General features: G+C 32.7%; 6 protein-coding genes across 9 annotated transcripts; 4 read left to right on the forward strand and 2 right to left on the reverse strand.

The window, feature by feature from the left end:
* Positions 1 to 13,855: 13,855 nt before the first annotated feature.
* LOC122596388 (OPA3-like protein) lies at positions 13,856 to 20,150 on the forward strand. The gene is made up of 4 exons (XM_043768957.1): positions 13,856 to 14,304; positions 18,230 to 18,364; positions 18,881 to 18,967; positions 19,696 to 20,150. Exons 1-4 carry the CDS (start codon positions 14,176 to 14,178, stop codon positions 19,852 to 19,854), a joined length of 510 nt encoding a protein of 169 aa, XP_043624892.1. The 5' UTR covers positions 13,856 to 14,175; the 3' UTR covers positions 19,855 to 20,150.
* A 6,167-nt stretch (positions 20,151 to 26,317) lies between these two features.
* On the forward strand, positions 26,318 to 31,210 carry LOC122596546 (transcription factor VOZ1). 3 transcript variants are annotated; one of them, XM_043769147.1, is made up of 6 exons: positions 26,318 to 26,417; positions 26,599 to 26,863; positions 26,951 to 27,094; positions 29,063 to 29,603; positions 30,198 to 30,768; positions 30,846 to 31,210. In XM_043769147.1, exons 2-5 carry the CDS (start codon positions 26,639 to 26,641, stop codon positions 30,752 to 30,754), a joined length of 1,467 nt encoding a protein of 488 aa, XP_043625082.1. In that variant the 5' UTR covers positions 26,318 to 26,417; positions 26,599 to 26,638; the 3' UTR covers positions 30,755 to 30,768; positions 30,846 to 31,210. The 3 variants fall into 3 exon arrangements, with proteins under 3 accessions (XP_043625082.1, XP_043625080.1, XP_043625083.1); XM_043769145.1 differs by having other exon boundaries at positions 30,198 to 31,210; XM_043769148.1 differs by having other exon boundaries at positions 29,081 to 29,603; positions 30,198 to 31,210.
* A 3,068-nt stretch (positions 31,211 to 34,278) lies between these two features.
* On the reverse strand, positions 34,279 to 36,297 carry LOC122596412 (transcription elongation factor 1 homolog). Of its 2 annotated transcripts, none has more exons than XM_043768983.1 (5): positions 36,207 to 36,297; positions 35,451 to 35,579; positions 35,202 to 35,272; positions 34,767 to 34,788; positions 34,279 to 34,534 (listed from the first exon to the last, which is right to left on the reverse strand). In XM_043768983.1, exons 2-5 carry the CDS (start codon positions 35,561 to 35,563, stop codon positions 34,453 to 34,455), a joined length of 288 nt encoding a protein of 95 aa, XP_043624918.1. In that variant the 5' UTR covers positions 35,564 to 35,579; positions 36,207 to 36,297; the 3' UTR covers positions 34,279 to 34,452. The 2 variants fall into 2 exon arrangements, with proteins under 2 accessions (XP_043624918.1, XP_043624919.1); XM_043768984.1 differs by having other exon boundaries at positions 35,451 to 35,574; positions 36,207 to 36,252.
* An 8,329-nt stretch (positions 36,298 to 44,626) lies between these two features.
* Positions 44,627 to 53,392, forward strand: LOC122598488. The gene is made up of 8 exons (XM_043771082.1): positions 44,627 to 45,091; positions 49,290 to 49,493; positions 50,065 to 50,556; positions 50,743 to 50,853; positions 51,497 to 51,685; positions 51,886 to 52,110; positions 52,415 to 52,535; positions 52,902 to 53,392. Exons 1-8 carry the CDS (start codon positions 44,651 to 44,653, stop codon positions 53,027 to 53,029), a joined length of 1,911 nt encoding a protein of 636 aa, XP_043627017.1. The 5' UTR covers positions 44,627 to 44,650; the 3' UTR covers positions 53,030 to 53,392.
* Positions 53,393 to 63,833: 10,441 nt separating this feature from the next.
* Positions 63,834 to 68,368, forward strand: LOC122597966 (28 kDa heat- and acid-stable phosphoprotein). Its single transcript, XM_043770561.1, has 8 exons — positions 63,834 to 64,117; positions 64,784 to 64,821; positions 66,086 to 66,154; positions 66,275 to 66,358; positions 66,473 to 66,507; positions 66,963 to 67,048; positions 67,742 to 67,807; positions 68,148 to 68,368. The coding sequence occupies exons 1-8, from the start codon at positions 64,051 to 64,053 to the stop codon at positions 68,180 to 68,182; spliced, it is 480 nt and encodes a 159-aa protein (XP_043626496.1). The 5' UTR covers positions 63,834 to 64,050; the 3' UTR covers positions 68,183 to 68,368.
* A 904-nt stretch (positions 68,369 to 69,272) lies between these two features.
* On the reverse strand, positions 69,273 to 70,161 carry LOC122596289 (ras-related protein RABA1f-like). Its single transcript, XM_043768838.1, has 2 exons — positions 69,809 to 70,161; positions 69,273 to 69,712 (listed from the first exon to the last, which is right to left on the reverse strand). The coding sequence occupies exons 1-2, from the start codon at positions 70,015 to 70,017 to the stop codon at positions 69,280 to 69,282; spliced, it is 642 nt and encodes a 213-aa protein (XP_043624773.1). The 5' UTR covers positions 70,018 to 70,161; the 3' UTR covers positions 69,273 to 69,279.
* Between the last annotated feature and the right edge of the window lie 1,928 nt (positions 70,162 to 72,089).

A 72,089-nucleotide genomic window follows, 5' to 3' on the forward strand; every position in this document is an offset into this window, starting at 1 on the left:
TAAATCATGAATAAAAATGTATTTATCTGTTACCCTTAAATTACGCTTTTTGTAAACCCTGCATAACGTGCGGGTTTAATCTAGTTAACTATATATATTTTTCGTATATTACACGGGTAATAGTCTAGTTAATTTTGTAAAGTAAAAAGAATAATGTTGTGTTTATTAGATAAATGATTTTAACAATCCATATTTTACTATGAAAATAGATTTTTAAGGTTTCTTGGCAAATAATACTTGTAAGTCAAAGATTGTAGCAACTCAACTCGGTGCTGTACAAAAAACTATGCATAAAGTACAACAGCATTATACATATACTTTTATTAATCAAATCTATGCCTAGATACACAACCACATAAAACAACAATAAATACACATATCCATGAACGTAACCCACCAAATCTGAATAACCACCGGAAACAACCGCCGCCATTAACCACTACTGACTTCCGTTGATCGCACGTGACAATCAGAGAACAAATGAGGTCGTACAACCACGGGTATCCTTTCACCACCAACGACAACCTCCAAAACTTGGACTTAGTTTGAAAAGACAATAAGAAAAAAAAAGGCCAATAAATAAAGGCGGTGGATTTTCAAGATATGTGACTGAAACCTACCTACGTTTTGAAAAACTTTACACGTCACCTCATTCTGTGACTTCTGTCTACGTATTGCATACGAGTATTTTATTTTATTGTTTTATTGTATCAAAACTAAACATTAAGCTGACTTTGTTTTACATAAAAGAGTGGGCTTTTTGGTGGGCTAATGGTTTGGTGTAATTCAAAATTCCTAAATGGTTAAACTTTTTTATAACTGAATCCATTTGCCATTTGGTATCAATAGTTTATGGTTCAGGATATGACTACTTTTCACAACTTAATGCGTCTGATATCAATACTTTTATGTTTTAAGCAATATAGATATGTTTGAGATCATGCTTAAATTGAACATACATATTTATATGAAAACCTTATCATTTGCTTTATAAACTACATATATTATCAACTAATGTAAATTTTCCCGTTTTAATATTAATTTCAGTAAAAATACGACTGTCTACATTTCACTTTTCACATAACCTCCATTTGACGATATTAAGCGGCCAATATTATCTTATTTTAGGCTTTTCTCCCGCTGCGAAGCACGGGTCGTTAACTAGTTTCACGTAATTTAAGCCACTAACTTGGACACAAAGACCAACAAAAAAGAACAAGTTTGCCTATGTGATACTGTATATATCAGTCCGTTCAAAAAAAATGTGTTAAAGATATCCATGGAATAGAGATCATGAGAGAATGTTCATATTGTTTTTTTTAATTTGTTTTTTTTTTGACATTTTTTTTGACATTTTTTTCCAATTTTTTTTTTCTTTTCTTTATTTACTCATTCCAAAAATTTGTTAGAAAAAATCAAAAAAATTAGTGAGCTGGTGAGAGTGATACGTCATAGGGGTGATCGGTGATGAGGTGATCTACTTAACAGACATCGCCTTAGCCATCATGGCTCCGCCATAGACTGATAGGTTTCACTTAATAGCTTACGGGCTAAGCCTTTGAAAAAAAAAATTTTAATTTTATTTTTTTGAAATTAGTTAATTAAAAAGAGAATGAAAAAAATGAAAAAAACAAGCTAAAGAAAATAAAAAAAAAGAACATCTTCTCATTTCTCTCCTTAAGGTACATTCTCTTTTGATCTAATATATCTCAGTACATACATACTAAGATAAGCCTACCAGTATAACCTACTAGCAAAACCAACACCGAAATCTAGGTAGATAGGGCAAAAATATCGTTTTTTAATCATTGCTTATAACAATCTCACATAACACACCTTAAAATTAGTCATATTGTAATATCAGTAAACCTCAACATTATGATCAGTGCCACGTGGCACTGCCACGTGACACTGTTCAATAGGTCCATATATACCCCGAATCACTATTTGAATTTTGCTATATTGGATCCCGATCGGGTTTATTTCCTTTAGGTTTTTTTGGTATTCTTGTAGTTTTTGTTTTTTTCCTTTGTACTCTCAACTGATATATTGAAAACTTTTACTGAACATTTTGTTTTTCTTTCGTTTTTGATTTTTGGTTTTATTGCACAAACGAAATGCATGTATTAGATATTGCAAACTTTCGATGCGGTTTTATTAGTTTTCTCGCACAAACAATTTTTTGTTTTCTTCATGTTATTTCTTGGTTTTTCATGCTTTTTGTATTTTCAATTTTTAAGTAGGTTCAACGCAAGTAGACTAACATAATAAAACTGTATCGACACGACAAATAGAGCCTCGCAAAGCCTCACTAGTTAATATAACAATTTATAAATTGCCGTAGAATATATAATAAAATATTTATATATTATTAAATATTATTAACTTATTTATGGTACAGAAAGAAGTTGATGCACGCCTTTACATATATTATTATTATATTTATTTTATGGTTTATGACTTAAAAGGGTATTTTTGTTTAATCCTATAAAGTGAAAGTATTAATATCGTTATTTAAAAAAGTTGAAATAATTAAATTTGATCTAATTGTTTTAAATCAAAGATGAAATTCATCCAAAGGTTCCTATTTATTTAGGAATAAATTTAGGACATTGTTATATATATATAACAATATATATATATATACCAATATATATATATTGGGTAAAGTTATTTTGAGAACCCTTTTTTTTTTGCGAGAACCTTTGAAAACTTTTCAAATCAAGTCCAACCAATGATTGTTCTTTACATGAAATTTGTTTTTTGACTGTTTTCTGAATAACTTATGTGTAATTTTGAAGTTTATAATTGTGTGGAGGCATGGATTATCATCCGTTATATAATTAGGTGGAGATTTGGATTCTTGATCACATGTGCATGGATATTGTTATGATCACATATATGCAAGTCGATCATATTTAATCATAGCAATATTCGTGCACGTGTGATCAAGAATCCAAATCTCCACATAATTGTATAACGGATGATAATCCATGTTTCTACACAATTATAAACTTTAAAATTATACATAAGTTATTCAGAAAACAATCAAAAAACAATTTTCATGTAAAGAATAATCATCGGTTGACCTTGATTTGAAAAGTTCTCAAAGGTTCTCGCAAAAAAAAGGTTCTCAAAATAACTTTTCACTATATATATATACCAATAGGGGTGAGTTATTTTGAGAACCAATAAAAAAAAAGAACGTGAGAACCAATCTCACCCTCCATTCATCAAGATCAGGAAGGACATGTTTGTCATTACTAAAAATGTTGTCCAACACTCTTTTTCTCTCTCCTCTAATTAAATCAAAAAATATCTAAATCATTAAAAAACTTTTATCTCACAAACCGTAGATCGTTAGATGAAAAAAAAACATGGGTAGTCTTGAAATTTCGTCCTCTTTCATTAGAGATGCGATTCGATATACTTTTGACGACTTTTTAAATTTCATTTTTTTCCCCCATCACGTTCATCAACCTACACATGTGTAGGAAAGACCTGGAACTAGTGAGTTGTATAACCTGTCCATGGGTAAATACAACCTACACATGGGTAAGTTACTTATAAAGTTCAAAAATGATGAGGACGCATTGTAAAACCCTAAATACTAAACCCTAAAGCTTAATTTCTACTTCGAGGGGGAGGCTACTTTCTAAAAATTCAGGAAAATCTAAACCCTAAAAACCTAAAACGGATGAGGGTTCCCACTCTAGGGTTTACGGTTTGAAGCCCGAGTGTTAGCCTATCGGCTAACCCTCGACCTTCAAACCCTAAACCCTAGAGCGGGTACACGGCACGCTTTAGGGTTTAAGGTTTGAAGTTGTAGGGTTAGCCGTTAACTCTACAACTTCAAACCCTAAACCCTAAAGCTTAATTGTTAATATGAGAGGGAAGCTACATTCTAAAAACCTTAGAAAATCTAAACCCTAAATGCTAAACCCTAAAAACCTAAAAAGGATGAGGGTTCCCACTGCAGGGTTTAGGGTTTGAAGCTCGAGGTTTAGTCGGCTAACCCTCGACCTTCAAACCCTAAACCCTAGAGCGGGATGTATTAGGGGTAAGTACAACTTACACATGTGTAAGATGAACGTGATTAAAAAAAACTAAATTTAAAAAGTCGTCAAAAGTATATCGAATCACATCTCTAATGAAAGAGGACGAAATTCTGAGACTACCCACGCTTTTCTTTTCGTCTAACGATTTATGGTTTGTGAGATAAAAGTTTTTTAGTGAGTTGGATAGAATTCTAATAAAGTAAGAGAGAGAAAAAAAGGAGCTGACGAAAATACCCCCTAGTGTTGAGAGGGGTTTTTTATTTTTAATCTTGTCCATCCATTTTTCTTTGATCCAAGGGTTTAGAGAAGTTCTTGGGTTCTTTTTTTTAAGAGTTCTCAAATAACTCCTCCTCTATACCAATATATATATATATATATATATAATTGATAATATTTATATCAATAACTTTTTCTATTTACTAGCATGGTACCCGCGCGTTGCAGCGGATACCATTGACAATGCGTTCAATGTCGTGATTACCAAAAACAGTATCAGTGAACAATTAATTAAGCGAGATACCACGATGATACCGTATCTTCAATATCAGCCAACATTAACAAAAAAATACATGTATCAACAATATAAGTGGCCGGATATTCAATTGAAGTGAGAATGTGAAAATAGTTTAAATAGGAATGCATTTGAATTGAAATAAAGGAAGGACACTTTCGTATATTCGCATGATTACATTTCAACATTTGATGAGAGAGAGTGTTATTTCTTTTATATAATAGTATAGATAGATATATTTTGCATCGAAGTATTACAAAACACATAATATATTAAGGTTACAGAAAATAAAATATCAAAAAGACGTGAACAAAAAAAATCAAAGCAGAACACTTATTTCGGAATGGATATGAAGTATATCTTTTCTTTAATTCTTGTTTCATAAATAAATACTTCGGACTACATACTTTATCTATTTTAGTCTAGAAAAATATCATGCATTGTTTTGATTCTATTGAAAATATACAAAATAGATAATTCATCAAACAACATTTTGAAGATCAGTTCTAACCCCAACAAGACTGGGACTACTAGTCGGCCCAATCGGGCTCAACCCAATGCTCTTCTTTGATGTGTAATGCAAATGCAACGGTTCTGTGTTATTATCAAGAAAATAAAGCACACAAACGATCGTCACTGATGTCGCAAACATTGGAATCGGTCCAAAAAACCATACCAACAACGTTAACGCAAGATAAAGTACCCTTAGTCCAAGTGACCAAAAATCACCACCTCTAATGACAGCCATTTCAACTGATTTTGTAGGCACATTACTATCTGGTATACTTATTAAATAAGTAGCATGAATCAATGATCTTGTGGATTCAACAAAACAAGCAAAGGCCAAAAGGAAACAAAGCAAGAGGCATATATGTTTTATAGATATTGTTGATGAACTTGTGTTTCCATATATCAACTTGCTTTGAAACATAGAAGAGCTATTTGCGACCCAAGCGCCCATGATTGCACACAGAGTTAGACATATTGATGATAACACCATTGCCGCGGATATATTGTAGGAAAGCACACTTAGAGGTATCGAAAGATCATTTTTCTCCATCTGTCAAAAAAGTTTAAAAAACGTATGTAATTGAAGCAAGGGTTAACGTCATGAAATAAGAACTTATTTGTTAACAAGTTATAATGCCGACTTTCACCCTAGTCAAATACTTATGTGGTATCTATCTGGATAGTGGACCAGACAATTTTGTTGACGAAACAACTAACTAGAAAAAATTAGGAACAATTTATTGATATCCAAGATGTCGTTGATGTTTGAATTTTTATTTTTTAAAGAAGTTTTAAAACAAAATTTTAATTTTTAATAAAACAACATTTTATTTTATTTTTGTCAAAATTCCACGTCATGTGACACGTTGCAATATTGTTGAATTAGTTGTCCAGTCAACTACCACGTAAGCATTTGACTTGGTTAAAAAGTTAACTTTATTTCAAAGGGAATATAATAAAGCCAACTTAGGATGGGCTTTAGAGTTTAGACAATGAAATATCTAATGTTAAAAATTGTCACGGAATACATACATTTGAAAAAATATGCCGTTACTTCATGCCATTTAATTCTTAAAATAATACTCGTAATATTGTTTAGAGATTCAAGAAGTCTTGCCTGCATAATCTTGCCAACCCAAGCTCTCTTATCATTGTTTTCGAAGCCGATAATGGTGGTGTGAGGGCAATTGAGACATCTATAGAGAAGCCATAGGTGGTATCCGAACATGACTATAAGCGCACTTGGTACCAACACTACATCAAGATTATCTTTTTGGTACATCATTACAAAACCAGCAAATCTTTTCACAAAACCAAAATGAATCCGAATATCTATAAATATCTGAATCATCGTGAAATAGACTCTACATGGTGGTGCCAAGTTGGGCTTTGTCGCGATTTTAAGTTTCTGGCTTGAGGGTTGACATTTGAAGAAAATCTCATGGATATTGCTTAATTGTTGCTCTACATTCATAATTAATGCAAATTGAGGGCTTAAATTTTAAATTACTCGATGAGATAATGTCAATGTTTTGATGGCTTGTTGGATGAAACTTGATAAAAACCGTTATTGGAAATGTGTGAAGTTAGTTATGCGTGACAAATTTCCAAAAGTCAAATATACAAAAAGTTTATGTAAATATATGTATATCATCTTGTATCAACCAATTAAGGATTGATCAAATATAAACAGAGGTCATTATGAATACATTCCTTCTGGTTATGGTTCAATGGATGAATCATTGAATTGCTATGTAAGTCACTGAATTGAACACCAAACCAGAAGACCTTCTGTTTTAAATGTGCCTTTTAAGAATGGATTTGGCTGACTAGGTTACCAAATACCAATTGATGTAGCATACTCGGAACTTAAGGAGCTTGAGTTCCGCTTGTTCTGAGCCTTATGTTTGAAGCTCGAGCTTGGCTCAAGACTCAAGATTTGTTTTATATTTATTTAGTAAATTAAATTAAGTTTTTTTTTTTAAAAAAAAATCAATCATCTAATGCAAAATTTCAAGATATTGACCCTCAAATTAACGATAAAACCAAAGCAAAAACAAACTCGCTTAAACTCGTCACACATACTCACTACTTGATTCAGAACATATACTATATATACGTATTTCAACTTTTTGATTCTTAAGGCCATGTGTTTCGGTTGTCTTGATTTATTCAATTATTAATACTGACTTGTATGAAATGCATATGAATGAATTGTTGAATCAAGAAAAGAATCTCACATATATAAATGAAGTAAGTGTTGAAAGGATACTGACATTTTTTTTGGATTCATTAGTCTTGTGACTTTCATTTATTAAAATTGGTGTTTGATCTTGCCTATTTAAACATATTTATTTTTCATGCAAACCTAACCGATCGATTTCATGCATTATCATTTCCTAAACAAATACATATGCATTTTATGAATGACCACGCGTACATATATATATATATATATGACATATCAGCTGAAGCATTCGCCTATTAATTGTCACATGCATGGTTGTGATATTTTGAAGCTCAACAAGAAAGTCCGGCAGCTGGACCTTATAATTGCTTCGTCCAAATCACTTAAGGCCAGGTGTGTTTCGCGGTTTGTCTTTATTCAATTATTATACTGACTTGTACTAAAAGCATATGAAAGAATTGTTGAAACAAACAAAGAACCTCACGTGAATAAATGAAGTGTTAAAAGTAAAATGATCTGATATATAATTTTTGGATTCATTAGTTTTGTGACTTCAATTATTAAAAAAGATGTCCCTAGCTTCTTACCTATTTTCAATCCTATTTATATTACATGCAAATCTAACCGAGTTCATACATTAAATTCTTTTAGCTCTTTAGAACATTTGCTCTCTCTTTACTTTCAAACTAATAAAGATATTCACATATTTCACATTCACTCTTTAAAACAACCATTACAACAAAGTTAGAGTTTAGTTCTGTGCATTCGTTTTTATGGACACAAGGCTTATACAAACGTCATTATAAGCTATTTTCAACAATGTTTCAGGTTCAGACTCGCCTCTTAAAGCAAGACGATTTGACATAAAAATTTAGAATCACATCAAAGCTTTACCCTAGAAACAAATTAATGAGCATGTATTCTAGGATATCAGAGAGGCAGGTTTTGCGGGTGTATTTAAAATCGGGTTTCATTTCTTGGACCATGGTCTTGTTACAACACTAGTCAAAAGGTGGCGTCTAGAGACATACACTTTCCACCTCTCATGGGTGAAGCCACGATGACCTTGCAAGATGTACAAGTTTTATGGGGTTTATCTGTTGACGAACCTACTATATGCTGCACGTGAGAATTGTTGGATACATATTAACGGATAAATTACTTCTAACTATGGTTGAGTTTTGTCCAAATGATTCAGAAACTAAAGATGATAATATATATATATATAACATCCCTATTTTCATATTTACGTACATATTAATAAATAACAATATGCCTTCTATACTAAAATATACTGATTTTGAGTTAAAATTAAAATGCTCGCTTTAATACAAGAATTCGAAAAGAATGACGAGGCTTATCAACAAAGAGTCGGCGTATATATTCTTGCCCTGTTAGGTGGTCATTTATTTGTTGATGCAGGCCAGAATGAAGTGTCATTAAACTTTATACAATATATTGAAGACCTTAGCAGAGAAGGTCAAAAAGGTTGGGGTGGTGCCGTTCTTGCCTATTTGTACAGAAACTTGTGTACAGTAATAGAGAAAGTTAACAACAAGGGTATTCAAGTGCTTTGGTGTTGATGCAATATTGGGCATGGGTGCAATTTCATTCCATTGGGGGGGGGGGGGGGTTGAGTGGAATTATTCATTCCCAATACTCCAGTAACACCAAAGCACATGATATACCCTTGCTCTCAACTTTTTTTTTGCTACAATACACATATTTCTATACAAATAGGCAAGAATGATACTGTCCCAACTTTTTTGACCTTCTCAGCTAAGTTCTTCAATGTTTTGTAGAAAATTTGATGACACCTCATTCTGGCCTGTATCAACAAATAAATGACCACCTAACAGGGCAAGAATATATACTCTGACTATCTGTTGATAAATCTCATCGTTCACTTCGAATTCTTGTATTAAAGCAGTCATTTAGATTTTAATTCAAAATCGATTATATTTTAGTAGAAGACATATTCTTTATTTATTACTTTGTAAAAATGAAAGTATGGATGTTATAAATATTACCACCTTTAATTTTTGAATCATTTGTACAAAACTCAACCATGGTTAGAAGTAATCCATCCATTGATATGTATGCAACAATTCTTACGTGTCTCATACAGGTCCACCGACACATAAACCCCACAAAACTTGCACATCTTGCAAGGTCATCGTGGCTTCACCCACGAGAAGTGGAATGTGTCTGTCTCTAGACGTCACCTTTTGACTAGTGTTGTAACAAGACCATGGTCCAATAAATGAAACCTGATTTTAAATACAACCGCAAAACCTGCATCTCTGATATCCTAGAATACATGCTCATTAATTTATCGTCCGAGTAAAGCTTTGATGTGAATCTAAAGCTTTCTATCAAATCGTCATGCTTTAAGAGGCGTGTCTGGACCTGGAACTTTGTTGAAAATAGCTTATAAACGATGTTTTTATAAGTCTTGTGCCCATAAAAACGAATCATATATTGGCTCGGACCTATGTTCTAAGTTGGTTTTGAAGAGTGAATGTAAAGTATATGAATAAATTTATTTGTGTTTGAAAGGAAAAAGGTTAGAAGAGAGCAAACTTACAAAAAGAACATTTTTTTTCTTCAATAAATGAATAAATAACATGAGTACCTAATTTTTAAAGAATATATAAATTAACCATTTTTTATGGATTATTACAAAATACCTAACAAAATCGCAATAAAAAGCAAAATTGTAATGTGAATGTGAAATTTGCAATGAGATTTTGAAAATCGCAATGAGATTTAGAAAATCGCATAAAGATTTAGCAAAATCGCATTGATATTTCGCAAAATTGCATAGAGATTTTCAAAATCTCATAAAGATTTTAACTTTTTTATGAATTTGACTTTTTTGAAATTTTGACTTTTATTGAGATTTTGATTTTTGCTTTACGCTTTTTTAATCTCAATAAAAAGGCGAAATCTAAAAAAAGAAAAAATGTCAAAAACGTAATGCGAAAGTTAAAATTTCAAAGATAGTCAAAATTTCTATGAGATATTAAAATCTCTATACAATTTTCTAAATCTCTGTAAGATTTTAAAATTTCATTTCGATTTTACGAAATCTTTATGCGGTTTTTTGAAATCTCATTGCGATTTCCCCTTTTTATTACGATTTTCAAGATCTTATCTCGATTTTGAAATTCTCATTGCGATTTTTCCTTTTTATTGCGATTTTATTTGATATTTTGTGAAAATTAAAAAAAAAAATAACTTGGCTAAGTTGATACTTGTGTATTTTGATCACCCCAAGTATCTGGTTAAATATTCATGTGATGTTATATATATTTGTTTGTTTGTTTGATGGCTATTCATGTTCGTAATCCATTTTTTGAATATAAGATCGATTGGAAGGGAATGATCCTTCCTTAAAAGTGTATATTTTGAAGTAAATTAAAGTTTTGCTTTATATATAAGCAGAGCCGTCCAACAGTATAAATTGACTAACCCGTCGTTTTGGGCCCCCAAAGTTATAAGACCCTCATAGTTTATATAATGGGCTTACTACACGTCTAATCCATTATCCATACAAAGGAAAAAGAAAAACAAGAACAGGAAAGAAACCATCTTGAAAATTGAGATGTCAATTTTCTCTCTCAACCTATGATAAAATTCAATTCTTGTTAGTATGGTGAAATCAATGAGACTTCATCAAAGTAATAACATGCAATGAAATCGATAAGTACAATGAAATCAATTATATTAACTAAAAGAATACTTAAAAAGTGAATAATACTTACTACTTAGTAATCGAAACTATTATAGGTGGATGTTTGATAATATTACAAAAAGAACTTATTATGTTATTACGAGTATATTTTAGATAATGTTTAAATTAAGTACGGTTGATTAAATTCACTTGACATCGATAGACTATTGTGTTAAAAAAATATTAAATATAAAATAACAAAAATAAATAAATATATTTTAATCGATTTTTTTATAATGAGTATAAAAGTATACAATTTTATCTTTTCTCACTCAGATATATAATACCCCTTCGTCCCATTAATTGTGTCTTAGTTTGAATTTTCAAAGTCTTCCGTTATAAATTTTGACCTTAAATATTTTCATTTGTACTATATAACATTTGATGAAAGTTATATTAATAAAAAAATACTATATCTCTCATTAAAATATTATATAACACAAATAAAAATATTTAAGGTCAAAATATATATAAAAAAACTTTAAATATTCAAAATAAGACAAATTTAATGAGAAAAAAACAAATATAATGATTATCATACCATTTCAATGGAATTCATCACTTCCTTCATCGATTAATGTCATATCCATGTCATTGGGGCTAAACGACAAACTAACCCCCCCCCCCCCCTCCCTCCTTAAGAATCCACCATACAAATAATTTAATGTGAAAGAGTTATATAATAAATTCATATAATTTTCATTAAGTATTATAAAATTTATATCAATGAAAATAATTATAAAACACAATAAATTCGTATAACTTTCATCAATATAACACGAACAAAATTATTTACGGTCAAAGTTGAAAAGTTATATCTTAAAGTTCAAAACATAACACTTTTAATGGAACGGATAAGGTATTTGTTAAACACACACAAGAAAAAACTTATATTAAATACATATATTAAAAACTGATCTCATTCGAATTTGGTTCTATGATCACTTCCTCTACCTAGATCATGCTAGAGAGATAAAAAAAAAATCTAAAAAGAGGTTAAAAAAGAGATAAAAACAAGATTAAAATTGAGATCAAGAAACCAATAAAAACAAAGTCATTAGTTGAAGACCGATCACCCATCCAAAAATCAAGAAAAAATACACGCTCATAATCAAGCTAATGTTAAAGAAAAAATCAAAAAAATAATCAAACGCACAATTACAAATATTATTACAAGCTTGTCAATTAACCAAAAAGGTCAATTCAATGCACAATCGGTCGATGTTAATGTTGTCGGTTTGAATAACCAATGAGCAACATTAACTGATGTCTCAACCCAAAATCCCATTGGGAGGGGTCTTGTTAACTTTATTTTATTATTCTTTTTAATACTTTATTTTTGAAAAATATTACACAATAATTACAAACGAAAGTATGAAATGCTCTTAATAAACGTCCCTTATGAAAAAGGTGAGTTTTTTTTTTCCAAATTGGTGTAATGAGGAAAATTATTTACTAAATTAGTATGGTTTCAAAAGTATTTACCAATATGAGTTAAAACTTAAATTAATATATTATGCTTAAATTATAAAATGAAAAAAGTATCCTAAAAACTGATAAAAAAAACACTCTGCAAATACAAAGTAATACAACTATCCATAAACAAAGCTATAAACATTCTCCAACAGCAGCCATATTCAAACAAATCGAGTACTTTATTTCCCCGAAACAAACAAAAGGTTTAATATTCCATAATCAAAATGACATCCATGCATATAAATAAACATCCCATGCAGAAAAAAAGGATTATATTCAATAATCAAAATAGCAGCAATATCAATCCCTTGTTCAACAGCACCCGCACAATATATAATCATCAGCTTCTAAAATTCAAAGCACTAAGCATTCACCTTCTTAGGCTTAGATTTACAAGTTGCTCGATTGTGATCACATTCTCCACAAATTTCACAATGGTTAGACTTTTTTCCTTCTTTCATATCCATTCCGTTTCGTAATTTTGTTGATCGAGGACAACCCCTTTTATCTCATTTTAGTTCCGAATTGGGGAGTAATGTCATATTTGGTGAATGTGGCCAATATGGTTGATGAGGAATTGGAGAAACAAAGAGGGAGGATTGCAACGAAAATGCCTAGCCTACAAATGTTAATCACAACAAAGAGGGAGGATTGCAAGATTGCAACGAAAAAACAAAAAATTTCAGCAAATACAAAGATGATAACTTTAAGATTTATTGTTGTAAATTTGTACGCATGAGAGTGCAGAAAAAAAGATAATATATATTGGTTATCCTTACTCCTTAGGTTGTAAGTAATTAAAAGAACAAGATAAATTATCACATATCAATGAGTCATGCGTACTGGGATTTTGATAGAAAAATTAGTTTTTGTTATCTATTATAGCAAAGAGGGATACATGGTACTCACCAAAATAAAAAAAAAATAACCTAGCAGAGATGGAAAATGTAGTCGGATGGTTAAAGAAGACAAAGAATTTTTTATAAACAGCCAAATATCTTTTATTTTTAGGTTTAATAAATAATATATATTAAATAAAATTAAGTTTCAAAGTAAATAGTTTTAAAACCATATTAGTTTGGTAAATAATTTTCCCCACTACACCAATTTAGAAAAAAACTCTAAAAAAGATGTTTAGAGATTACTAAATTTGTCTTGAATTAATCTATTACCTATACTCCAAACTTTTATTTTATTAATTGATAATATAATTCTTTATTTTATAAAATATTTCACTATCTATATCCACTTGTACCTGTTTGATTTATCTTAACGGAAATCACATTACGGGTTTGAAAATAGCCGAGTTAAATCGCTCAATTTTGAAAGTCAACCAAAATCCGTATGTACGCAAACTTTTCTTCTTCTCGTTTTTTTTTTTTAGCTTTCTTTCCCCACGCATAGAAGACCACTTCCACTTCCCCTGATCTCTCTTCCAATCTTCCTTCTCAAGTAAACAACACAAATCCAAATTAAAAAAAAAACGTTGCAGTTCACCTGATTTCCATCTATATATATATATATATATGATCAGCTACCAGTAAAATTACAAACATAGGAGTATATATTTCTACACATACATTTCAGTAAAATCTCATTTGTAGAATATACAAACATTTCCTCAAACAGTTGGTGTGCACATAATCATTTCTGAAAAGAAAGTATTAGAGATCAGAAGAAAGATAGATCATTGGGGATGGTTTTACCGTTGGTGAAACTTGGAACGTTATTATTGAAAACAGTAAGTAAACCAATTGCTAGCAGGCTCAAACAACAGGCTGCCTATCACCCCAAATTTCGTACCAAAATCATCAGTCTCGCTCAGGTACCACCCTACCCTTATTTCTATCATTCATTCATTTCTCTTTGTGTGTGTATATATATATATATATATATCTGTAGCTTTTATGCAAGGGGATTTGATTGCTAGAGAGAAAGGGGCTGTTTGGTTGGGTTAGTTTATTTACATTTGGCTTGTAAATGGAAAATTAGGTCATAAGCCATAGAAATGGGGCCTATCAAACATAAGCCAAACTCAATTAAGCTTGAAAATGATCTAAGCCAAACACTCTGTTAGTGATTCGTGCCGACCCTAAATTCCGGCATTGGCATATCTTTAGGACTTAGAACTATTTGGGTCGGAATTTCAGTGACTTATACTATATGGGTATTGGGTGTACATTCCATTCCACTTGTCCTGTTTCCAGATCTAACTTATATTCCTTAAATTACGCTAAAATGGGGGTTCTAGTAGAAAGGGTGGGTCCCTTGTTTAAAGCAAAACGTGGTCTCATCATAGGGCTGCGACAATGATACCTGGTCATGTAGACATTAACTTGAGAGAATGATAATTGTTTCCGTTGTTTGATTGAATCTGTGGTTGTATTCGTAATTCAGTTGTAGGAGGTGAATAAGTATATGTTAGCAACTTAGCATTAGGGGTTGCAACAAAAAAGTAGTTGGGGTTTTGTGGTTTTAAACCTATGCAATCTTTAAGCTATGTACTGAAAAAGATAAATCTATCGGTGATAAACGGAAAACTGTAAAAATGAAGTCTAAATTACCAACATTAAGGACGAGTCTTAATACTTGAGGTACTAGCATTGTAACACCTTTTTGAAATAAAGGAATTTACAGCGATACCCAATCCGCGGGTGTAGGGGAAGTGGGATAGGCAGTCATACATCTACCCAAGAGTAGAGACTAGAGACATTGCTGTAAGTTGAAATAAAGGAACATGTGCCCTGGCATACTTTTTTGTTGATCTTATATACAACAGATATTTGTCCTAATCACAATTAAGGAATTATTCTAACTTGTGTCCTACATACACATAACAAGTACTCGTTAGTATACTACTAAACTAGTTTATGTATCCATGTATTACATGGTTTTTAGTATGAACTTATATATTATTAGATACATTGAGAAGGCAGTGTTTAAGTGTTGAAAATTGAAGGAAATGGTCACTGAAACTTGATTTTACCGATGTTATACTGGTGAGATTGTTTATACCTCATACCTTAAATCCTATGCCTTTTTACAGCTTCTATGTAGTTGTTTAATACTAAAATGAACAAACTCCTTCTAAAAACTATTTTGTATACCATAAATTGCACGAAAGTGTATTTTGTAGCAATACTAACATGGTGAAGATTCATATTTCCTAAGCAACCTGCGTATCATATCACTGGCATTAAATACCCAAAAGGTGAGCTTTTAGCTTTTGCAAAATGAAACTGTTATAATCCACTCAAAATGGTAACAAAAGGGAAAGGCTAATCTGCACTTTATGTCATACTCTTAGATGGCATCCAAAGTGATAGAGGTCACATACTTCCCATCATATTTATGATTCTCAAGTAACAACATGAATACATAATTCAAGCTTACAAAGTAATGAAGGTGCATCAAGTCAACTAAAGTTAGTTTAGAGGGTTAATTTTCCCAAATCATGATTTTAATGCCTAAAAATCTATGTCAATTTTTTAGTACAAGTCATACTATCATTGGAACAGTATAACCTTTGCACTAATGTCTGACACACTATTTATTTATGAAACAAGTTGTGGCATAAAAAGTTTTTCAGAAATTCTAACCCAACTCCACCAATTTTGAATTTTGACGAATCTACCTATGTGTGGGTTGACTCGAATTTTGTTTAATTTCTAACATGTCAGATACTTCAAACAGTTAGGATGAAAAGAATTAGCAAAGGAACCAGGTCAACTGGGTTGGAAGTCTTCCAAAGTGTATTAGTATCCACAGGCTACTAAATCATTTTAATCGGATAGCTAATAAGCTCCTGGGCTTTAAGCTAATAAACCATAAGTTAGCAACCAAAACGAATAAGCAAAGGAACCGGGTCAATTGGGTTGGAAGTCTCCCAAAGTGTATTTTTATTCTTTAGTGTCCACGCCAATTGATCATAGATCAATTCGTACCATCACCATGTGACCACATGGGCTCATAGATGAAGGCTGCAAGTAATAGGTTCAAATCTTTCCAAAGGCAAGTGGAAAAACTATATCTTGTGATCCATGTTTGAGAATGGTGAGTCACTGGGCGTAAGTTCTATGCGGTGTGCGCTCTGGGTACCAAGACGGTACATGGGACCAGAGGTTCCACCCATTCACCTTCTTTTTTTTAATCTCTAGTGTCCACAGCCTACTAGATCATTTTATTGAATTATAGACCTTAGAGGTGAAAGATAGCTAATAAGCTCCTGGGCTATAAGCTAATAAACCATACATGAGCAACCAAAATAGAATGCATTCTCCTAGGTTGAAGCAATCCGAATTATTCTACCATGCTGGAGAAGTTCTGAAAGTTCATGCTCCCATTTCGTCTTGTTAGCCTGCACAGCATACACTACAAAACATATGCATGTTGAATATGTTTTATAACCTTCTAAATAATTTTAAGTTTAGTAAAGGTAAATTCTAGCATGAGTCGGGAGTTGGAATAGTACCTCTTTAAGTTCGCGTCAGTTTCAGTTAACAATCTCATGGTTCATCTATTCTGATCGATTATGCAAAAGAAGTATCTTAATTTCATGTGGTTTATGGTTTATGAACATGTGTGGGAACTCTAGACAACAATACAATTTTTTTTTCTGAAAAAATTGACAACTCATAATTGCCAGCCTTTATTTACCATACTTCTTTTTAGCTCTCTGACTTGTTACATGTTCGTTAAGGAAACCAGCTATTATAAGTCCAATTTTGATTGCCATACAAGTTTGTGTATCTCTCATAATAGCCACTCACTCCATATTTTGAGCAATACATCACTGATCCAAATTTTTCTCATAAAACACACTTTTTTTAATGATAGATGCTCCTTATCGTCATGATAAGTATTTTCTTGAATGAAAGAATTTGAAAAAGATTTTAGATTATGAAATGCAAAGCTGATTTTCTGATTAGTAGATAGTTTAAGTGCTATGAGATATTAACTTGCACTTTGCTGAAGAAGAAATGGTCATGCAATATGTAGATGCTTGACCTGTTCTCCATAAGTGACCCATCAAAAGTAATCTTTATAGTGAACTCTGTGTTGCAAGATCAACATAAGGGGCAAATTTCACGTAATATGAATGTACATTTGGTCAACTTCTATTTCAAGGAACATACTATAAAATCAACATTTAAGGACCTATTAAGGGATGAGGCCTGTAACGGTTATAGTCGGGATGTTGATGGTTAACAAAGATGTTTGTATATCAGGGACCTGATTTGCTTGTTTACAGTTACGACAAAGCCTTTAACGTGTTTTATGAATAAGTTTATACTATAGAAGTTGTTTGAAAACAGTTTTTTTTTACATGCAATTTTCCTGTTTAGGAATGAGAAATAAATTCGACAAACTACTTATTCACAGTCAGTTAAAGCGTTTTATGAGCTTCTACACATTCTCAAAGGTCGATATTGGTCAAGACCTATGTTGATTCTATTTTTTTTTCATTTGCCCCTTATTTTTAAAGTACTTAGCGCCCGACTCTGTCCCTTAGATTGGTCACAAAAATAGAAATACCACAGATCACAGTTTTTTTTGCTTGTTTGATCATCTAAAATTTCTCCTAGGCTGTGTTGTCCTTGGTGTTAGTATGGTAAAATATGATAGTTAAACTGTTTCTTTCTATCTAAGGAATAATTGTGAATGTTTCTGCTGCCATATATTCGATCTTTGGATTTCTAAATAGATCAAGTTTAACTTATGTGTTTGCTTGGTCTTGTGTTATGTAACAGGCAAACCACCGGCTTACAACAAATATACAAAGAAGAATATATGGACATGCAACAGACGTTGAAATCCGCCCCCTGAATGAAGAGAAAGCTGTTCAGGCGGCTGGGGACCTTATTAGTGAACTCTTTGTCTTCTCGGTATGTTGTTTTCTGCTACTATATCTTCAGATGAATTAAAATTTTTAATGTCTTATAATTTTATCAATAGTTAAAGAAGAATTGCACATAGCAGGAGGAACTAAAACGAAGTGCCTAGAAATTTAAATGTGGTAATTTAATGATGCAAAAAGTTATTATATTTCGCCTTAATACACGAACACTGATTGAATCTTAAGGATCCTGGAAGCCTACATATGATAGAAATAGTACTTTCTATTTAAGTGATTCACATAGAACATGTCATTTGAAAATTTAGTACCAAATAAAACTAATTTTGCATTTGAAAAATACTGTTTTAAGAACAATGGAAAATCAAATATCGCCCAAGAATATTTTACAGAGAATTTGCATGCCTTAAACTTATTGATCTTCATATTATTCAACAAGTTTGTAGACAATGATATATTGTTAACCAACTTCTAGGGTTTATATATAGTAAATGGTTTAGAAGCTTAATGCTTTTTTTATTTAATTTTTCTGCTTATATTTTGTTAGGTCGCAACAGCCGCCCTCATTTTTGAAGTGCAAAGAAGTGCTAGATCAGAAGCTAAAAAAGAGGAAGCCCGCAGACAAGAATTTGAGGTAAAAGAATATTATTTTTTCCTATTAGAACTTGAAATATAACATTAGGTTTATTCTAAGCTGTTGCCACCTTAAAGCATCACTTAACTAATCTGGTCCCATAGTTTCTTTTTTACAAAAGCCAAGAACTTCATGGCTGTTAAATGTCCTTTAACCAACTACGATCCTATGCCCTTGACCCAAACTCTAGTATTATGAACCGGGGACACTAGCTTAGTATGTAAATACTTTTCATAAACCGACATCAGGCATGCCAATATGAATAGCATACTTCCAAAATATACAATGTTTCATTTTAGCATGCTTTGTATAGTATTAGATCTATACTATCTATTAGAAGCACTAGTTTCAACCAGCCTTTTGCTTATTAATGGGGCAATTTTCGAGTTTTGTTTTATCTAAAACTGTTATTAAAGAAATCAGCTTACAAGGAAGCGGATTAAGCGGGTCAGACGTCACCCAGAATGTATTTAAAATGTATAATCTCTGTTGAAAATTATATTTAAACTTTAAAGCATTAAATTACTATTTGATGCACTATTAATTATAGAAGAAAAGTGTTTAAGGTTAACCCAACCTTTTATCGAAAGTAACTGTTATGATCCGAACCTTTTTGACCCTTTGACCATTTGACCAACCCACCCAAGCTCCCACTCTGTCGCCTGTACTATGTTTCTTGTGATCTGAGTTTTTAGCTTCTTTTTTTCGCCTCTCTTTATCGGCTTTAGGTCATGAGGCAACGAGATGAAGATTTAGCAAAAGAAGTGGAAAGCCTCAAGCAAAAACTAGAAGAACTTGAGCAGCTTGCCAAAGGAAAAGGGCTTGCAGGTGTGTTCAACTACAAAAATACTAAAAACCAAATTGCCAATTCAACCAATCCGGCTTGATCTGACCCTAGTAGTGTTTTTCACTATAATCATATATGCTTAGTGCATAACTACATATCATGGGTATTGATTGATTCATTGAGATCTTTATCATTGAAAATTCTCCTTCTTGAGTACTATATAGTGCTACAACTGTTGATTTTTGACCCCTTATGTCCTCACTGTTCCATTCCCAAATAAAGGTTAATCTATATGTGTGGTAGTCAAACGAAAAGTTTACCAGTGTACAAGTTTATGGTATTGTACAATTTTCAAGTAAGTTGAAGATATTTCATTGGTTGATGTTGATTTCTTTAGCCCTATTGGTATCTGGGTATGATATGAAACTACTATGACTTGATAATCTTGCATATGTTGGCTTATCTTTATTTTTTTTGTAACAACCATGACTTGGCTTATCTTTATTGAATATTGTTATGCTCACGATCCTGATCTTTTGAGAAAGAACAATTATTTGGGTACAAGATGCTTATTGTTTTCAGTAGTTATTATACTCTTGATAAAAGATAACATTTGGTGCTTTCAAGACTTTTACATCTAAAATGGAGGATCAAGAATTGACTCCACAGAATCTAATGAATGGTAGTGGAAAGATGGGTGTCCCTTTATGCTTTTCTTCCTCTACTCTTGTTCACTTTTCTCTCCCTCAAAAAGGTGTAAACAAATGTGACACATTGAATTATGAATGATGTTTGTTTAAAATGGTAAAGCTGTTTTCTGCATTAACACATAAAAAGTTTTTATATTGTGCTGTTTGTCTTACAAGACAAATCAATCAAATCTGTGAAAAGAGTGATTAAAATACACAAGGTTGATGAAGTAATTAAAATACACAATTGTTGATGAAAATTAACTCATGATTCTTAATTTATTCTTGTTAGTTTGTATGGACTTGATTGCTCCTTACTGATGCAAATTTATTGTCGTGTCGGGTACGGAAGATTCGGATGATTATTCATTTCGTATTTGGCAAAATAACGTATCGTTAAGCAAAGCTTCATTCTTTTGATGTTAAGATTTCTTACTAACATTATATGACATGATGCAAGAATTGTACCTTTTGTGAAATTTACATGTGATTAATTGACCAACCAATATGGGCCATGTTATTCCAGAAAAGGGGGTATGACTGTATAAGGTGGGTGAAAGATGGTGGTAACCATAATGAAGTTTGCTAATACTTACCAAAAAGAGATGCGAGGAAGGAAGAATGGAATGAAATGAATAGAGAAGAATATGTACCAAACACTCTCTAGTTGGAGCAATTATTAAAGTGCACACCCTTTCTATTATTGTCACAAACTGGTGATCATGCATTTTGATGGTGTAGAATACAATGCAAGGTTAACATTCAAATTCTTAAGTGGTTGGTAAATTAAGTTTAAGTCAGTTATCTTTTAGTATATATTAAGATTAAGATTAAAATTTGTGTACGAATGATGCTTTTTAAACTTTTAAAGTGCAAATTTACAAAGTATTTAGCTAATATATTATGATGAACTCAGTATTAGTTAGTTAAAAGAGATCTAATATAACATGCAATTCTTAGCGACATCGATTCCAAACATCCATCATTCAAAGAATGGTTTCGAAACCAAGTTTGGCTGCCTAATTTATGTCGAGTAGATCATTGTATTAACAAAATGATAATGTATATCAGTATATGCTATACGAAAGTCATCGCCAATCGGGTATTTATCGAAGTTAACTAACCAATCAGAAGAATATTTATAAGTTAAAATGGTTTTTTAAAATATTTAAAATATTTGGTCTATCATTTGGATGTTTTTCAGCATAATTAGCCATGCTTTTTTGCATTTTTGCCTAAACAGTTAGTATTCCAATTTGAGGCATATATAAAAGAAATACAAGTATATATCCATCATAATATAAATGTTTACGACATCTATTTCAAACATATCGCTATCTATCTTTGCATACAAATCATCGTATGATTCGATGTCTTTGATACTGAAAGTGAAATTATACTACCAGGTACATATTAGGTCAAGTAAGTGGTGACGGATAGTTGATGGCGGCAACAATAAACCAAGTGGTGATATTGGCAACAGGATAAGTGGTAGTGGTGGCGGAAGCTGATGATGGTAATAGTGGTAGTGGTAGAGCAGGTAGTGATGGTGGCAGGTGGTTTTGGACCTCTTGTGGTAGTTGTGGTGGTAATAACGATAAGTGGTGGTGGTGGTGGTAATGGTATCAAGTAATGGTAAGAAATTAAGTGGGGTTATCCTATTTCTCATAAACTATATCAAGTAATGATGCATTACCCGTTATTGAATAGGCATTGTATTGTTTACATTTATTAGGCATGTTTATTCATTACCATTACCATTCTCATTCATTTCCTTTTAATTCCGTAACCAAGCACCCCTTAACATATGGAGTGAATTATTCAATATCCTTGACTGGTGAGATATGGAATAGAAAACGTATTATCACTCGTCTAATCTTTTATAATAAATAAAGTAAAATTGTAATGATAAGATTTTTTAAAAATTGTTTTATGTTGTATTATCATGCCTCTTTTTAATTTAAATATGACATCATTATACTTTGTTAATTTTAAATTCAAAATATATATATATATATATATTTTTTTATATATATCATTAATATAGATTTTTATTAAATGCTCATATTATTGTGTAAGATCTTAATCACCTTATTCTGTTATAATAGGCCGAAAACTATGGTATCTTTCTGGATAACGGTTTTACTTTTTTGTTTTTACCAACCGTATGTGTTTCAACGTGTGTCCGTAATTACACAACTTTTATTTCCGTTTAGTTTTGATTTTTTACATAATACCTTATCGCAACTTTCCAACTTATTTAATGTTGTTATTATACCATTTAACATGACAACATATTTTAAAGTTATCACGATATCATTCGGTTTATTTGCAAAATGTCTATAAGTTAACCCGGGTTGAACTTGGGCGATTAGCTAGTATTGTAAGGTATAATAACATTAATAACTTTTTTTTATATTAAAACACATTAAAATAATTTTTGTTTTCCAATCTTGATTTTGATTATAATTTTTTTTTGTTTTATATCACTAATTTACTCGTTTTAATTACACTTTTTAACCAATTTATTCCAATATAATAAACTAAAAATAATAGCTAATGTATGATGTAATTTGGCAGCTTACTTGCGATTATGATGTAATTTGACAAATTGTGAAATATAAAAAGTTATTTATTCAAGTCGGATTTATCATTTATATAGTTAAACAATCAACCTAAAACTCATGGTATGAAAAATCATCCAACTATTAGTTAAGATCGATTATTAGTTAACAAAACATATTTATCAATGTTGTTGCATTGCACATATATCATGTTAATAATTTACCAAATGATTTGTTTTTAAAAATAGCTAATACTCCTAACGAGGGTACACATACGTAAATCCGTTGTAGCCTGATAACTTTTTATAAGAAAGATTATTATTGATGAAGGTACACATACGTCGGTTTGACTCCTGTTAGTTGGGTATAACGTTTTTAAGACCCTTTAATCAAATTTGCATATATAATGATTTGAATCTGACATCGCATGAAAAAATCACATTGTGAAAGAACTCCTTGACCATTAAATACCGTAGTGTTAGTTAGTAGAATACGTGTAAAATGTAGTATAATCAATATATGCTTTAAGTGTAGCTTCTGGATGGTCCCAATTCCAAGGGCATTTTTAGACTATTACATTTTGACTATAAATCAAACTTTTTAATGCGTCTTTGATTTTATTTATTTTTCCTTTACTTTTCTATATGAAATAAATAAATAGTACCATTCACTTTTCTTTATGAAATAAATAAATAGTACCATTTGAATGCTAATTGAATACAGTAGTTTTTTTCTTTATAAAAATGTCGACAGTTACCTAGATATTTTTTTTAGGGCTAAGTGCGCCAGAATACAGTTAACTAATTCTGAAAAGTTATTGTGTGCACGAACTCTAGGTCGGCTTTATTGTATTCAGGAAACTTGTTCAAGAATTCCATAGTAAACAAAAGTTACCGGGTGAAAAGTTAGTCAGTCACCACTTTCACGTTGACCCGTTGACTGCTTATGTGGCATGCACACAATAACTTTTTGGGATTAGTTTATGCATACAATAAAAAAAATATATAAAAATAAACAAGTTTTATGTGAAGTAACCGGTCCCACGCCCGTTTTATGTTTACAATAAACATAATTTCAAGTTTTCTGAATACAATAAAGTCGACCTAAAGTTCGTGAACACAATAAGTTTTGGTGATTAGTTGACTGCATTCCGATGCACTTAGCTTTTTTTTTTTTACCATTCTATGAATAATATAAAACTTATTTAATTATTTAAAAGTTATGTGAAAAGTGCATTCATTCACATGAATTTTTTAATCCAAAACATATTTTTCTTTGAAAAATTAATTATTTTAAAAAGTTCCAAATAAGTGAATTTTATTCATTCCTTTAACGGCCCAATTGCAAAAACGGAGCTCTACCAATTGAGCTATATCCCCCCCCAAGCCAAATGGAGCAGGCATGAAGGAGTAAGACGCTTTTTCTATTTTTTTCCCTTACGCAGTTGGGCCATCTTGGACTTGAACCAGAAACCTCACCCGTGAAGTAATTCATCGCACCTACGATCCAACCAATTGGGAGAGAATCAACAAATTCCTTTTCGGGAGCAATGCATCCTTCCCGAACGCAAAATACAACTTTCCGTTGTATTGTGCTCTCCAAGTGTACTTGTTCCCCTCTTCCTCCTTACCATGACAAGTCTTTGTGAATTAACTCCGATGAGAAGAAAAAAGAAAGCGTTAAGAGAACCTCCTGACCCAACCCTAGACACTCTAAAATCCTTTTTCAAATATGCTCCCATTTCGAGTCAAGAGATAGATAAATAAACACATCCCATTTGATTTCAGATTTCTTTATACCTCGGGGAAACCATAAAAAATAAAAGTAAAAAAAAGAGACTCTCTTGATATCTCTTTGTGTTTTCAACTGCCTTAATAGCGCAGTGGCATCCTTGTGTTGCAATGAAGGTTTGGGCCCTGGGAGACCAGGGTTCGAATCCGAGCAATCAAAGGTTTTCCCCCAATTTAGCGTTGTGTCTTCTGTAGCGGTTAAATTGGTGTGGTTTTCCCTCCCCTGTGGTTCCCTGACTCGTGGATCGGTCGCTAGTGACTGTCTGCCCAATTGATGTAACGGCTAGTCGTCCCGTGACACGAGTGTTAAAATAAAATAAAAATCTCTTTGTGTTTGCTTCCATATGATGGTTATTAGTGAATTGTTGCTTTTCATGTTTATCTAGGCACGAATACAAAACATATTTGATAATGCCCTGTTTATCTGATGGTTTATTGTTAATTAATCATGAAACGATGATTATCAATTATTGGAGTTAAAATGTGATTAATTAAAGAATTGGAATAATGTGGTAAGGTGGTGGATTATTTCATTACAATGGAAGTATGGAACGATTGGATGACATTAGGCTTATAGTGGTTTATATTATATAGAGTCAGTGAACTTTAATCTATATGTTATCTTTGATCTTGATTAGTTGAATAACACTTTTTACACTAATAGGTAATAATGATCTTAAAAGATGAACTTTAGAATATTGTGTAACTTGGTAGGGTTGTTTTAAGACACACATTTGGTTCATCTATAACTCTATCACTTGTGCATGGCTAAGGGTAAACTAAGCATTTTAATTTCTAAAATATACTTAAGATTAGACAAAGTGTTTAAACTTTTTTTAAAAATTATACATATATGTAAAATAAATTGATAAAAACCAACTGATCAGTGTTTGGAACTCTTTTCTCTAAAGACAGAGATCATGAGTTCAATCTTCATACACAACAAAGATGTAGGTTATTTTCTACTTTTGATAAAACTTGAAAACAATCTTTTTATAAAGATAAGGTTGTCTGCATCTCAACCTCTTTCATACAAACTGATCTAAAAAGTCGAGGTACTCTAAACAAAGTGTATCAATATGACAAAATTCACTAGCAATTAATCTCTTCATTTATACTATATTATAAAGAAAATAGTCCTCTTTTTAAATTAATTATATCAGACAAATTGTCTAAAATGTCCTTAATGATTAAATTATACTATGATTCCTTTATCATTTAAAATATCTCCATTAACTCTTTATATCAGTTATCTACGCCACTCGATGCCGTTTCTACCACCAGTAGGCGTCCCCACTACCACACCGTCGCCGTCATAAACCACCACGCGGATAACATGGTAGTAGTAGTCAAAGAATATAGTAACAACAAGTAGTGTCGAATTGGGATTGTGAAAACCAAATCTAACCAGTAAGAAAAACCACATAATTTTGCTGTGACCTCTTTTTCCCTCTTCCACCGAATAAAATAAAATATATATATATATATATATACTATACACACACACACTACAACTATATGTATCTTTTCACACACACATAAATAAGCTGCCAAACATTCGCTCTTTTAATTTCTCTCCTCTACCGGATTTCCAGTATCACATCACACACCATAAAAAAGGTATATTATTTCCCCTCCAAACCCTACTTTCTTTCCTTATTATTATAGTGCCTTGTTTAGGGTTTTTGATTTTCATGTTTATTACACATCAAACTATATATATATATATATATATATATATATATATATATCATCTGTATGTATAAAAAAAATTATATGTATATACATGTGTGTGTTTCAGGGGTGTGGATTGGGAGAGAGTTGAATAAAGGAAGGTAAAAATGGGGAAGGGAACTACAAAATGCAAGAGTGGGTCCCACCAGATATTTAAAGATAGGGCTAAGAACCGTGTTGAGGATCTCCATGGGATGTTTACTGATCTTCAATCGGCTCGAAAAGAAAGCCGTTCTATCGATGTCGCTGTGCTCGAAGAACAGGTTAATCAGATGCTTAAAGAATGGAAGAATGAACTTAATCAGCCCTCCCCTGCTTCTTCTGCCCAGCAGGTCCTTTTTTAGATCATGTTTTATAGATAAAAATCGTCGTTTTTTATGTTTCCGGTCTTGATTAATTGTATTGTTTTGTTGAAGCAGGGTGGAAGTATCGGGCCTTTTTCGCCTGATATAAGTAGGCTTTTGCATTTGTATGATGAGGAAGATGATGCCACTAGTGGATTGGCTGCTCCTAAACCTGATCCTGATGGTCTTAAAGTTGCCGAGAACGCAGCTTTTCATGGGGTGAGTAAGTAGTTGTGTTTTTGTGTGCTTCTATTGGTTTAGGCTGCTATCAGATGAGTTAAAATAAATTTAGAAGAATTTGGGCAAACATGTGTGGGTTTTTGTGCTGATTCAATATTAGGTTGAGTTATGGATATGTCATTTGTGTTTTCGTGCAATATGAACAAATGATCCCTGTTGTTTCTAGGTGTTTTTGTACTCATGTTTCTTTGTTCATTTAGTAGACTCTCGGGATTTTGTTTATATGTACAATTGTTGCTCTTTTGATCATTAAGATCAATTCTTTCTCTAGCTTTCTGATTTTGCGTGAGATATGTTGCTTCCTATTTTCTGTTCTGTTATATCTGCAAATAAAACATAAAATCTCCTACGCAGTTTAAGCAAAACCTCTGTTTTGAATTGAAATTCTATTGACAGTTTGATAAAAATAGGATGTTTTAATTGTGGTATCTGAGCAGTAATAATATTATATACAACAAATGTTTGACGTTTGAGAAAAGTCTTTTCCACCTAGAAATAGGATGTTTATGTAGCTTCTTTTTCCTGATTGTCATTTAGCCAAGACGCAGCCATTATTACCATATTAGTTATACGATAAGGATTGGCGTTTGCGTAGTTGTTCATGCTTTTGCACATGGATCGCATGATGGGTTAAGTTGGATCCTTTCTAAAATTGGGCTTACAGTCGTAACTGGCCTATATGGCTACGTGGAGACTGGTTAATTCATATATGTTTGGTTATATTTCTGTTATTTGGTTATCTCTTTTTTCCTTTTATTTTTTAGTTTTTTTTTGTACCGTCTTCATCTCAAAAGACCATGTTTTCTATTTTGAAGTGAACCATTTTTGTATACCATATTTAGCACCTGACTTATTATTCTGGTTAGAACACCTTTCTTTTGTGCTAAAATAGCTACATCTTAAGCTTGTATCTTAAATAGATTGGTGGTAACAGAAATTGTGAGGGATCTAGCATCCATAAGAGTTCAGAAAAAGTAATACAGTGCAAGTACATTGCCTAAGATTGTAAAAGGTGCCATAGGTGACGGTAATTGTTGCTTTCACTAGTTATTGATTGTACATCACTAGTTCCGAGCATGGGAGCTGCTAGTAGGGGGTGCTTGGCAGCTGCCCCCCTCCAGTTATCCCACTACCCTATATAAATTCCATCCTAGTGCGCACATCCAAAAAGAATTATGCTATCTGCCCCATCAACCATGAAACTATAGCATAAAATAGAAGATAAAAAACCAACAAACATTATTTTAAAATCCTTGATGAATCCCAGTGACCAAAACCAGCTATTGTTCTATCTTCTAGCTTTCATACTTTGTTGCAAATTGTTACTAGTCTTTTACTTAATTTACTTGATTGATTCAAGTATGAAGTAACGTTAAATCCTGGCTCCGCCCCTGGTTGAGACTTGAGAGATACTCCCTCCCATTGCATGGGGTCTGCAGCATGAGCTCTTGCTTTACAAATTGCAAGCTTAAAGTGTTGGTTTGGAGTTCGTACCTGAATCCTATAGGCCAACTTGATAGTATCTAGATTTAGATACTGAAAAAAATTCACTTCCATTAAAACACTGACACACATCTAATTGCTATGATTCTAAGAACATTGATTTAATTGGGTTTTTTTTTTGTGTGTGTGTGTGTTTTTTCTAATTTTCAAAAAATTTGGAGGTAGAGAAGACTAGATGAATCTTTAAACACTTCATAGTGTAGCCATTGGTTGGTAGCCAAACACTTCATAGTGTAAATCTTTAATCAGTATCTCTTCTAACACAGATATTGTATTCTTTTTTTAGCATGTGAAGCTTCTTCATTCTTTTGCTTCTTTTGCAACTTCTATTCAATTTAGTAAATCTTATGGCACTTATTTATAGCCTTCTAACTGGATTGATATAAATAATTTGTGTTATTTTAATTATAAATAGCTACTAACAACCAGTATAATGAGTTGCAGAATTTTGCTGTTAACCAGACATCTCAGGAACAAGGCTTCCAATTGGTTGATCAATGTAAAGGTTCTCCTTCAGGAGTCAACAATATTGGAGTACATAACATGGGTGCTGCTAATCAGTTGGATTATTTTTCATTTGACTTACCGCACAACTTTGAGCATAACTATTTTAGTGGGTTTGATGGCATTGGCCGGGAAGATGCTTTACCTCAGCAGATGGCCGGCTTTCTGCCTACTGTTTGCCCTCCCCCTTCTGCTTTCTTGGGACCAAAATGTGCTCTTTGGGATTGTCCCAGGCCCGCTCAAGGCTGGTGTACTGACAGGCCCGTTCAAGGATGGTTTCCTGACTATTGTAGTAGCTTGCATGCTGCAATTGCTCAAAATGAAGGCCGATTTGGGATGACACCTGTCATACGACCAAAAGGAATCGAGTTGAAGGACACTTTACTTTTTGCCGCACTTAGTGCCAAGGCACAGGGGAAGGACGTGGGTGTCCCCGAGTGTGAAGGTGCTGCTACTGCAAAGTCTCCATGGAATGCACCTGGTCAGTTTGCTTCGTCAGTTTGCTTCTTACTGCTCTCTTTCTTGCGGATATAGTAAACTACCCTTTTTAGTATGATTTTGAAAGCTACGTTTTATAATTAGAGGAATATACGGTTGATTTCTCACCTAAAATTAGCTTTAAAAACAGGTCGAAAGTCTTTTAAAGTGCATTTATAATCATATGTCCAAATCTTTTAGTTTATCAATAATCGGTGAAATATATAGTTGTTACTGTCCATGAGTTTGAGATGTTTGTACAATAAGTGTCATGGTTCAACCCAGTTCTTTTTTACCCGATCCAAAATTACCTGTTTTTAGCTAAAAAGTTTCTTGATTAAAAAGTTCAGTTTCTTTTGTTTAATTTATAAATCTAGTGTTTTGAATATGATTACTATATCTGTGGTGTATCAATAATCTTCTAGCTTTTATGATCTAGGGGATTTTATGCAACAAAGATACACTTTGGATGATATCCATATTGTTTGACCCATGTAATGGATAAATGGGTCGAAAATACCACCTCTAGTTTCTTGTAATGCAATTATCGTCATGTGTTATGTGTTTCACACGTGCTCCTTTTCGTGATCTTTTGCAGAGCTTTTTGATCTCTCAGTGTTTGAGGGTGAAACACTGCGGGAGTGGTTATTCTTTGATAAGCCTCGAAGGGCATTCGAGAGCGGAAACAGAAAACAGAGGTCACTTCCAGATTACAATGGACGTGGTTGGCATGAATCAAGAAAGCAAGTAATTAATGAATCTGGGTGGCTAAAAAGATCCTATTACATGGACCCACAACCCATGAAATTTCTCGAATGGCATCTCTACGAGTATGAAATCAGCAAATGTGATGCTTGTGCTTTGTATAGATTGGAACTTAAGCTTGTTGATGGCAAGAAAAGTCCTAAAGGAAAGATAGCAAACGATTCGGTTGCTGATCTTCAAAAGCAAATGGGAAGACTTACCGCTGAGTTTCCATTGGATAACAATATTAAAAGATCTGTTAAAGGAAGGGGAAAGGCCAATTTGAAAGACAACGGTGCTGCAGCCCTCTATCTTGGTTCGAACCTAACTGCTGAAAATGATGTTACTGATTATGGGGCAAATGCACCATTTAACTATCTCATAGACGATATTGGTGGCTACTACAATTGATAAATATTTAAGAGGTATTATGGCTGTTTAGGCTTGAGTTATTATAGTTTCATGTTTTGTTACTCGATGTCAAAGTCAAAGTCAATGTCAGATGTTGGTGCTTTAATTGATGGAATTGGCGGGATTGTGAAATGCGCTTGAGTTTTATGGCGGAGCACGATTCTAAGTTTCTAACTCTCTGGAGATGGTATATGAGAAGTGAAGACAGCTGCTGCCTTTTCTCTTTGTTGCATCAGCTTTTCTTCTTATGATGATGGTAAACAACATTAATACTGCGTTGTTGCCCATAATTAGGTTATATGATTATTACTAGCTACAAAACTTCAGTTTTGAAGATTGGTGCTAATGAACTAAAAGGCATGAACTCCGTGCTCAAATTAGCAGCCAGCAATGTAACTTGTGGGTCAGTTGGTATATATGAATTGCACGATATGACATGGTTTTTGTGACTCAAAACTCTTACTAGGACTCTACAGCTTTATCTTGTATTTATCCTTTGGTTTTTGATATATACAACATCTAACCCTTAAATTTAAATAGTTACTATTTATATATTGAATTGGCTTTTATTGAACGGCGTGTTTAGAATCACTTTTAACTCACCATACAAGGGTGGGTATTACTTATAGTAAACTACATTGTCTTAATCAGATCTGTGTTATCCCATAGCAGGTTTTTTAGAAAAAAAATCATCAAACATGTCAACTATAAGGTTTGAACCCATGACCTATAGGTAAGACCCTAGGTGTATCTACCTGATTAGGCTTCATTTGCTATATAATAGTCATGTTTTTCTTCATTTGCTATCAATTTTTTAACATGTTTCAATGTATGCATAATGTATATAATATATTTGTGTCACTATTAATTTTTAATGTTTAATTTTATTCTATTCTTAATCATATGATAGTGAAATGAAAAAATGTTGGCCTGATACTTTGCAATTTATCACGAACCCAAGTTACAAATGATCGGCTTATGTTAAGTTGAAACTCTACTTTCTTTCAATTTACAACAATTGTCCTTGTTGTCATGTTGTGGCGGTTGGCGAAGCAGGGAGCTCAGAATCAGCATCATATGATCTTTGAAGAATTATGGCTAGTCGTTCTATCAGTGAAGCTGCATATTTGTTGGACCAAGATCACAAAGTAGTTTAATCTATCTGTTTGATGGGATGAAACTTTGAAACACTAAAGTGTTTGTAATTAAGAAAAAAATGAGCTGAGTAGCTAGGAAATTGATATCTTTTGTTTGTGGCATTGTAATCTAATCTAAGACATCATATTAGGTAAATTTCCATATAATTACCATACCATGTTATTTAAAAATTTATTATGTAGTCCAATGGAACCTTAATGAAACCAAAGGTTGACAATGAAATATATAGAGAATACAATAACAGAGATGGAGAATAGAGAAATTGTATCATCATATCACCAATATGCATCTTATATAGTTCCATTCTGTAAATTTTCCTTAACACTCCTACTCGAATTTTTATTATTTAAAAACATTATGCATTTATATATTTTAAATTACAACTTCAGATTGTGAGGTAAAGTTACTGTTCCTAAGACTATCTTTATCGGTGAACCAACCCAACCCAATCTTTAATTAAAATACTAATTTCCCTCTCTTCCACCTATACAACCCAACCTAACTTAAATTTCATTCACATCCACAACCCAATCTAAACCACTTTTATTATATTAATATAATTTATTTCTATTTCTACAATATTAAAAATAATTTTTTTCTTTAAATAAATAAATCCTTTTTATACAATAATCTATTAATATTAAAATAACATAAATAAAATACAAATTTGGTAAAATATATAAAAAAATATCTTTTTAAAAGTAGTTCGTTTTTAATAAAATTTATGTCAAAATGTTCGTAAAAAAAAAATAGAAAATACTATATTTTTATATTTTTATAAAAAGTTATAAAATGTAAGTTATTCAAGAAAAACTAATGAAGTATATATTTAATCATCTATAATAAAAAAACAAAAAAACTTCATCCATTGGAAAGATAACACGTGGCTCAAAATATGGGACAATCTCCTTCTAATTTGGTTCGTGCAAGCGAGCAGTTCGTTGGAAGACTTTTTGGCTTCAACTGTAATTATTATTATTATATTGAGTAATCTATTGGAAAGTTCACCGATGAGGTTAGCCTAAAAGTTACTATTTCTTAAGCATTTCATACTCCTTTCTACTGCATGAGGCAAATGATATACAAATAGCTTGCCACGTGTATTTTTGACTTAATCAATGGTCAAGATCCTCCCAACGTCAAGTTGGAAGAATTTGAGGGAATCCTCCTCCCATGTTCGTTCTGTCTCACTTTTATTTTAGCTAATGTTCTCTTATTTGTATTTATTCAAAATCCAACTTTTTTACAAGTCCTAATGCATGTTGTACAACCATGCATACCTTTTTATTTATATTAACTTTGTTGCATTTTATACAACTATACATATATATGTGATTAACTTCTATTAGTTTAATATTTAAACGGTATTCGTGCAATACGACGGTGATGGTTGCGATGACGGTCTAATAGTGGCGACGACTGGTAGCAATGGCGGCGACGATGGGGGCGTCATTGAATGGTATATGGGTGATGTAAATGTAATTAATGTAAATGTTCAATAAGTGTAAATTGGTCATTTCCAAATTATTCTTAATCTAGCTTTTCAACATAATGATATAAGTTTTATAATGTACTAAAAATGACAAACTTATTAGTATATTTGTTGTATACAATAAATTTGATATGATAAAATTTTTAAAAATTTCATATTTCAAGCTTTTTTTTGCGATTGTTATATTGTTCTTAATTACATATAAATTTGATATGACCGCTTTTATGATCAAGTGGTTTTTGTTATCATATTGCTCTTCATTGCAAATAAGTTTAATATAATGCGGCAAGGCGCGGGTGAAATTTCTAGTTATAAATACAACACTAACTAACCCAATGAGAGAAGAATCTAATGAAGAAAGAGAGTACATAATTCTCTTAATACAGATTTTGCGTATAAGACACCCATAATCAAGAAAAACGTGTATTTTCTCTCCCTGGTATCTACATCACTCGGCTCTTAAAGTTCACCCAATCCAATATGATAAACGAACATATTTGAATGTCTTGTGTAGAACATGTTTTGATAACTTAAATCTATTTGATTCGCATAAAATAACTCCATGCGTTCAAAACGATGCTTTTTTTTGTCTGCATTTCTCAATGAAGTTGCAGATCAGTTCTTATTTTGTTTTCTTCAATTTTTATGGCAATAGCAACAACAGTCTTCGACTCCAATCACAAAATTCATTGTACCAAGTAATGCTAACCCTATAATAGGATCCTAGGACTCGTTATAAGTTGAGTTACTCACACATACCCAATCATTCATACACCTTCATCACCCAGGTAAAGACTATCTGGCAGAAACATACAATTGGGTTCTTTTTCACCATAGTAAATAGAAAAAGACAACATTCGGAGGAATACTAATATTTACAAAGTGCTTTATTTTTCATAAGCATTAGATTTAATCTTTAACATTGTTCCCAATCTAAGTTCAACTTACAAGCAGGCAGTAATTAGGTCTCAGGTTTACAATATATAACCCATACATGATACAAAATACCCAAGCGAAGTAAATTTCTCCAGGCCATCGCATCCGGTTTCTATTCAACATCGTCTTCAATAGGGGCCCCATCATCATCGACGGTGTTAACACGTTCACATTCGTCGATCCATTCGCTGTATCTACATGTATTTAACACTCAACAATCAGAGAGAGAAGGAAGTCATGTCAAGATGAGCCAGCTTGGGCAAAGAGTGAAAACAAATATTTTAATGACCCATTTGTGTCATTCACTTTTTTCTTTATACTTTTTAGTTCCTCTGCATATTTTAGATATATAGCTATTGACTAATGAGCAAATGGGTCAACGTTGCCACGATTAAAAGGATAAGACAGTTAAGAGCGTGCACTTACATGTCTATTGGCTCAGTCAAAGCTGCAAATCCAGAAATGAAAAGATTAGTAATACGTGGCTTTCAGTCAAAAAAACTAAACTTATAGCCTTATACTCTTATACCAACTTAAAGATATTCATTGCTCTGATTATAAAATTAAAAAGGTTAATACAAACGGGATTTTCCCATCCTAAACCTCTTTTATCTTGTATTCATATAAAATCTCATTGAACAAGAGTACAAGACTGACTGTGATTTCCAAGAACGTCCAGATTGCCAAACTCATTTTCTTTATTTAGGTTAAAGTTTCTAAAATGTAAATTGAAAAAGGACTTAAAAAAATCTCCCCAGATAGAACTAAATTTAACAGCAACCAAACACTATGGTCATCACAGTTTTTGCTTACCCCTAAATATCTATGTACAAGCACAAACACATAAACAAAAATATGTACCCGTGATAGTAGTGCTGAAGTTCTCCTGGCAAATTCTGCAAGATGCTTCGCCAATCAAGTTCTTCATATCACTGAAATCAGAAAAGCACAAAATATAAGCTCATTTCAACGAAAACACAGATTACAAAAATTTTCTTGTATAATCATTAGTAATCATCTAACCAACATGCCAAGAACTTATGAGTTACAAAACAACAAATGTTATCATAAAATAAATCATATAAATGAAGAAAAAATCCACAGACTTACATACGACATTCAACACTAGTTCCATGGTTACAGAAGGGGCAGCTAAAAACAGTGTCGAGTTTGTCCATTCGCTTCCTTGGTGCAGGCTTTGCTCTTGACTTCCTCTTTCCCATCGTGTAAGTTACTGTCCTGAACAAAAACCATCGTCACCAAATGACAACTGCACCTCTACATCGAAGCTATACTTAAATCTACAAATGGATATAACTAGATATCTAGTGATAACGACAAAAAGTCTGATAAGCCTAATTGACAATTACTGCTCTAGAAGCCGGTACTATTTGATACACCGCTGACTTTCTAGACATCAGCCTTTCTTTTTTACTTCCGTTTGAAATCTAGTTTGCACATTGTGTTTAAAAAAGGAGACGGACTTTTTTCCAAATTTTCAGTCTTTTCTATTCTAGATGAAACCTGAAACATCCTCCAATCCTTTTTATCACTAGGGTTCCATCTCATAACGGAATAACCCCAACTTTTCAAAACAAAATTTCAAATAATATATAACCTACTTCTATCACATATACTATATATTTCTTACAGGGTATTTTGTGTCTTTTTCGATTCCAAATTTGCAATCCAAAATAATTCAATTCAAGAAGATACAAAACCCTAAATAATACAGAGATATCATAAATCCTAAACTCCAACATGATTATCATGAAATTAACTAACATTAAAAAAAAATAATAAAAAAAAATAGACATACTAAAAAAAGCACAAAAAAATAAGAAAATTAAATGTATTTTTGGGTACCTGATCGAACGAAGCTATGAAATACGTTGCGTTTATGCCCTAAAAACGTGAATTTGGGTGTATATATATACTGCTCACGTCGGTAATTGTTAATTGCATCAATAGTCCTTCTACTTTTTGAGAGTTCTATTTGTAGTCCCTTAACATCAGGGATGGGATGTTAGCACCGGAACCCAAAACCCGACACAACCTGGCTGAACCCGGCCCAAACCGGCCCGTTCGAGATCCATACGGTCCAGTCCTAGGTCCTGGAAACTGCTATAATTATGGGTTCGGTTCGGTTCGATCTAAAACTCGACAAACACGAAAAGACCGAAACTTGAGAAAACCTAGCATGAAATTTTATACATTGTATAGATACATACCTGTATTTAAATCGCCAATAGGTATTTGTTGTTATTTACATATACTAGATTATATCCCGCGTGAAAAGCGGAGAAAACTTATAAAAAAAATTGTATTTATACATATAAAACGTTAGCACAATAATATATAAAAAAAATACCTAAAGGCTATAAAAACTGACATAATAATATATAAATTAAGAACTCTCACAATTAACCAGTTGTTTTCATAAATCAACCATGGTATAAATATAACTTTTAAAACTAAGGTTTCACACTGATTCTCATTCACCCCCCAAGTGTATTTTAATTTCCATGTAGTGTCACAAATGATTATATTTTTTACAGATTACAACATGCGTTTTTTTCATTGAGTTAAAAGCTAAAAAGGTTGGCCCAATGTGGGAAGTAGTTGACTTATAAGGATCCATGGTATCCTCAAAATAATTGGATACACGAATATTATTGATTTTGTAGAAGGTGATTTTGTCCTTATGATCCACAAACATCAAATATCCTTCATTGAAGTCATAGAGAAGTTATTGATTTCCTTAACGTCTCCTTCATCAAAGAGAGACTCAAATGGAATAATTTTTGGGTTTACCTTATACGCCTGCTTAGTATAGTTAGCTATACCCATCATCCGCTCGCGATCCGCAAACGGATAAATAACTTATTTTTCTCGTCCGTTGTCATCCTTAGATTAATGGTGTTGTAGGCATTTGGTTGATTTAAGGAAGCATTGGTAAGTAAAACGTCACTATTTGTGTGCTTTCTTATTCTCTAAGTACTTACTCTCGCTAATATATTTTCATCAATTATATATATATATTGTTGGAGTGTGATCATTTTATTATGAATCGCATGTCCGAAAATAATTTAAGCCTACGGGGTCACACGAAATGACACGGTAACTCTATATTATTAATTAGTATATTAAAGTAATATATTAATTAATTAGATCACGAAATGATTAATTTAAATATATCAAGGGGTTAATTATATTTAATTAATTAAATGAAGGATTAAATTATGAAATAAGAAAATTGGTGATGGATCCTAAGGGGCCGGTTTTGATAAGGCTTTGTAAGCCTTAATCTAGCTTGTTCACCAAGTAAATTAAACCCTAATTAAACCCTATAAATAGAGGGCTTAATTCAAAGGTTTTCTCATTCTTTCATACATGAAAATCCTCCTTTTCTCTCTTCTTTGGGATCGGCCGAATACCCTCAATGGGTTTTGGTTTCCATCCGTTCACAAACCACATGATGCATATATATGAAGTTACATATATTAATTAATGTCTAGTAGCATTAATGAATGTTATAATTTGTTAGTCTACAACAAATTATTTACAGTTCATGGGGTTTTAAATTAAGGGAGTATAATACAAAGGGGTTTGTTGTTCGTGATCGGGGTACTAGCATACGGTATTGGGGTGTCTAGTGTGCGATCGTGGAGGAGTTTTCCTTTAAACCCTAACTAATAATAATAATCTTATTATTAATATTATTGGAAGCTTTGCGCAAAGGTACACGTTTCGATTCTCTCTTTGTTAATTAATAGTATTGCATATACGTTTCTATTTCGCTGCGTACTCGTGATTTGTTAAGTGTTTATATTCATATATTCTAACATATATTATATATAGTAAAAAGTTAAATCGAGAACCAACTAAATGTCGAGAACTACGAGAACTATGTATATAAGGACAATATTGTAATTTGTCAAACTCAATATATTAATTAATAATTAAAATGAATTTGTCACGTTCTCTTTCATATTAATCCCAACGATTTTGAATTTTCCTTCACCGTTCTTAATCCCTACCTAATTTTATCCCCCTTTCTGAGGATAACCTCTTGATCGACAACACCCACCATAATAAATCTTATACATACTATCTGGCTTATTTGTTTAAAACTAATATTAATAGGAACAAATATTAAGTAATGATGATTCACAGGTTACCAAATAAAACAAAATGGATTGATAATATATGCATTTACACGATTACAATTTACACACCTTAAAAATGTTATTATTTCATCAATATTGAACAATTTTTTTTATAATATTTTTACTAATTACACACCTATGCACACCTATTAATACAATATATGAACCGCATAATGTTGTGAGGTAAATTAATATCTGTTCATATGTGAATGTAATTCATTTATATAATATATACACTTATGAACAAGGTTATTCACATGAGTACATGACAAAATCACATATATACAAATCCAAAATCACATGTGTACAAATCCAAAATGTATACAAAATCACATGTGTACTTACACCTGTGATCAGGTTCGTACACATGTGTACCAGCCAAAAGGTTTATATTTTTTAAAATTATATTATAATTATTGTATTTACATGTTCAAAATTTAGATTTCATTTCACACATTTGTTGTGAAACGTAAATTCTATTTCATATATGTATTATAAAAAGCTCTTGATTTAAAGAATATACATTTTTATAGTTATTACTCTTACAAAATAAAATAAAAGGAAAAAATATAGATGTTAGTGCTTACATTTATAAAATAAATTGTAAGTATAAATAAATCCGAATTTTCCTATTCCTTAAACATGGGTGTCGGTTTTGTTTGTTGAGATTTTTAAGGGAGACACGTTACTTTTTAAATCTAATTTCTTAATTATTGCTATGCGATACTAGTTAGCGCCATCACTTCATCTTGCTCTAATACACATAAGTAATCACAATAACACCAAAAGCACATAGTCACCAAATAATAGCCATAGTCAAAATAAACACAGGATCAATAAGTCTAAACAGGGTATGAACTCAAAATATAAGCGACGTTAGCACGTCTAGAATGCATCTATGATTCCTATCGTAAATGCTATACGGGGTTCTTAGGTTATAGTCTAGGCTTTTCCACCTAATTCTCTACAACCTGGCTCTGATACCATTCTGTAACACCCCACCGTTGGCGGAAACATGAGGTGTCATGAAAAGTACAACACGATATGGAATTACATAGATACTGCTAAATGAAACAGAATATAAAATATATTCTCAAAAAACATGAGTTCAAAGTCATAACGGTGCTAAAATAGCTTATTAGAACCAAGTCCATAAAGAAATAATTCAAGGCATGTAGCCTTAAAGTCTGACAATAAGTAAAGGAGCACTAAACTCCGAAGTCCAAGCCTAGCATAGTAGTCTTTATCCCTGATTAGCCTGAGTACCTGAAAAGTATACTAAAACGTGTCAACACAAAGGTTGGTGAGTTCGTAGGTTTTAGTCAAAAGTCTAGTCAAAGAAATAAGTCTTTTGTCGATTCTTTTAAATCTAAACAAGTAATAGTTCAATATATAACGAGCAGAGTTACGCCATAATAAGTCCAAAAGTCTCAAGTCTCAATGTCTCAAAGTCCGGCCTTACGGTACCTGCCTTAGTCCAAAATCTCAAGTCTCAAGTCTCAACTAATACAATAAGTACGTCCAAAGCACAACAAACAAACACATAATCACACACATACAAATAAGATCAAAGCACGTCAAATGGCACAATTAACTTTATACGCACAGGCTCAATATTGAACATAAAACAGAAACCGACAAAACTGTTTGAAAATAAGTATACTTTCCACCCCAAAACTTGTAAAAAGAGGGGCTACGAGACTCACCTGAAAGCAGCACAAGCACAAATACCCTAGATGAACGAACAAGAATACGAACTATCAAGTACACTTGGAATAAGCTCACTATCTGTCCAAAAGTCCTACATTGTTCACAAGTCACCCAGTAAGTACTTACTTATTTGCACAAGTCCATGGCTTATACTACTGTCTTAGGAAATGCCATTCTGTCTTGTCAATGTCATAAGATATATAATGTATATATTTATATATATAAAATAAACGTTTTGTCCTTATAAATTGTCCATGTGAGATCCTTGTTTTAATAATGTCACATTTTAATGTTTATATCTTGTCAACTATTTTTATATGGTATGCCATTATAAAATATGTTAAATCCGATAAGTCATTGGCAATTGTTATACAAATGTATAATTTATATAGTCTTTACAAAGTCTTATATTTAGTCATATGTCCATATTAGATTAATCGTTACATATATATATATACATATGTCCATGCAATTTAAATTGGATTATAAACATCACTTTTATTGACAAAACTCAAATCTGATTTTGACCTAGGAACCTCAATTTTCACTTTTGACTAGAAACATTAATTTTGACTTTATCAAATGTGAAATCAATTTGACTTTAACCAAAACCACAATAAACCAAACCCTAATTTATCAAAAATACCAAATTATGAATCTGTCCCTTTGACCGCCGTTGACCGCCGTTGACCAACTTTGACCGACGGGAAACAAACTCACCAACACGAGATCTAAACACCTAACCCATGACAAATCGATTTTTGAAGCCAAAATATACAATTCGGCCGATTCGACCGGCGTTGACCGAGTCAAAAATGAAGAACAAAATTAGATCCGGTTAGAATAAAGATTAAGATCACGATTCTAAGACCAAAAATCACTAAACAATTCGGAAAATATATATATACATACTTAAATATTTCGGATCTATACATATATATACATATTTAGCCGAAAATATATATATATATATATCTATATATATATAAATATATAATATACAAAATGTTGGACTTAATAGATGGAAGAAAAAGAAAACCCGATTTATACATATTTTTATAAAACTTTTCGGATTTAAACGAAAATATACATGTACAAAGACAAAATCAGATTTATACATACATATATATATATAGCCGAGATATATAAGTATATATGAATGAGATTCTTAATTAATTTTTTTTTTTGGATGAATAACAAGCCTTTAAACGTTAGATCTAGCCATATCTTAGCAATATATGAAGATTCAAGAAATCGGTGGTGGTTCGTGGCTGCAAAATAGAGAGGGAGAAGGGGGGGGGGGAATGGCTGCCAAAGAGAGAGAGAAGAAAGGGAGAGTGTTTGGGAGAAATGAGAGAAGATAGGATGTGTAGGCTAGGGTTTTGATGCTCCCATTCCCTTTGACCGAGTTTGACCATCACTTGACCCCTACAATACTTCGTTTGACCCGACAATTCAAGAAAACCCGAGACTCGTTAATTTATTTTGTCGATATATTTGAATGTAATTTTTCAATAGTTTTCCAACGACTATAAATATGTCTATATTTATTTATTAAATCTTTTATTGATTTAATTTTTAAGTATTTTACTTAATTTGGCATTTCCACATGACAACTAGTATTCTTCCTATTCTCGAGTCCACGTACAATTTTTCTAAAGTCTAAAGGCTCGTAAAGCTCAAATAAAACAAAAACCCATTTATTCCATGATAAAGTCTTAAAGTCTAACGACGAACATGAACGAAGCAACTAAAAATGACCGGAAAAGTAATTCAGGAAAACGCTCAAATGATAGTTGTCACACATTCATTATAAAACTTATATACCTTATTAAATATCTTTATAAAGTTTGTCGTCATCCTTTTCTGAATTTTGTAAAATCCATTTTAGGTTCTTCATAAGTAAGTCTTCAATAATTTAAAAACTTTCAAATTAACATTTATATTTTCCTTAAAATTTAAATTTTATAATTACTTAATTATAAATTTTTTTTCTTAAAGACAAATTTAGACTCAAAAGCAATGTCAACAATAATTAAATATACCAACAAATTACAACAACAACAACTGTACCCAATCCTTGAGTGAGGTCTGAGGGAAGTGAGCTGTAGATAGTCTTACTTCTACCCAAAGATAGAGAGATTGCTTCCATAAAGACCTCCGGCCAGGAAGATGTAAAAGTCGTAAAAAGATAAAGTGTCAAATTGTATATAGATAAACGAATACCAATTGATATAGATAGATATGTTAATTTCTCTTTCGACCAATTTTTTATCTTACACTTTTTTAAATTTGGTGTAGTAGACTTGGTATATTACTATTTTAACTTAAAATTGCTCATATGTTACATGAATGCTAGATGGGACCCAAGCCTTCCGAAAATCCCTCAATAACTCATATCCACAAATTTGTAAAGTGAAATTTAAACCCAAATGGGTAAAATAAGGTCAAAAACCTTACTAATGAGTTAATGATATTGACTATTCTAACTATACTATAAATTTTAACCTATGCAAAATTATACGTTTTTGTTTTTCTAGCCAATGTATCACTTAGATATTTAGTCGTTATATCCGCTTTATGGAACACGTTTTTTATATAACAAATTTTTCAATACAAAAAATATATAACAATATTAGTGTAATACAAATACATTTATTTAAAATTTTCGCACCCAAATTTTAAGAAAACGCAACAAAACAGTAATAGAACTAAAGAAAGAAAACGCAACAAAACAGTAATAGAACTCAAAATAACGTATAAAAACAATACGTTGTATATGATGTATAAATGCATTGAACAAAACCAATAACGATATTAATGCAATAATGATAATTTGATGACGGTGATGTTATATATTATGCTTTAAATATTATATGAATGTAAAATGTAACGATGATGAAATTATTATATATTATAAAACATTTTATATAGCGAACTGGATAAAAATAATGAAAAACAAATGTTTAAAGGTAAACCTGTAAATGTATGAAATTTGTTTAATAGAAACATTAAAACCCAAAAATTTAGTGTCAAAAAACTAAAAACGAAAACTTTGATAAAGGGCAATAGTTAAAAGATATAAAATCAAAGGTAAAAATGAATAAAGACAAAAGTCAAAAGGTGTTGTACTTCATGCACATACAATTATACTATGATGAGAGTAAAAGTTATAAAAATAAAAATTTTAAGAGGTAAAAAAAAAACTAACAAAAAATTTTGCTGTATTTTATGCATGAGTAACTTGTACACTTTATATTGTTTTTATGCATAACTAACTTGTACCTTTTTATCCATAGTTTACTTGTAATTGTTGTGCATAAATAACTTGTCCTATATCCATTTCTTTTTGGTATATATATAATATAATTAATTTGTTCATAATTGTTTATATTCAAATAACCTATACTCAATATGTTAAGGATTATGATTTTTGTGACATTCACAACCAAATCTATCAACACTATTCATAAAAAATAATTGTCCCCTCTAATACCAATTTTTATAATTCCATTAACAACCCACTCAAAATAATCTTGGCTTTTATTTTAGTTATCTTATAAAAATTGAAATACATTTTACACAGCAATAAGTTAAGTCATTTATTTTAAAAATGTAAAAAATTAAAAGAATTTTTATAATAAATAAAAGAGAATTGTCTTTTACATATATTTTTAGAAAGAATATGATTTGGCAAGCCCATATTTTCTCTAAAAAATTTTTCTTTTGATTATGATGTCATGAGTTTTCTAATATTCTTTAAAGAAATATATCCTATTAAATTAAAATCTTAATTACTTATTGGAAATAAAAAAAAAATATTATGACCTACGCATAAAATCAAAATTTTTTTAATTATGATGTTATGAGCTTTATAATATTCTTTTAACAAAAGATAGCCTTTTAAATGTTTAATTAAAATCTTATATGCTTATTAGAAATAGAGAAAATTCTTTATAATGTTATGTTTTAAAATGAGTATTTTTTAATTTTTTTAATAAATGAAATACTTACTTTCTTTTTAGAACAGCAAATGATTTTACGCCTAAATTACACGAATGCTTATGATGAAACACTTCTCACCCTCTCAATAATCCATCAATATAAATATATAAAGTGAGACTCGAACCATGAATTACCAATAGTTATTTTTAATTTATAAGTTTATTGTGTTAGTGTATTCACTATCTTCATATTAAGTTATAATGTATTAATAACAAACATTACATATATTTTTTAAATATATTTTTTATTTTAAAATTTTACTTAATATGCCCGAGTTAAACTCGGGTTTATTAGCTACTTCAGAATTACATGAATTACCAAAATTTGAGTTTGTAAAACAACAATTTCCAAAACCCTTGCTAACATGCGCCATTTTCACCATCTACTAAAACCCAAAACAAAACTTTGATAATTCCATTCCCATCAATGGCTTCTTCAATTCATCTTCTCCAAACCCACCTTTACATCTCTCTTCGGGAATCAAAACCCACCATTATTCTTTCATCCAAACAACCCTTCTTTTTCCTTCCCAAAAAACCACCAACCAAACACCCTCTTAAAACCCTCAAAGTCCAAGCTACCTCCGGCCCACAACCACGGCCTCCGTTGCCGGATACCCAGAAATACATTCTTGAAATCTTGGAAAATGATGATGTAAAGTCTTTACCTTGTGTTAGAACTTATGAGAATGATTTGGGCCGGTTGAGTGTTGTTGGAGGTGTTGATTTGGAGCAGGCTTTGACTGCGGCAGCCGCGGATGGCGGTGAGGCGGCGGAGGAGCATATTGTTAATGGGTTGGATGTTATGGTGGCTGAGACTGTTTTCCCAGGTCATTCTGATGAACATAGTACTATTTCTACTAGATTGGTTAGTCAATTAGTTTTTTCATGTTGAATTTTGTATCTTATATATATAATTTGTGTATGATATATATTGATATCGTTCATTTCTGTTTGTATTATGCGAAAAGAAACGAAATTTAGAAGCTAGAATGAAATTTGTCGAAACGGTTGTTTCTTGTATCTTGAAAATTGAACTATGTAACTATGTAAGTTATGCTAGCAACAATTAACGAGGGTGAAATAGTTTAGTTTATGCATATAGTATGATCATATGCTGTTTTTGGGCTACTCCAAGTTGATGAACTGATTTCACTATTACAATAGTGTAGTGTGGAGGCGTCCTTCTCCTTTTCTAATACATTTTCTTTCCCTAAGCGTTTTCTGAAGTTAACGTAGTTGTGATAATGATGTGAGAATACCTAATTATGAAACTAGTATATATCTGCCAAGCACATTCTCGTGTATCTTTTAAATTGAGTCAATACCCGAATTGTAGGAAGAGTTACGGAATTATTATCTATACATGGGGGAATGGCAGTTCATATAGTTGAATAAGGCATTCACGTAACTCTATTATTATTGTTTCTTGGAGTAGTCTGTAGCTAAAAAGGGTAATGGGGGGCACCCTAGCCCCGGTACCACAATTGGATACCCATCGACCCACCCCGTATGAGCCATATGATGCTTGATTATGAATTAATTAAGGGATAAGTATCTTGTAATGTAACAAACTTTGAACGAATGTCTATAGTAGGAAATAACTAAAGTTGTGTGTATTGTATGTAAACAACTCGAAAATAATGTTTATTGTATGTAAGAAAATGTATTCAACCAATTAAAATCAGATAAGTGGGATCTTTATATGGTTGCCATGTATGTTTTCTTACATACAATAAACATTTTTTAAAGTTGTTTACATACAATACACAAAACTTTAGTTATTTCCTACTATAGACATTCGTTCAAAGTTTGTTACATTCCAGGATACTTATCCCATTAATTAACTACATATCTTATATTGCATTTTTTTTGTCTTTTGGACTTCAGACACTCAAGTCTAAATGCAAAATGTGCCTTCGAACAAGAGTAGTATTGGGATCATGTGTTGAAATTTGTATGATGTTCCAGTGTAGAGATTGTTTATGCTGAATTGAGCAACTATACCTATTGATCTTTGTCTTTCGTTGGGGCTCTTAATGTTGAACGGGTATATTATACATACCGATCTAATAATGTAGGAGTAGATGGTACTCCCGATATTAATGTGTTGGATGTGAAGGCCTTACGGGCCTGTGTTTGGCCTTAGGGCTATTTTAGTTGGCTGTTTAGGAAGCCCATTAGGTTTCCTTGTTCACCGAGTAAGAAACCCTAGTTGTCCCCTATATATATTCCTCCTCATTGTAATTGTAATCTTCTGGTTCAAGAGCATATAAAATAACCTAGTTGGAGCCGGTGGATTAGGCTCTCCACTGGGGCCAAACCACGTTAAATCTCGTGTGTCGTTTTACTATTTTCTTGTTTTATCTTCTTTGTTTAATTGCTTCTGTTGTTCTTAAGTGCTAAGGCTAAGGGTTGTTCCTAACAAGTGGTATCAGAGCTAGGGTTTGGTAGAGCTAGGATTTGGTATAATTCGATTGCTGCTGCTCGAATTGATTCAATTCTGCTGCTGTTTGAATTGGTTGATCGGATCCGGTTTGCTGCTGCTGCTGTGCTGCTGTTTTTTGCAGCTGCTTGCTACTGATTTGCATCTGTTGCTGCTGTTCCAGGTCTGATCTAGCTCAACTCTTGTGTGGCTGTGTTTTTTGTCGATTAGGGTTTGGTTCTGCCCTCCCTTGTTCGCTGGTTTATCACAGCTGTTCAAGACCACCACCAGCCATCGCGTTTGGGGTTTTTTGCTAAGTTTGTTGCTGTGATATTACCTTGATCGATTAGAAAAGAAAAGAAGATAAGTACCTTTGTTTGAAGTCAGTCCATTGTAACAAGGTATTAGGTTGATTAGGGTTAAGCCTTTGTTTGACCGGGTATATACGGGTGTTTTGGAATGGATTGGATTTATGCTGGATGTGGTGCTGGTATTGAAGAAAATAGAACTAGTAGGTTTGGAGTGCTTTGGTTTTGAGCATTCAGTTCCGTTGCTAGTGTTGACACGAGTGAAAAAGGTTAGTCAAGTCATGGAACTAACGTTTCTTTTTTCTACAACTGTTATTGATCATTTGCTATTAACTGGTCTGGAACTGTAGATGTTATTCCTTATTCAGTTTTGATCAGTAGTAGTTTGACTTTTGAGTGGATCTTTGTACTGGTATTGGGTGAAGGTTTTCGCTGGTTGAATACGAGTGGAGGTTCTTTTCATGAAGTCTGGTTTAACATAGGTTGAAATAACAGGGACAGTGGGAGCGGTGAGTAGTTGACGTGTGGGGTTGCATGAGGTGCTCGGGATTTTAGAGTCTTTCGAAGTTGATAAAAATTCTGCTTATGGGAATGTGTCTGGGTTGATGCATTGGGACTCATTGAAGGCAGTGAAGACTTTTGTTACAGATCTGGTTTGCTTCATTTTATATTATACCTACTATAGTGAAGCACTCGTAAATTTGTTGATTAGACTTTTAGAGTGTGCAGATTACTGCACTACCGAAAGAACTGAACGAACTTTCGGAGAAAAGTCTTGGCTCACAGATTCGAGAGTTATACGAGTCTAGTTCGTGGTAGAGGACTCTGGGACTTTTAGGTAATCTGTTCGAGCGTATTCGGAGGTTTGAACTTGGACGGATTTTGTAACAGTGGGAGCACGAGGAGTGTGTTGACATATGTTGAAATCGACGTTGAGTTCTGAAGACCAGGATTCCGAATGAAATCTCGATGCTACCGCTAATGGAGAGTGGTGTTGTTCCTCTGGAGTCTCTGGATCCGGTATTTCAAATCAGTAGGAGCCGGTTGAGATTGAGGATGAGTCATTGGCGGACTTTGCCATGACTGAGTGAGTTGTGTCTGACTGTATTGAAGCGGTTTACAGATTCAATGGGCCTTTCAGGTGACTGATGAAAAGGGCCGCTGCAACTAGGTATACATTGGATGCATGGATTGAAGTTTGGTTTGTTCTTAGGAGTTGGACCTGTGAAGACTTCTGTTCCTATCCGTTTTTATTGAAATCTTAGCTTGTTCATGGAGAATTAAAGACTTGGAAAACTTCTGTTTTGAAGTTTTAGTTTGTTCTTGGAACTGAAGGCTTGAAGGATTTCTGTTATCTAAAGATTTCTGGAGTTACAGTTTGATCGAGATATTGTTTGCTTGAATGGCGGGTTAAAGTTTTACGGAAGGCCTTTAAGTGGGAGATTGTTGGGTGTGAAGGCCTTATGGGACTGTGTTTGGCCTTAGGGCTATTTTAGTTGGCTGTTTAGGAAGCCCATTAGGTTTCCTTGTTCACCAAGCAAGAAACCCTAGTTGTCCTCCTATATATATTCCTCATTGTAATTGTAATCTTATGGTTCAAGAGCATAATAAAATAACCTAGTTGCACCGGTGGATTAGGCCACCGACTGGGGCCGAACCACGTTAAATCTCGTGTGTCGTTTTATTATTTTCTTGTTTTATCTTCTTGTTTAATTGCTTCCACTGTGCTTAAGTGCTAAGGCTAAGGGTTGTTCCTAACATAATGTTCGTGCCTTTGTCCCATGGAAGTTATAAAATATGAGTATATGACATTATTAATGATTTGAAAAATGCTTGACCTCTGGGAAGATACGAAGTGCAATTTAGCCAAGAGGAACTAAATAGGGAATTTGCTTAGACATATGTGCATATATAGAGTTATATAATTTTTTCATCAGTTTCATATTTTTGTTAGTGAATATATATGATGTATACAGTATTTTTCTCAAAGAAGCATCTAATTTATTTATTTGGGATAAGTATCATGGAATGTAACAAACTTTGGACGAATGTCTATAGTAGGAAATAACTAAAGTTGTGTGTATTGTATGTAAACAACTTTAAAAAATGTTTATTGTATGTAAGAAAATATACGTGGCAACCATATAGAGGTGCCACTTGTCTGATTATAATTGGTTGAATACATTTTCTTACATACAATAAACATTATTTTCGAGTTGTTTACATACAATACACACAACTTTAGTTATTTCCTACTATAGACATTCGTTCAAAGTTTGTTACATTCTAAGATACTTATCCCTATTTATTTTTACCGTGGCATTTTTTGACAGTTTTTGCCATCGAGAAAAGTCAAAGAGAGAGCTAAAAGTCTCCAAAACTATATGAATAAGGACATTTTATCGAGCACTGCGTCTACAAATATACTTGCCATGACGTTTCGACAAGTGACTTTAAGACAACTTTGGAGTTTTGAACTTCTTTTGTTCAGACCAGGAACAACAAGAAATATGAAAGATCTTGCTAACATAAGAGAGGTTAGGCACACTCTTCTCTTAGAGATTGTTTCAATTTGCATTTTTGAACTTGAGTATTAGATTATTTTGACTTAGAAGCAAGTCACCATAATCAGTTTGAATGTTTAGATAAGTAGATTATGCTTTATCGGGTTTGTTTGTTGTCAAGTAAACAGCTTCGTATAATCTCTTCCATGTAGAACTGAAGTTGTCAACGTAAGAAATTTTGCCACACATTTCACAGAAGTCTATCTTCTCTTAGCAAAATGCTTTTGGTCTGTCTGTTAACTCTTTAACTAATGAAATTTGGTGGATGTATAATTATCTTGTTTTTACGACTTCAAGCAGCAGAAGCACATCTAAATGCTATCTTCTGCAGCCTGCTTTATCACAGCTGGTTGTCTAGTTCTAAATTTCCAATATCTCTTAATCACTTCCAGAACACACATCCAGCACCCCCTTAATCTTACTTTCAAGCTTGATATATGGATTATACAAGTTCTTGGTAAACAATCATAACATTGCCAGTGTAATGAACCCATATCATTCAACTTTATATCATAATATGTAGATTGTTCAAATTATTGTGCAGGTCCCAGCTTCTTTTACCTTCAGTTCCTCGGATGAACAAGCTATATCCATGCTTGCAGAAGTGATTTCCGTTTCTTCGCTCCAAAGCACTAAAAAAGATTATATTGATAACTCATTAGGCAAGTCATCCTATAATATGTTCCGTCTATTTCAAAAACCTGAAAAAATCTCATCAAAAGACTCTTCTGTTATCTTATACAAAGTATTTGAAGATGAATTGGTTGAAAATGCCAAAAGTTTGCTTGAGAAGTTTAATTCTATGAAGGCAAGCTATAAGCCTAAAGAAACCTCATTAAAGTTTAGTTGGTGGCCATGGTCCGTCTTTTCTAAACTGGAAAAAATGGGTGGTCCTGAATTTAGTGCATGGGTGACCGAGTATGTTCCTGCATATAGACTACAAGTTGATAGTGACAAGTTAAGGGATTTGAAGTTTGAAGGATGGAAAGAATATGCTAAAAATAAGTTGGAAGTTCTTCTTACCCACTCCCAAATGGTATTCCAATTCTTCCTTCTATTTATCATTCAAATCTTTCATGAAACGGTTTTGTTAAAAAAAGTCATGTACATTGGATAAGGAAATCACACTTTTTTTATACGGTATAACTATTTCTTGCAAAATTTCATCAGTATACCCTGTTGACATATTCCATGATGATTCTTGCATTAATTATATTTATAGGTATGCCTGGCTAACATATTAGATATGTATTATGAGGATTTATTCACACTACCAGATAAGAAATTGCCATATAATGCAGCTGCCAAGACTACTAACATGCACATCAAGAAGGTACGAGAATTGAAGTTAAGTTTTCTTGTTTTTTGATGTGTATCTGATGAGTACTCTCTTTATATTATCATTGGATTTGATTGTCAAAAACATTGTTTAACGAGTGAAGCTTGACACCTGAAGTCATTTATATGGAAAGTTAGAGATCATGTTCTTCAGAGGTGGAGAAATGGGCAATTGACTGGTTTTGAAATGGGTTTGGTTTGCAAACCCTTTCTTATTGATCCTTTTATAAATAAGTAGTGTGTCTATCATTTTACAAATCTGATATTTTAGAAAAGTTTGACTTTGGAAGCTGTAACTCTGTAAGTACAAAAAGTACACTCTGCGTGCTTTAAAATCATTTGACTCTTTTGAATGTTGTATTTTAACCCTTTTGATTAGTTTGGGATAAACCTAACTTTTATCAACCCATTTGTGAGTGTGTTGAATTAGCTATTAGATTGTTGAAAATTGAAATAGCACCTTGACTTTTGAGGTCATTCGAAATTTCAAAATGGACTTTATTACTTTTTCTATTATTTCTAACTTTCCTCACAAGATCTTTATTCTACTTCATTGTTGATACATGTTTTATTTTTCTCATTTAAGTTACATGTGATATCGATGATGTTTGATATACATGGTCATGTCTTTGTTGCAGAAAAGTAATCCTTTATTGAAAATGCTATCTACTGTCATCATAAGCGGATGCTTCATTGTTACTGTAAGTGTATTGGGCCGACTTTATTTTCCCCGTTTCCAAAATGGGCAAAAGAAAATCGGAGGAAATCAACAACCCCAATCATCACATACTGGATCAATTCGTTTTTGGTCCCTGGATTCATCTACGGTATATGCATATGCTACTCTTTTCGCCCGTAGTTATATATTTTGTTATTATTATCATCATTACATATCATCGATTGCTTTTCTTTTCAACTTCAATCACTCGATAAAGATTATTATCTGTATATATAGACAAGCATTGCTGTCTAATAAGCTATGGAAATGCACACATACATTATCTAATGATGTGTTTTGTGTTGATAGTTGGAAGACATTTGCATTTCAATTGTGAAAAAAGTTCAGTCAGTTTATGGATGGAGCGGAGAAATAAGAAAAGAAAGTGGTGGTGGTGTATCGACAGGTGAACTCCCTGACTACCTTAGAAGATTGGTTCAAGTTGATTCTAGCTACAATGACACTACACTCACTTCAACTGATAAGAGTGAGGAAGAGTTGTTAGCATCCGGACATAAAATTGCAAGTTATCAGGTTTTGTTTCTTCTGTCATTGCTATGCTTTAATATAATCTTTATATTCAGTCAATGGTTGTTATTTTAATCATCACAAAGTTATACAGAAAGTTGAAAGGTTAAAATGGTAGTTTCATTTATTTTAATTCTAAATCATATTGCTTTATAAAATAGGTCCCAAGGCTTTTAACCCAAATTCTAGGGTAGCCTAGAAATGTAACTGAATAAACTGTATTTAGGTGTAAACAGTTGAATTCCATCCCATTGGCGTGATTTCAAATGTGTTCTTTTGCATTCTTATATTCATTTGGTCTCAATTTCAGATTGTGTTATCATCTGAAGGGAAAATAGTTGGATTCCAACCCACGAGCCTTCTTGCTGTAAATAATTGGGCATCAAACCCCTTGACTGAAGAGCTGTATGGCCGGAAAAAACTCTCGCCTGGTAAGTTATTTATAGTTAGAGGTGGCACAAAGAAAGGAATGGGATGGAGGGTTGTGTGGCGAGTTGAAAGGGTTCAGGTAAAAATGAGGAAATTTATATGTGGGTCAAAACAATATTAATTATTAATATGCTAAATATTACTATACAATATCATTACAATAATCGCCTAGTCAACTTAAGAGGTTTCATACACGTTAGGCAACTTTTGACCCATTCTACCCATCTGACATGTTTGATAAATTACAACCCAACCAGACATGTTTACCTAAGTATGAGTCGAATTGCAGCCTCTCTTACTGTTATTTAAGAAATCTTATTTTGTTTATACATGAAATCTTCGTAAACAATTTCAACTGTCATGAGCAGGATTCTTTGAACCCTCACCGAAAATCAAACCACCTACGGAAGTGGTCTTGTTAGAGTTGGTAATGTCAGAAATCAGTGGCTCACATTTCGTGTTGGTCAGACCTATAAATGTGCCCGAGGACTGTTAATTGTGTTACAAGATTCATAATTTTGACTAGAAGTTAACGTAGTATACCTTTCGAGCTAATTGGCTCATAAACATCATGATTGTATTGTTCGAGTTAACTTTTAAAGTAGATGCGTAGCTCAGTGAAAACCATTCTGTGGCTATGGTTTAGCTTCCAGTTTTGATTAGTTCAGTATTCGTATTTAGCCTATTGATACTTGGAGTGACCCATCAACTAGGAGGCTATAGTCTTGTGAAGGTCAAATTTTTGGTGGCGTTTGGTTTGACCTAAGATTTTCATGTGTAGTCATAACTTAAGATATTATATATACTTTCGACACAATTGTATTACAAATAAATACTTTATCAAAGGTCGATTTTTATATGTTTACAAGCACTGATTGATATAAATTTTACAGATAGACGTCTTTCGAGACTCTAGGACAAATTGAAAAATAAAAAAATGTTTGGCAAAATAATTGATTATCTGCATTTTATAAAGATAAAACGTAGTTTTGTAAAAGCATGTCGAAACATGTTTTTTTAAAATGTATAATTCATGTTACAAACGTAATCTCAAATATCCTGTGCATGTTTGATAAAGAAAAAACTAGAGAATTGAAAGAGATAAATGAAATAAAAAGAAATGAAATTAAGTGAGAAATTCAATAAAAATGTTTTTAGTGGAGATGTGTTTTCTTTGTGGTTTTTTTTTTCAAAAGAGAAAGCTTAAGTAAAATACGCAGGATTTTAGATAAAACATATTATTTTAGGAGGCTATATATGTTTATTAAATTCAAACGTTTAATTTGTAACTTTTTTTTAACATTGGAGGTAGTACGGATCATTTCCCTTTTTCAAAAGACAAAACTATAAATGAAAAAATTTCATTTTAAAAATGGAGAAATGAGGTCATTTACAATTTGATTTCCCCGGAATTAATATCTGAACATCTCCGTGTTTTTTTTTTCTTGGTCCATCAAAGGGATGAAATGAAATAATTTCCATTTCTCAACCTTAATTCCTCCTCTCAAACATGCCTTTAAAATGTGTCATAAAGTGTTTGTTACACAAGTTTTCTATTATTAATCATGATCAAATGGCAATAAGGGTTTTTTTGTTAAATTACTTTTCTCTGCTCAAAATAAAACTATGATTTTTATTTACTCATCTATACTTTTTATATAAATAAATTGCCTCTCCCCCAATTTAACTTCTACCTTTAAAATGCCGGATATACCTTTTTACATTTTGAACTTCCTCCACTTAAACACCCAATTTACCTATTATACCCCTAAAATTTTCAAACATCACGATACAAAACATCAGACAAAATAAACACACAACCACTACTCGCCGCTACCGCCGCCACCACCGCCACCACAACCAATCCCCGCCGCACGCCATCACTACCCGTCACCGCCGCCGCCATTATATTGCTACCATCGCCTCCACCACCGCCATACGTCACCATCGCATCGCGCAAGTACCGTTCTAGTTTAATTATACATGTGTAAATGTTTCATATGATAAATGTAGAAAGTTTTATTGAAAAAGGACCATAAGTTCGATTCTCCTATACCATTTGGTATCACAAAAACACCTCGAAATTGAATGAGAGTGGTCCTTAATAAATGTCATTTTCACGACAAAGTGAAATTTCATATTACCAAAAATGAATATCAATCAAATTTTATTCCTTCTATGTTCTTTTCTCATTTGTATGATTAGTCATTCTTTTAAATATTCTTGATGCTCCCACACTTTATTCGTATGGCCATCACCACTAATTTGGTATTTGTAACGATTCTACATCTTTTCCAAACAAATACTTGTATTTTTCTCAAAGTTGGTAAATTACCAATTTATCTATTATTCAATGATAGTCTTGAGGTGTTTTCATTGATGTGTTATTACACGTCTTAAAAATATACCTTAATCTAATTACAAATAAACAAAACAAATACTGTGTAAGAATCATGTTATTAGACACTTTCTTCAACCCAATGCACACAATCAATGCTTCCAAACATAATAGGAAAACCATATACCACCAAATGTTTAGCATGTAAATGTTCGACACCCTGCTGTGTCATCATTCTCAAGTACTCTTTGTAGTATAGCTGATAAACACACTTACAAAAATTGTCTTAACAATCATATGTCGTTTGTTGACCCATTTCTAAGTATTTATAGGTATTGCAACCGTACACCAATTAGCATATGACGAAAGTACATGTTTTGAAAAATACTAAAAGTTGGACCTAGTTGAAAATATTGAAAATCGTCTAATTGTGGTTGTGTGTCGTTAACATAATTTACGAATAAATGTTTCATTGGACATTCGTTAACGTCTTCAGAAATAATTGGTCGGGAACGTTGGTGTTAGAGAAAGTAACGATTCAACAAACTAGTTATGTTTTCGACATACTCTCTAATTATGTTCTTTCTTGGTGCTCTTAGTACCATTGAACTTCCAGCTTCGTTTTCTTTATCTATATAATCAACAAAGGTTTACAAGATTTGCGGATTGAAAACATTCCTATAGGCCGCCATAATATTTTTAAAAACCTAGATCCTCGTCCAAAACTCGACATTTTTAAATTTTAAATGACGAATGAGAATGAAAAGACTTTTTATATGATGTAAATAGTTTTCTAACAGTATAGTTATCCCTAATCTAAATTAATTATCAAAAAGTTCTTTTTTTTAAATGTTGCCGGCAGCCCCCTAGTATTTTCTCTTTATTATTTCAACGGAATTCGACGACAACATCTCAAAGGGTCATTCCATTAACGTTTTTGACGAGTTCTTTGACGGGTAGGAGGCGAGCTTGTTGGGAGCAACCTTATTATAAGAGAGTAGTTTGACATTTGTATTCATTTAATGTGATAAACTTTAAAATATCTTTTTTTATGCTCAACATTCAATTTATAATTGAAATACATATAATTTAAAAAAGTTTGTATACTGGACATTGAACTTTGATTATTTCTGAACAAATCTTCTAGGCTCCAGTTTGCACCAGAGCCTGTCCAATTCCATTAGACTAACAAATTCCCCCTATTTGTCCTGAAATAATTACAAGTTTTTTCATGTTTTCTATCCATACAATATTTACACTTGAAAGATTTGTTTTGACTAAATCTAACTACATTTCTAGAGCACTTATATAGCTCATCAAGAGTTCTAGATCATCTGGTAAGTTTGTAAGATTTACTGGTATCTATCTTGTTGGTTACAATCTAGGAACTTTATATATACTGGTAATGTAAATTTACAAGATTGTATTGAAATATACATGAAGGATAACACAAAGATGTTTAACTAGGTAGAAGGTCTAGCACCGCTTCATCTTATCTTCACTAGTGGAGCAATGGTTTGATCCGTGGCGGAGACAAGGGGGGGCTAGGGGGTGCCTAACCTCCCCCAATAGCCGCAAATACAACCGATTTTCTAATATTCCGGCCATTGATTTATTAATATTTATATAATATAGCCCCTTCTAATCAGTAAAAATGATTGAAATAAGAGCTCTTTAAAAAAAGGTGGAAGTCAGAAACATTGTCGGTCGGAAGTCGAGAAGCAATGTTAAAGAAGAAGACATAAAAATAGTAATATAATGTAGGTGTATTTGGATGGTGGATCTGGTGGGTCCAATTCCTATAGCTTTTATTTACAATTTTCTTTTAGAGCCTCCTAATTTTTTAGAAATTCAAATACCACCCTTTATTTTTTAAGTTTTTTTCCATATTGAGCATAAGTTAAAATTCAGTATAAATAAGTTACTGTCTGAAATATTTTTCTTTGTTTAATATGTTACGAGTTTCGACAATGGCTTACGTTATTTGGACCCCATCAATCAAAAATCCTGGCTCCGCCCCTGGGTTTGATGGTCTTTGGGATCAAGATTTAGTTTGGTATCTTTATTTTCTTTGTGCTTGATTAATCCTTGAAGAACATGAAGCTGACACTTTTCAAACCTTGTCTTCACTGGTTTGGCCTCCAGTAGCCTCAACATCTCCACTTGCTTAGAATGACCATAATGCATCATATTTGGATTGTCAGTTTTACACAGTAGATCATTTGTGTAATTGATTTCAACGTGAAAGAGTTGTGTGTCTGGCTTGATTTCCACTCAAATCTCTTTTATTTTACCAGGATGATATCTTTGCTGCATTATCTCACTGTTATAAGATATGGCTAATAAGATATAGCTGCTCATTTTCCAGTCTAATGCTGAATATTGTATTTTTCTTTGTAGTTTTTAGTTTACTTTTTTGTCTACAGTTTTCAGAGTTGTATCTCTAAAGTTAATGTGGCCCATGTATATGCTCTTTTTCTTCTTGTGGAATTAGATTTTGGGGAAGTAATTGTTGGAGGAAGTTTTAAAATTTTCATTCTAACAAACATGTATGAGTTTAGAATATACGTGTATATATATAAATGATATCTTCAATAGTGAAAGTGTGTTGCTTTATCTCTTTAGGTTGGTGCTCAATAATTATATTGGAAAATCAGAAATTCATATTATCTTCTCTAGTCTCATATCTATGAATATATTAGTTATAGTGAATAATCTTTTTAGAGCTGAATTATTGTTATTTTTTAGGCTCTTTCTTACGCAAAAAAGCCTATGATTTGCGTAAAAGGCTACTTCAAGAGAACTTTAACTATTCGATTGAGCTACATAATGTTGATTTTGTTGATGATGGGAAGAAGAGTGAAATTTTGCGCTATAAAGTTAAGAGTTTTCATATGGATGCTTCAGTGGCTACAACACTTTGGTCATATGATAAGGGTTCAAGTGACATCAAAAACTTAATCAAGGACTTCATTATAACCTCATGGAATGTCCTTCACTGTTATCTTGAAAGTATTCTTTAGGTGAAAATTTCATATACTTAGCTTTGTGAAAAACATAAACATCTTTTTACTATCTAATTGTGAAGTTTGTGTTACATGTTTTACTAATGTAATTCAAGTTGCATCCGTACAAGAAAACTTAGGAAATGGATACGAAGTTGCATCTTTTGATTACTTGTCAAACCAGGCACACTATGCCACGAGGCAGAGACCCTTTTGCGCCTTGGAGCTCCTAGCACATTTTAAAACCATTTGCGTCATATTTTATGGTTACACTTATAAAACATATAAAACACATATAGTACTAAATTTCCCAAAGAGTACCTTTGTTGTTCAAGAACAAAAGAAGAAACTAGAAATAGTATAAACTTTTGCAAGTGTTTGGACCGATCCAAACTAAATTTGCTCGTTTTGAGTTGCTACTCAACACGGCCTGTTTGTGAGATTGGGTATTGTTATTTGCTTTCTACCGTATGGTAGTATGTATACGAAGTTGTAGCATTAGTAAACTATCTTTCTAGGAATGATATATTCAGTTTATTTTATTCTATTACTCTATTACCTAGGAAAATGTTGGGAAGCCCTTGGTAAAACTGATCCAGCACATGGATCATTTATTGGGAGTATATCTGTTTTAGTCTGTCGGAGCACTTATCATCCATTATGTTGCCCAGTTTCAGACATACTTCTGCTTCTGTCACGATTTATTGAGAAAATGTAGTCGGAGAGGCATTTGGAGTCAAGCATGCATCGATTCATCTCAACATAAGTTGGTATTTTTTAAAACACTTGCCTAGAAAATGGAGTAACACATTCTATTCCATCCCCCCATATTAGTGTCTGGAATAAGGTTGTCTTTCATTCTATGCCGTTAGGTTCCCACACTGTTCCAAAAGGTACTCATAGTTTCACTCATCCAACGTTTCATCTTTTTTTTTTTTTTAAGAATTATGATTGAACCTGTCTTTCTATGTATGTGGATTCATTTTTATGCATGGCCTTTTAAGAGTTGGTGTTGTTAGAACTCTATGGCTTGACTACTGTGAGTGTACATTTTCCATTGTTGTTTAATCTTAGTCACCAATGATTATGTCTCAGGTTTCACGCCTGCTTTCCATTGTCGATACGTGTAACATTCGTAATTTTGACCATTGACTAAATGTACAATTTATCTAACAATTTTAGTTAGTAATATAATTGAAGTCATTTTGGCAAGTCATTTATGTGCAATGTGTTTATTTAAGTCAAATGGTTATTTTTTTTTAGTCTTACGACATTAAATGGTCTTTAATAAACTAGAAACGTAATATGGATCCAGCCATGACCCATCCCCTTACCCAACCTTATCCTTCCATCATCCCATCCATTCATTACACTTCCTTATCCCCCTTTCTCTCTTTAAACTGCAAGAGCTCTTGCATACAAAGACATCTCATTATCTCTTTAGAATTCTTGCACCAAAATTGTGCTTTCCAGTAAGAATTGTGTAGGAATCATTGTTAGCATCATCATCTTCATCACATATTAAAAGTTCAGGTATTTACAAGTCCAAGAACTTTCACTTTAGCTTCAAAAATCGGAATTGGCATCTTGGGAAGGGGTTGGTAAGTAACATCTAACTCAAATTTATCATTTTTGGTGGTGTACGTCTTTCGGTGACAAAGCATTCTAGATGTGATATGTATTTTGTATTCAAGTCTTGTAATTTATATTGGAAATTACCGCCTGTCAATAAAATTACCTTTACATGTATGTTGTGATCGTATTGGGATCTATATATGTTTTATATGTTGGTTTATTATTAATGTTTTGCATGTACTTAACATGGATGTAAACAACACATATAAAAGATAATTAAGTTAATGTTGGATCTATGTTTACATAGATGATACATTAACTTAAATATTCCTAAGTGTCATTTGAGTGTTCCTAGAAACAAGCAAAATGGGGCTTGTTATGGAAACACTCAAATGGTTTGAGTGTTCTTGGAAACTCTAACACCCATCATTTAAAAACATGGATTTCCAAAAAATTTCGCCTAATGGCGTCAAGAAAGCGGAATTAAACTTTAAAAGTTCAAACCAACAAATTCTGTTTGGTTTATTCATTCAATGGTGTTACTAGCCATATCATCAAAACAAGTCTAAATGAAAATCCATCGGTTGCCCAACATTAAACAACCGACATTATAGTAAATACAAAAAATAAATATCTAAACATAAATGAACATCTAATACGAGCAGCCACTATGGGTAAACTACAGCCAACTTCAAGATCATCTACCCATGCCTCACATCTTCTCACATCTACATGCTAACTATGTTGGACCTGAGGGCACAAAACATTTTAAAAGAGCAAGTGTTAGCTAACGAATTAGCTGAGTAAGATAACACATAGTTTATAAAACGTTTGTTCATTTTAAACATTATATAAAAGTCATATTAAGTCGTTAAGGCACATACATATCATAGCATCAACATCTTTCATATTAGGATGGGTCATCCTAAATGTGCCTAGTCATCTTTTGCATCTCCATATATCACATCTAAACATCTTTATAGTTGTGACATAAGTTACGCATCTCATATAACATATGCATCTATATAAATGTGACATAAGTCACACCCGACTGGATGGACAAACCTTACGGTTGTACATCATTGTCGTTAAGGATCGACAAGCCAATCCCAGAGTAATCCGTATGTTCAAGACAAGTAGGGAGGGTCAGACCTCCCATATTTCTCTTCACATCTTTGACCATGTTGCAAGGAGCCACCCAAGCAACCACATCTACGCACTTAGCCGGGCAAGGGCAAGTACGGGTTAAGCTTAACACTTTCACATCTAAATTACGAGCTCGATTTTACATCTCATATAGTTTAGGTGTTCATATTACCTAAACATTATAACATATACATCTTAATGTTTGGGCCCTTAAACGTGCACGTGTCATGACAACTTAATAAGTCTAGTGAACTAGATGAACAAGTCATGTAGCCATGCACATTTTACATATCATCAACATATAACACATCTCAAGACATTACATAGCATTTCATAGCAAATCATTACATCACATACATCATCATATATCATTGCATATCGTATATCATTACAACATTGCATATCATATATCATCTTAGATCGTACATCTGTCGCATCATATTATATATATATATATCATTTCATATTATATCGTCTGTCATGTCATATATCGTTGCAAAACATCTATTATCTCATATCATATATCATATCATATCATCTATTAAGCATACATAGCATCCCATATGAGTACGTATCATTAGGGTAGCATTTCAGGCTTTCATATGAATCTACATAGCCCATACCACCTCCCGTTAATCCCGAATACCCATAAGCAAACAAGATACCATTTGGGAAGTTATTATAGGAAACTATGTTTTTGTTGAACCCTCAACGTGTCAAAGTAGTGTATCTTACCTCAATGGAGTGCACAAGAATCATCAAATAAGTCTACCGTACTTGACAAGTGTTCCCGTCAACCTATGGTACAATAAAGATTGAAATATAAATCAACTAGACACTTAAACACACTTTGAAACACTCTGATGTATGATATAGCCGATACCATTAGTGGTCTTGTCGATATCGGGCTCTAGAATACACCAACCAAAAGACTGTGCAGTGGTCACGAAGGTACCGTGGTGCATATCGGTGATATCGCTGTGCAAATCAGATTTCAACCCTTTTTAGCTCCCAATCGAATCCTATACGACTTGTACCCCTTATTTCGACCTGGAGACATAAAACTAACATCTTTTATGGTACAGTTAATGATTTTAATCCATCATTTGATTCCTTGATCCTTTACAAACATAGATCACCCGTATAACATGAAATCGATAAACGTTTTGCAAGTAAATCATACCCAACCCTCATGGCCAGGAACGAACGAACAACCCTATGGAAAAACTCATTCAATTGATCAAGGGATCGTGCTTTACCTGTAGGAAGGATTAACGGATCAAAAACTAGAAGAAACCACCATCGAATTGCTTCCGAATCGCATAGAACTTGAGGATATGCCCTAGGGTTTGTGTGTGAACTTTCTCATGAGTTTTGCATCTGATTTTAGGGCATATGGGACGTGACTTGAGTCCCCTATCAGCTGGAGCATGTTTCAATATGTAACATCTAGGCCCTTGTACTTTCTTATAGCTCGTTTCGTGACCTAATTGCTCGATTAGCACATACGGGAACTCTTAACGACTCACCAATCCTATCGAAAACACTTTTAACTTTATTAATCATCTTTGACATCTTAAATACATTATATATACATTATTAAGGCGTTGAAGCCTCACACATATAACACATTATCCACATATAATCATTAAATCTCCTAGAGACTTAACGGACACAAGGTGTTGACTTAGCGATTCAAGTCAATCATTAAATAAAAGTTCGGGATGTTACAGAAACAAGCAAACTGGGCTTGTTGTGGGAACACTTAAACAGTTTGAGAGTTCTTGGGAACAAGCAAATTGGGCTTGGTCTAAACAACACTCAAAAGGTTAGCATGTTCTTAAGAACACGCAAACACGGGCTTTATGGGCTTTTCAGGAAACATGCAAAAAAGCAATGGGCCTTGCGTGTTTCAGCCCTTGCCTATATATAGAGTGTGTGTGCTTGCGTGTTAACGGAGACGAGTGGGAAAGGAAACGAGCAAATCATGAGAGAGAAACTACTAATATGGTTGATAGCATTTGAGGAATTGCATTTAATTCCTAAAGCATGTTTGTTAAAGTATTAGGTAAAAGGTACTTTAACCAATCACCTTTACACACTTTTGTAGCTTATTTTTTAGAATGACATTCTAATCTACTCATAAACCTAAATTACACGCATGCTTGAATTGAAATCAGGATTCTTGAAAAAACCTCTATTAATGTAAGGTCTTGAGTCATATCTTCAAAGATGAAAAGTCTAGCAATTTTTCCTTCCTTTTTTTTTTGTTCGTAGTCCACCTTTCGTTATGTAAAGTATATATAAAATTCCACAATTAAACCATTCACAAAGGTTAGTGATCAAAAGGTTAAATGAGATGATATGGCAAATGAAGAAGAGTAAAATCTTTAAACTCATTCGTTTAAATACGTCGGTGAAATGGGAACCGGTGATATATATCAGCGGTTGAATGTTGCAGAGTATTTGTACTTGACATGTAATATTAAGTTCACATGTGGCTATAGGTGAATGTGTTGTACGCACTTGAGAATTTGTGTGTGAATAAAAAATATTTTTATCTATATTAAATATATTAAGTGGAGTATGAATGATAAGTGAATGTTTAGAAAAAAAATGTAAAAAATATGAAAAGGTGATGCTTATGTGGTAATAAAAATTATAGGTGAAATAGGTGAATAGTTACGAATGTTTTTTTTTTTTGAAAGGTGAATTTCGCTTGAGAACTTCGTGTCGCGATTCAACAGCGAGAGGTCTAACATACGTTGTCTGAACCGGGTCCGCATTAGAGAGCTCCTTTGAAGTAGAAATGTCTATTTCAAATACCCGATGGGGTGAAAATCCCCTACTAATTCGCCCGATGCACGATGATCAATAGGGGTAAACCCTGTCTCCTCAGATTTGAACATGAGTATAACCAAGTCAAGCCTTTATAGAAAGTCTTCCTATGTACTTCTTAAGTCTCGAACCCAAGACCTACTGCTTGTAAGGCAAGTGCTTAACCACTTGAGCTAACTAGGAAGGAGACAAATGTTTTAATAAGGTTGGATTTTGATAATGTTGTATCCAGATCGAATACCTAAAAAATCTAAAAAAGAAAAAAAGAAAACAATATATTCCGTGGTCACAAAGCGAAGCAAGTGGTTGAAAAATTACACGTATGCCTACCACAGTTCCACCCCCTAAATTTTTACATAGATTCCACGCTGATATACATATACAGAAAATCCACTTTGTTTATACTAGGGTTTTCCCCATCTGTTCCTCTTCTGTCCTCTCTGTCTCCGAGTAATAATAATAATAAAATACAACATATACCACTCTAAATCCTCTCTTAATCGGCGGACCATCTTCATATCATATAATTCTTATTCTAATAATAATAATAATTTAATTCATTGATTATTATTCAACAAATTTTTAGTCAATCAATCCAACAGAAGAAGAAGAAGTATGGGGAGAGGAAAGTTCAAGGGGAAGCCTACTGGCCGACGTCAATTCTCTACTCCTGAAGAGATGCGTATGCCTCTTTCCCAATATAATCTATATCTATCTGTATCTATATATACATATATTCCTTTCTTACTTATATGATTAGAATTTATTTATGTATGTTGTTTACTGTGGAACTTAGGGTTTTGTATTAAAAAAAATCTGGATTTAATTTATAAATTTAACTATATGGATATCTCTTTGTAATGGCTGTGATGATGCAACTATGATTTATTATCTATTTTTAGTATATTTATGAATTGAAAAATTATGGTTACAATTATGTATCATTAGTTTAGGGATGCTTATAAAAACTTAGCTATTATTATGGATGATGCAAGTAGTAGATATAAAAAATTACTGTTTATGGCCCAAGTCTTGTATTGGCTCAATAAAATGTGAAAATATAACCTCAAGTGGAGGCCGAGTTGGTTATGATACCCTTGTGTCACAAACAGTCTTTGTGAGGATACATCTATGTATATTATAGGAGAGTTTTGCCTGCTTTGAATTTGTTTAGTGGTCTATAATGAATGACCACGCGGATCACAAAGGCCGAAGCTTTGGGCCAAAATAATGTGATGATTATGTTTGATTATAATTTGGTTTTTTCGTGATTTCTTTTTTTATTTAAAAATTATGTTGGTACGGATTTATCAACTGATATGATGTTGTTTCTTATTGGTGCATGCAGTTGCTGGGACATCTTCTCGTCCTCGTACCTTCAAAAAGGTAATTTTTTTAGAGGTGTTATTCTTAGATAACTAGTATTGTCACTCATTGATGCTTACACTTGGAAAGTATTTGAGGTTTTGTCTTTAAGTCATTGAAGTAGATTAATTAACACTTGATCCAATGTCTTGCTGACAAAGGAAATGACAGGGGGTTCTTAATTATTTGATAGCTGACTTAGCATCTCAATCTACGTGTACTGGTGGAAGAATGGTGAAGGTCTACCTCTAGGTCTAGGGTGACTTATCTTGACCCAACTTGTGGGATGTTTAGAAATCTGATTGAGTATTGTACTAAGTAATAATTTATTCACGTGCTAGAAAATGGCCATTGAGCATAGTGCATGAACTTATCAATCGAGTGTGTACTGTATTTGGTGAAGGGGTTTGTAGTGGTAAGCTAGTATATACTAATAGGATACTTATAGTGCACTAATGATATACCACTATAAATCTTTAGCAGTAATTGCAAGCACTTTCTTTTTACCTGCGGATGAAAATAGTTGAATTAACAACAGATTATAGAATTTTATAGGTCCATTTTTGATGATGTATTAGTCTTTCTAATTCAACCGTAACCTCAAACAACAAATCTCATCAACACATCATATTTTCTGATAGTCAGTTTGATGTCTTTATCATGCTCCCTAGCATTTCTATTAAGACTTCATAGATAGCAGAGGTAGCAAAATTGGGTGGTCAGGTATCTGACCGCACTATATAATTATATAATAGTATGTCGAGTTGAGCCAAGTCACTAACTTTCTCTCTTGTTTATATGCTTGAATTATTCAAGTAATTAATGTACTAATGGCCGATTTCACAATTGGTCACTGTTTGGAACTTCATCTGTTTGACTGTTAAATTATAAAGTATCAACCCAAATTGAGTCATTTTTTATGTAAATAGGTTGAAGGTCACCTAGAATAAACCACACTGGGTTTGCAAAATGTATAAGTACTGATGAAGGTGTGGGGTTCACTTATGTTAGTTGGTTAGCAGTCGAGAGGCTATAGTAACTGCAGCACCCAACGCAATCATGTTGTTGATCACAAATGAGTCATAGTTGGCGATAAGTGATACATCTGTTTATTGTTGCAGTACCACAGATTTCATTACATGTAACTTATTTGAGAGTGAATATTTGTTGAATTTATTAGACTGTTTAACTTGTGCCAATTGTTGTTTATAAACTGATTTAGCATACAACACAGTGTAGTTAACACAATTGCATTTATTCAGTAACTTAATGTTTGATATATCAGGAGGAGGCTGAACCTGTCGAGGACATATTCGAGGATGAATCTGAAGAATCATCCGAGGAGGAATCGGATGTCAGTCAACTTTGACTCTTTTATCTTATGGATATATTTTTACTCATATGCTTAATCTTTTATATTCGGGATCAGTTTTTTTATTTTATGCATATTTTTATCGCAATTCTTGTTTTGCAGAGGAGGAAGGGAACCCAGGGTCTTATTGAGACTGATAACCCTAACATTGCTAGGCCTAAGACAATGAAAGCACGAGATGTTGATGTAAGTATATACGTATATAGATTGCTTGTCTAAATAAGTATACGTATATAGATTTACAATTGACATATAATACTTTTTCAATCTACTTGACCGCTGATTCTTATTTCTGCTCAGCTGGAGAAAACGACCGAGCTATCAAGACGTGAAAGGTTTTGTAAATTTCTCTTGTCTTTCAATTGTTATTTACTATTTTCTATTAAATCTATATTTGAAGTAAACCACTACTGATATGGGTTGAGCTGGTGATATTAGTGTGCTCTTGGTTGACTTGCCACTACCTTTTGTCCTTTATTTTCATTAAAGTGATTATATATTTATATATCAAATTTGATTACAAAAACTGTCCCACTATAAAGTAATATATTGTATTCTTTTAACTTTTTGATTTTGGAAATTTTAAGAAATCAAATAAAATCTAGGAAACATCTAAATTATTTCACTCATTCAGTTTGTAGTTTGTTTTACTTTACGCATTCCATTTGTCATCACAAACGTTTGACCTAAATTGATATGTTTCACCTAGATGCTTTTGCATGATTAGGATTTAGGACCGAGGAGTCACATAGTTTCGTATTATCGTGTTCTTATTTTGTTCATTTTGCAGGGAAGAGATTGAGAAACAGAGGGCTCATGAAAGGTTTATGAAGATGCAAGAGCAGGGTAAAACAGATCAAGCAAAGAAGGACTTGGGTGAGTATTCTCAATATCATTGGTACACTAGTATGTAGACAGACTACATTGCTTCATTATGTTATACACCATTTTTGCATCCGATGAAATTCTCAGTGAAATCGGAAAATATAATTGGCTAGTAAGAGGCAAGAGATAGAAGTAATCGTATTTAGCGATGACAGTGGGCAAAGTAGCTTAATTTTCTTGATATATTTCTGTGGAGAGTTGTTGCAATTAGTATGTGGCAGAAATTGTTTCGAACACTTGTTCAATTAACTTCACCCTTGTTATATATGCAGTCAAATGTCTAAAGTACAATAATAAAATCAAGGTTGGTGTCTATTAAGAGCCTGTGTATCAAAGCCATCATTATTGATATGAAGTAAAAAGATTTAGCATATTAATAATTTTTAGACGGAATAATTGTCGTATTGAATTTAGAATATCCCAAAATGAGTGTTGTTTCTATGTGTATGGAACATATGGGGTAGTAATCTTAAGAACAGATTTCTACAATGCATATAATATGCATGATGAGAGTTGTTATTGACAGCATTTATGATGAACTTCATACCCATTGAGATGTTGCATTTTTCGGGATAGCCATAATTATTATTACGTGCCTACAGTGGCTACATGTTTTCCTCCTTTAGTTTTCCTGTTCATTTATATCTTTGAATCTGAAGTTTCATCTATGCTTTCTATACCCAGAGCGTTTGGCTCTCATCAGACAACAGAGGGCAGAAGCTGCTAAGAAACGAGAAGAAGAGAAAGCAGGTAATCTTCTAGATCTTATTATATTATGTAGTTGTCTTTGGACACATATACTAAATAGCTGATTGAATATTGTCGCAACGCTCAGTTTCTTATCTAGTTCACTGTTTAACAAAAAACAAAATAAAAAGTTGATGAGACAAAAAGTGATCGAGTCTCAATTAATCATGATATGACTTTTTCTGATATATTCAATCATTTTGACCTGAGACTGTTTTGACCCTTAACCAACCTGGCCCCTGGTTACAATATTTACATTATATTCTTCATCCGTTTCATACTTTTTTGTGAACACTCATGAAGTACATGTTTCTCATGCACACTTGTTCTTGGTGGTTTTCAGCGAAAGACCAAAAGAAGGCAGAAGCACGGAAATGAGTATGTTTGTGCACTGGGAAATGATTGTCTGAAACTGGTGGTTGTCATATTACTAAATGGATTAGCTTGTATTAGTTCCAAGATTTATATGTGCCTTTGTTGGCCATTGTTGGGGATGTCTTTTTTCACCTTTTAACCGTTATAATACCCTATTTAAAAGTATGATAATTCTCTTATTTTGCATAAGGAGGTTAGGCTTGTGTTGGTTGCTTGCAGTTGCTGTGGGTATGTATCAAATTTGTGTCAATTAATCTGCCATGTTCAGAAGATAAAAAAAAAGGTTCACCTGATGTTGGATTTTGAGCATTCTTGAAGGATTCGATTTATGATGCTATAGAAATGGATATGCTCAGTTACCAACGCTTTTTGTTTTATTTAATTGGCAAATCACACATGGTAGCAGTTAGCAAATATAACCTGCAACTGTACAAGTAGTGCTGCTTAAATAAAGTTTATTTTGAATCATGAAATACGACGGGACTATATTGATTTGCCTGCTTTCCAAACCATCAAAAAAATAAAAGCTTATTGAAGATAGTGGTAATGAGCATCTATATATCGCGAAGATTATGTTACAACCGAATTAGGATACTAACTAGCAACTACTGTATAAGTTTATAAGTTTATTGCTTATCTAATACGGTCTTTTGTCTTATGGATGCACTTGCGATTTGCAGGTATATGTTTTTGTTCTTATGACTTGTTTTCTTTTAAATGACCTTCCTACTCCTAATTTACACGTATGTTTGGAAACCAAGACTCTTGAAGAATCCCCTATTTTATTGCGAAATGATCTAAAGCGTCTGATTAGTTGACATCGATTTTGTATTCTTAAAGAATCTGATTGCCCCATGACCCATTCGGCTCTTCTACCCTGGTTTTACAGTTATTGGTGGATAATACGGTCTAGATTTTCATGTTATGGCCTAATTTAGTTCATCCAAAGATAAATGAAGATGTAAGTGATTTAAGACATAAGAATGTGAAACATCATAAAGAAATTAAACCTTAAATACGTATGCTACACACTGTTCACCAAGACATCCTTAACATAAAAACATGTACCTAAAACATACATTATTCAACTTAAAACTAATTTAGCTAGAGCAACACCCTGATTTCTTTACTTCAGTTACTTCTTCTTTACCTCCAACATTAATTGTTTTTCCCTTGGGTACAGCCATGGGATCGTTACCAATATCGAGCGCCTTCTTGCTCACGACATGATATATTTGAGTCAATACTTCTGTGAAAGCATTCTCAACGTTTAACGATTCAAGAGCAGACGTTTCCATGAAAAAGTTATTTTCTTGCTCAGCAAATGCCTTTGCATCTTCCGTTTGAACAGCCCTTAAGTGACGTAGATCGGCTTTATTCCCCACAAGCATGATCACAATGTTTTGATCTGTGTGATCCCGAAGCTCCTTGAGCCATCTTTCAATGTTTTCAAACGTTACATTACGTGTAATGTCGTATACAATTAGTGCACCAACTGCTCCACGATAGTATGCACTAGTTATCGCACGATACCTACATTTGATTCAACATAAATGATATACAATCATATATAGGTTTGGTAAATGTAAATCTAGGAATATATGAATATCATCAAGGAAAAGACTGTACCTCTCTTGCCCAGCAGTATCCCAAATTTGTGCCTTGATGATCTTGTCATCGACGTTAATGCTACGAGTGGCAAACTCAACCCCAATGGTGGATTTGGACTCGAGGCTGAATTCATTTTTTGAGAATCGTGACAATAGATTGGTTTTACCGACACCAGAATCCCCAATCAAAACGACCTTGAACAAGTAATCGTAGTCATCGTCCGCCATTTCTTTTTCTCGTGGCGTTAAAGGGAGGTCAAAACTCTATTCATGGAGAAGATGCAGAGAAAAGAGATCAATATTTCGTTGGTGTTTGTTGATGATGGTTTTCTTAATTATATTTTTCATAAATTAGATGATCATTATAACGTGTGTTGATGCATACATTCAAGAGAAATTGTGTATATGCATGTATTCAAGAGATGTAAAAGAAACTAGAGGCCAAATGGTGTTATGTCTTTATTCAATTGAATGTTTCTAGTGACCCAACTCAACGAGAATAGAGCTAAAATTATGGTAATGGTTGGTTTCTACTTCTTCTTATTCACGGATTTAACGGCAAACAATCTCAGAATTGGTTAAGAGGATTATGGGTATTTTTATACGAAAAATGTTAAATTGCAGACTTTGGTTGTACTTAAAGTGAAAAAATTTTATACCTTTTGTATTAAAAATCATCTTTTGTTTTAGGGGGAAGGAATATGAGGCTGTTAGGCACCTAAGTTGGGTGAAAAACTCCTCACATACCTTTTTTTAAACCATAAAAATCATGAGGGGTCAAACATTTATTCAAAATATTAAAATATTGATATATGATGGGGTTTTCACCCAAGTTAGATGCATAACAGGTCATATACTCATTTTTCTCTTTATTTTATATGATAAATGTATAAATATTTAATATATCTAATTGTATTACATCACCGTGCGCATGCAAACTACTAGGTTTGCAGTGTTAAATATTTGAATAGTTAACAAGTTATACTATCTTTCATATTATTAAAGTATCCATCATATGTCAAAAGATAAAAAGGTAAAATGAGAACCATCAAAATGTCGAGAACTGCGAGAACTAATATTTAATAGATATGACTAGGGGTAGCAACGTAATTTAGTAAATACAATTTAGCTAATTATTTTCATGGAAATTAAGATCCTCCAGGAATAGCTCCTTTAATTAATATAGCGGTTACAAAAAAATCCACCTTTTACTGCAACATATCCATGACTAACAAACTTTTTTCAGATAAGCTAAATCCACTCGTTAGTTATGATGGTTTGAATATGCGATCTCGGGTACTTTCGAGTGTGATGCTGATATACGTACAAGGTAAATGGAAACAGATTTTAGTTTCATATTATTTATGATCCCAAGTCAAAAACTTTACTACCACTTTCTATAACACTATAATAACTCCATGTCTCCAACCAAAAAATTCCCTTAACAAAATGCATAGTGATGAAGTTGTCATGGTTTCAAGATGTGACAAAAATCTAATTTGCAATGAACACAACATAACAATTTGATAATACATTAAAGATAATCAATCTGATTAAACATTACTTTAAAATCCATCCAAAAGAATTCTTATAACCGAGTTTGCACATACAAATATAAGGTATAAAAAGACCAAACTAATGACCTTATGAAATATCTAAAAAACTGCCTAAAGTATATTTCTTCAGCATAAATCTACAAAGCTACTTTCGACATATAGATTTGAAAGTTTTGGGGTTACAGCGATAGCTACAAGACGTACTTCTGTATCATATCATCAAAAGGCCAATCAATACTCGTTGACTGTTGTCTTATAACATGCTCCCGGTTGCCTAACGATTCCATCGCCTTGTGCCTCATCAATCAGCTCAAATATTTTGTAGTTTAGACTCAATGTGTGATTCTGTTGATTATGCAACTTTTCTTCCTCTGAAAGCTGTAGTTGCAAAATAGATACTTTTAGTTATAAGAGACCAGGATCCGGCTTTGTTGAAGCTGTCAAAATAGTTAGGAATGAGTCACAAGACAGGTAATGGATGTGGCATATAATGAAAAAGCTTCCATTGAAGGTATTTTTATAATTACTTATAGACTTCTACTTTTGTGGACAAGGTTAAGAAACTCTCAGAAACATCATTATACATGTTCTCCCTAGATCCACAAGTTTTCATGGACCTGCTCCCTTGAGAATACCACCGTCTACGCTCTAGAGAATGTTAAGACAACCATGACATACGCAACTATGAATTCAAGAAAAAAACAGATGAAGATGACCCCTTTGTAACGATAAAAGCAAGATAAG

The sequence above is a fragment of the Erigeron canadensis genome, chromosome 4 (assembly GCF_010389155.1).
Source record: "Erigeron canadensis isolate Cc75 chromosome 4, C_canadensis_v1, whole genome shotgun sequence".
NCBI lineage: Eukaryota > Viridiplantae > Streptophyta > Magnoliopsida > Asterales > Asteraceae > Erigeron > Erigeron canadensis.

What these genes read in the sequence shown, in the direction of transcription:
- LOC122596388 (XM_043768957.1), top strand. Translation starts at nt 14,176, where the DNA reads ATGGTTTTACCGTTGGTGAAACTTGGAACGTTATTATTGAAAACAGTA. An exon ending in GTGAACTCTTTGTCTTCTCG is followed by an intron (nt 18,365 to 18,880) that starts GTATGTTGTTTT and finishes ATATTTTGTTAG; the next exon opens with GTCGCAACAGCCGCCCTCAT. An exon ending in CCCGCAGACAAGAATTTGAG is followed by an intron (nt 18,968 to 19,695) that starts GTAAAAGAATAT and finishes TATCGGCTTTAG; the next exon opens with GTCATGAGGCAACGAGATGA.
- LOC122596412 (XM_043768983.1), bottom strand. Translation starts at nt 35,563, where the DNA reads ATGGGAAAGAGGAAGTCAAGAGCAAAGCCTGCACCAAGGAAGCGAATG. An exon ending in ACTAGTGTTGAATGTCGTAT is followed by an intron (nt 35,273 to 35,450) that starts GTAAGTCTGTGG and finishes TTCTGATTTCAG; the next exon opens with TGATATGAAGAACTTGATTG. An exon ending in TTGACTGAGCCAATAGACAT is followed by an intron (nt 34,535 to 34,766) that starts GTAAGTGCACGC and finishes AAATACATGTAG; the next exon opens with ATACAGCGAATGGATCGACG.
- LOC122597966 (XM_043770561.1), top strand. Translation starts at nt 64,051, where the DNA reads ATGGGGAGAGGAAAGTTCAAGGGGAAGCCTACTGGCCGACGTCAATTC. An exon ending in GTCCTCGTACCTTCAAAAAG is followed by an intron (nt 64,822 to 66,085) that starts GTAATTTTTTTA and finishes TTGATATATCAG; the next exon opens with GAGGAGGCTGAACCTGTCGA. An exon ending in CATCCGAGGAGGAATCGGAT is followed by an intron (nt 66,155 to 66,274) that starts GTCAGTCAACTT and finishes CTTGTTTTGCAG; the next exon opens with AGGAGGAAGGGAACCCAGGG.
- LOC122596546 (XM_043769145.1), top strand. Translation starts at nt 26,639, where the DNA reads ATGGGGAAGGGAACTACAAAATGCAAGAGTGGGTCCCACCAGATATTT. An exon ending in AGAACGCAGCTTTTCATGGG is followed by an intron (nt 27,095 to 29,062) that starts GTGAGTAAGTAG and finishes AATGAGTTGCAG; the next exon opens with AATTTTGCTGTTAACCAGAC. An exon ending in GTCTCCATGGAATGCACCTG is followed by an intron (nt 29,604 to 30,197) that starts GTCAGTTTGCTT and finishes GATCTTTTGCAG; the next exon opens with AGCTTTTTGATCTCTCAGTG.
- LOC122598488 (XM_043771082.1), top strand. Translation starts at nt 44,651, where the DNA reads ATGGCTTCTTCAATTCATCTTCTCCAAACCCACCTTTACATCTCTCTT. An exon ending in GTACTATTTCTACTAGATTG is followed by an intron (nt 45,092 to 49,289) that starts GTTAGTCAATTA and finishes ATTTTTTGACAG; the next exon opens with TTTTTGCCATCGAGAAAAGT. An exon ending in CCGGAAAAAACTCTCGCCTG is followed by an intron (nt 52,536 to 52,901) that starts GTAAGTTATTTA and finishes TGTCATGAGCAG; the next exon opens with GATTCTTTGAACCCTCACCG.
- LOC122596289 (XM_043768838.1), bottom strand. Translation starts at nt 70,017, where the DNA reads ATGGCGGACGATGACTACGATTACTTGTTCAAGGTCGTTTTGATTGGG. An exon ending in GATACTGCTGGGCAAGAGAG is followed by an intron (nt 69,713 to 69,808) that starts GTACAGTCTTTT and finishes AATCAAATGTAG; the next exon opens with GTATCGTGCGATAACTAGTG.